Consider the following 72,089-nt stretch of genomic DNA (forward strand, 5'->3'; position numbering starts at 1 on the left):
AAAAGAGGCAGTAAATGTTATCTCTGTGATAGGAAAGGTAACAACATGCATACATGCAGTGAATCTTTAAAGTATCATTCTAAAATTAAACTACACCATGTTACTTCTCAAATCATAAAAATAATCATATGTTGATTTTAATATCAGAGTATTAAGTAGTGAATGTAATGGAAAAATTAAAAAATTTATTAGTGAAGTATAAATACATTAAAATGTACTTTATAACACTGCATTTCAAAGACCAATTTAAATTCAACTGAGTGATTGAAAAAAAAATTCCAAGAGAAACAATAGTATTGTAGAGGGAAAAAAAAGCTCTTGTCTTAGATATTTATATCTTAGGTTATTATAGAATTTAATATGACAGAATAAATATTCTATAATATCCAAAGATGAGAACATTTTAAGGTATAATTATAACAACTATATATTAATGCATTTAAAATTAAAGATTCAATGGTATAATCTTTCTACATTGTAAGTAATGTCAACCACATCCTATTATATTCTTGGATTTCCTTTAAAAAACCAATAATAAAATATGATAGCTTTAATCTGAAAAAAATAACTAGAGACTAACCCAGCTTATATTTTAAGTATGTTGCATATGTTATTGTCAAAATGTATAATAATTTGTTTCCCTAATAATGAACATTATTAACCTTTTGTTAGTACAGTTGAAATGGAGGATAAACTTTGTTTTAAATCATTCTCCTGACTGCACCTATAAGATGCTCTCTAAAAAGATATACCAGAAACTTAACAGAAACATAATAGCAATAGATGATATTATTTTACAAGAACAGAAAAATATTAATGTTGTACAATTTGAAACCTGACTACAGTATATTACATAGATGTATGTGTGTGTGTATATCTCGATTTATATCCTGAGCACTTCAAACTTTTCCTCATACTTTCAAAAAGCATTTATTTTAGTCTTCTTACTTCTATTTTATGCACAGTTCACAACATATTCAATCCTCTATCTATGATTTTGACCATTAAGTGAAATGTTCACAGCTGTTTCCTTAAGAAAGTTATTTTTTTAAGTAGATGTACAAGTCATGTACTTAAGATTTTTGAGTTACTGTATTTACTGAATTACGAATATGGAGATATTTTGAAGCCATTTTTATGAAACTGTATTGATGTTTTAAACTCAAATATTTTGCATACAGTTAGGTAGAATTAGAAGCTCCAAGAAGAGGTGAAATAAAATATGCATGTGCTTTTGAAGCTAGAGATGATGTCATAGAATAGTTACTTTTTACTTCGTGAGTAGTTTTACTATTACTTTGAAATATCACTTTAAATGAAGCATATTCTTTAAATATTAACTCTCAGAAACAAATGTTTTAGAAAAATTACTAGTGGTCACACAATTGTACCAGCAATCATAAACATGTTAATATTCCTAATAAAGCAGACATATTTGTCTCTATTCCTTTCTATGCTATCATTTGCTGCTAATTAGAAGAAAGTTTGTTTAATATTGGTAATTTTAATGATGAAGAAGTTGCTTCTGAGGGTATATTTTCTCTATGGTTTGTAGTATAAAACATATTTATAAAGTGACATACCAAAATGAAACCCTTCATCTGTCTGTATCCCAGCCTTTGTGTAAACTTAGCTTTACCTTGTGTTATAAAATGTGCCTTTTTAAATAACTAATGATTTACAGAAGTCTATGAAATTCAGAATTGTAATATCCAAGGCATTAGAGCCAATACCGTGAATTCTCAGTGCCTGGTATATTATGTCAGACATATCTTAAGTTGTAAATTTATGTTTCGTATCTGAGTAAATAAATATATGAATAGAACTTTTTCTGGTAATTTTTTTATGTACCGAAATTTTTTATAAATCTCTGAATTGCTGCACAAAAATTCTTTTGTATACTTTCTACTATGTATTAACAGTTGGGCTAGGCGCAGTGGCTCATGCCTGTATCCCCAGCACTTTGGGAGGCTGAGGCGGGCAAATCAAGAGATGGAGACCATCCTGGCCAACATGGTGAAAACCCGACTCTACTAAAAATACAAAACAATTAGCTAGGCATGATGACGCAAATCTATAGTCCCAGCTACTCAGGAGGCTGAGGCAGAAGAATCACTTGACCCCAGGAGGGGGAGGTTACAGTGAGCCAAGATGGTGCCACTGCACTCCAGCCTGGTGATAGAGCAAGATTTCACCTCAAAAATAAAAATAAAAATAAAATTTGGAAGATTGTCTCTCCAGATTGACACTCACTCTTTTTGTCTTCTCCTGATGAGATACTCCAGTATTTTGTCATCTGATTTAATTTAGTCCCAGGTAACACATAATTAGGTACAGTCCAAAAGTTCCCTGAAGTTCAGAAAGATTATTGCCTTGTCAAACTCACACCCCATATGTAGCAGAGCCAAGATTAAAACCCAGTTTTGGTGTACTTCAGACATTTGTTCTGTATTTTCAAATGTTTTCTCTGCAGGAAATAAGTTAGAATTTAGTGGCACCTTGTCACCTGACACTGTCATAGAGAACTTGATCCCTGATTTCCTCCACTAGGCTGGGCCAGGGTCCTCTTCAAGCACCTGGCCCAGAGCTGTAGTGACCCCCTTTTTTTTTTAGATGGAAACTCACCCTGTTACCCAGGCTGGAGTTCAATGGTGCGATCTGGGCTCACTGCAACCTCCACCTCCCAGGTTCAAGTGATTCTCCTGCTTGAGCCTCCCGATGGAGCTGGGATTACAGGCTTGTGCCACCATGCCTGGCTAGTTTCTTTTTTTTTGTATCTTTAGTAGAGACGAGGTTTCACTATGTTGGCCAGGCTGGTCTCAAACTCCTGATCTCGGCCTCCCAAAGTGTTGGGATTACAGGTGTGAGCCACAGTGCCAGACCAGTGACCCAGTTTTAAGGGATCCCAACATGACTAGTTCACTCCTGTCCCAAAACTCTCATGAAGACAATGGTTAATGGCAACCGATAGAACATGTTTGTATGTGAATGTGTGGGAGGGTTACCACAATGGCCTACACAGCTAATTAAGCATGGAGGTGTTGGCCACTTATGGTGACTCATACCTGTCATCCCAGCACTTTAAAAGGCTGAGGTGGGAGAATTGCTTGAGCCAGGAGTTTAAGATCAGTCTGGGAAAGATGGTATGACTCTGTCTCTACAAAAATGTTTAAGAATTAGCCGAATTTGTTAGCATGTGCCTGTAGTCCCAGCTACTGAGGAGGCTGACGGGGGAGGATTCCTTGAGCCCAAGAGTTCAAGTCTGCAGTGAGCTATAATCATGCCATTGCTCTTCAGCCTAGGCTACAGAGTGATACCCTGTTTCTATTTTTATTTAAGTGTCAACATAATTTTTCATTTTTTCTTTCTCTTTTTATTCCATACTTTCTTCCTTTCTCCCTGCTTCCTGTGTAGCCCTACCCCTACCCTCTAGCATCATCCCTTCTGTACTTGCATTATCATCTAAATGTATGAGAGGTAAAATGTGTAACCCACACTGGGAAATACCGATGTAGCAGATAAATTGCCTGGATTTTAATTTGGTCTTCCCCACTTTATTATGGTGATCTTAATTTCCCAACCCCCTTTTTCAAACATAAATAAAATGATACTTTGATTTAAGTTGTGAGATTCAATGAAGTTATGTATGCAGGGCATTCAGGGCTGCTCCTGATTCCGTAAGTGTTTATTATAATAATACAGCAGTCTCCCCTTATCCTCATGGGATACATTCCAAGACCTCCAGTGGATGCCTGAAACCTCAATAGTACTAAGCTCTATATATACTGGTTTTACTATACATACATATGTATGATAAAGTTTAATTAGGCAAGTTAGAGATTGACAACAATACCTAATAAAATAGAAGAATTATAACAATACACCAGCATAATTACTCTTGCACTTTAGGGTCATTATTAAGTAAAATAAGAGTTACTGGAAGAAAGCTATTGCAATACCAGGGCTATCAATCTGATAACGGAGACCACTTCTTAGGGACTAACAGATAGATAGCATGAATAGCATGAACACACTGGACAAAGGGATGATCCATGTCCTGGGTGGGACAGAGCAGGACCGAAACAGATTTTATCACACTACTTAAAATAGCATGTGATTTAAAACTTATTGTTTATATATGGAATTTTTCAATTAGTATCTTTGGATTGTGGTTGACTGCAACTGTGGATAAGAGGTAACTGCTATATTTTTGTGCATGGTGGTATGTCTAAAAATCTCTACACCTATCTACACCAATATATGGTCTTTCAATTGTTAGCATGCATTTTATGCTTCAGAAGACTTTCTAAATCTCTGGTCTGATTTATTGAAAGTTAAAGAATAATAGGTACCATCAAAAAGTGAGTCAGTGTCATATATTTGTTCAATACATTTGCTGCCTCAGCAACCATTGTCAGGTCTCACATGAGTTATATGGAAGCCAAGCATACTTTATCACCCTTGAAATGCTGTGCAGCCATAAAAAGAATAAGATCATGTCCTTTGGAGGAGCATGAATGGAGCTGGGGACCATTATCCTTAGCAAACTAACACAGGAACAGAAAATCAAATACCACATGTTCTCACTTATAAAGGGGAGCTGAATGATGAGAACACATGGATGCATATAGGGATATAGGTTAAAAACAGACACTGGTGCCTATCATGAAGGGAGGGTGAGAGGAGAAAGATGATCAGGAAAAAATAACTAATGGATACTAGGTTTAATAACTGAGTGAAAGAATGACCTGTACAAACAAACAAACAAAAAACCCATTATCCAAGTTTACCTATGCAACAAACCTGTATCCCGGAACTTAAAATAAAAGTTATTAAAAAAAAGAAAAACCTCAGGAGCTCGAGACCAGCCTGACCAACGTGGAGAAACTTGTCTCTACTAAAAATACAAAAAGTTAGCCGGGTGTGATGGTGCATGCCTATAACACCAGCTACTCGGGAGGCTGAGTTAGGAGTATCGCTTGAACCCGGGAGGTGAAGGTTGCGGTGAACTGAGATGGTGCCATTGTGTTCCAGCCTAGGCAACAAGAGTGAAACTGTCTAAATAAATAATTAAATTAAATTAAAACAAAAATCCTACCTATGTAGTTGTGTATGATATAGTCTTCTTGTTCCTCATCTCAGTGATCCGAAAGTCAACACGCACACAGCTACTATGATAAAATCTAATGGTTAATACCAGAATTATGTAAATAAGTTTTTCCCTTTGTGTGTGTGTATATTTTAAACTAGTGTCTCTACAACTCCCACAGAAAAAGGCATGGGATAACAACCATGTACCTCAATGAAGGGCTCTCTCCTCTCTCCCCACCCACTGGTATGTCTCCCTGCCATCTCAGACTTCCTGTCAGTCCTCATCAAAACCCAAAGTCTCTCTGAGATATATAAGTAAAAAATTTCTTCCATCTCATGCATTTTGGTTTCGCCTTCTCATTGTGTCTCGCCTGACAAATGTACTCCAAGTTAACTTTCGTCCCAGTCAGAGCTCTCCTAGGGAGTAGCTATTTTGGCTTACAGGTGCTCTTTCTTAACAGAGAGATCTCTAAGACCATATTAGGTCTCTAAGACAAAAAAAAAAAAAAAAAAAAAATTATAATAGTCAGTTATAGATGCATTTGTAGATATCTATTTTGCATTTGGTTCTGGAATTTCAGAGTCAGAAATCCCGCTAAGAAGATGAATGAGGAACAAGGGGGAGCCAGCTTTTCTGAACCCTTGGTTTCAAATCATAAAATCATCATTGTTTCAGTTTCAACCTTCTGTTTCCCTTCCTTTATTACCATCCTTTGGCATTTGCCCACAACTAATTTGGAAGTTGTATCCACTATTTTTACACTTTTAATTGTAACTCTAGGTAGTTTACATGCACATTAAAAGTAACAAAATCTGTTATTAAACACCATTTTTAAGGAGCTTAGAAGACTTTAACTCCTTTTAAATACTTTCCCCCAATTAATGCCATTGTTTTCTAGTTTAATTGTTCTATCCCCAAAATATCAAGTTAGATTTTATTATTTTTTCATTTTTTACAGTATTATATATTCATTGTTTTCTTTTCTCATCATGCTTTCTTTTTGTCAGAACAATTCCTTGAGATTATTTTCTGTTTTCCATACGATTTGGAAGTTCCTATGGTCAAGATTTATTGGCACATTTTCCCTAAAATATGTTTAATTTTTCTTTTATAAATAACATAAAATTTTAGTTAATACATAGTTATAGGTCAGCATTTATTTTTACTCAGAACTTTTTCTCACCCCTCGTATCTGTCTTCTCTTCTTGATGGTAGGACATTAACTATCAGTCTCATCTTTGTGTTCATATGTGGTCTTTTCTTTCTGATATTTTTTAATGAATTGTGAGTTCATATTTCTTAGAAATTTTATCTGGGGAAATTAGTAGAGTCTTAGGTCAAAGGTGTGTAGTAATAGGGAGAAAGAAAGTCCATTTGTTTCTGCAAGGCAACTGGTTTTTCTAAAATAATGAACATAATTTAAAATTTAAATTTTACAATCAGGGAAGATTTTTGCCTTTTTATAAAGAGTAAGTGCTGAGATTACAAATTTCCATATTTCTCTTTTTAAGAATAGCCTCTTTCAAGTTTACACATTGTAGACTTGGCCAAAATGTATGCAGGGTTTCTTAACTAATTCTTTATATTATTTAGTCCTATTTCTTTTTCTGTTTTGTTTTTGTTTTTTTCTTCTATTCCCTATTGGTTAATACTTTAGGTCTGGCATACTACAGATTTGCATGTTTTCCTGGGGAAATGATATTTTAGAAACAACTCCAATGACTTTTGTTAAAGCACAGTAAGGCAGACTTTTTTCAATACCACTACAATAGTTATAGGGACTGCTGTAATGGGATTTTGCAGTGAGACAATACATTGGGCTCAAATTCAAATACAGAAAGTATTAGAGCAAGTGGGAATTGATTGATAGTCACATAGCAAGATTGGGTGGAGGAGTCAGTATATAAAAAATTATTAAAAGGAGGAAACAGGTGTAAGAAGGATTCTGGCTAAAGTGACCTAACACGATTCTTGCTGAAGGCAGGTCTGGGTGATCAGGCATCATTCAGGTTATATTGGAGGCTGAGGAACCTGGTCAGTTATCCAAGGTGATCAGGCATAGAGAGTGGGAGTGCTCTTGCAAAGCTAACTTAGCAGAGTATTTACAAAAACTGAATTTTACAAGGAAGTACAAAGATGGGCCTAGGAGAAGATTCAAAAGCCTGACTAAAATTTAGTCAAGCAAAAATTATTGTCAGACACTATAATCTACATCTGTTTACTTTATGAATTTCGGCTTCACTATGATTTTTGATATCTAAAAACTTGTGCTAATATCTAAACAGTTAAGTTATACATTTGCCTACACCAGGAATTCTGTTTTATATATTTTATATTGCTACATAATTTACACTTATTTTATTATTTTAGGTTTTTAGCATAATAGAATTTCAAAGTATTTAGACCACTGTCCTGCTCTAATTTCTAGCAATTACTTCTTATTACTTTTGACTATACTTCTTCAGTATAACCTGTATTATGTCATAGTTTATAGTACTCCAAATAACACATAATTGTTTATATATTTAACCCTAAAAATAATTATACTTTCCTTTAAAAAAGATAATATGATTTATTCATATTTTCCACTAAAGTGAGAAAGGGAAATGTAACATTTAACATAACAAATTATGGTTGAATTAGTAAATTAATATACATAAAATATGATTTGTAATAATAATAATTCAACAAAGTCTTTGTAAGTCTGCCTTTATAAAATATGTTTTATAATCCATAGTTTTATTTGTAGATAGTGGTTTCTTAGTATATATTTCTTAAATTGAATCATGGCAAAAAAAATTCCAATGAGGAATACAGATGGCTCTTGTAAAGAATCATGTCAATTTTACTAACGCATACTACAGATTGGGTCTCTGAGTGGACGTCCAGTTTGTTGATGATGAAGTTATTTCTTTCTGTTTCTTAGTTTTTCTTCTAACAGTCTGGTCCCTCTGCTGTAGGGCTGATGAGGTCCACTCCAGGCCCTGCTTGCCTGGGGATCACCTGCAGCAGCTGCAGAACAGTAAGGGTTGCTGCCAGTTTCTTCTTCCACTATCTTTGTCCCAGAAGGATACCCGTCAAATGTCAGTCTGAGCTCTCCTTTATGAGGTGACTCTTTGGCTATACGGGGGTCAGGAAGCTATTGAGGAGACAGTCTGTCCTTTATAGGAGCTCAAATGCTGAGCTGTGAGCTCGATTGTTCATTCAGAGCTGCTGGGCAGGTATGTTTAAGTCTGCTGCAGCAGAACTCATAAACCCCCTTTCTTTTTTCATATGGAACCAAAAGAGACCCTGAATAGCCAAGTCAATTCTAAGCAAAAAGAACAAAGTGGGAGGCATCACACTACCAGACTTCAAACTATACTACAAGGCTACAGTAATCAAAACAGCATGGTACTGGTACCAAAACAGAGATATAAACCAATGGAACAGAACAGAGGCCTTGGAGGCAACACAACATATCTACAACCATCTGATCTTTGACAAACCTGACAAAAACAAGCAATGGGGAAAGGATTCCCTGTTTAATAAATGGTGTTGGGAAAACTGGCTAGCCATGTGCAAAAAGCAGAAACTGGACCCCTTCCTGACACCTTACACTAAAATTAACCCCAGATGGATTAAAGACTTATACATAAGACCTAACACCATAAAAACCCTAGAAGAAAATCTAGGCAAAACCATTCAGGACATAGGCATAGGCAAGGACTTCATGACCAAAACACCAAAAGCATTGGCAACAAAAGCCAAAATAGACAAATGGGACCTAATCAAACTCCACAGCTTCTGCATGGCAAAAGGAACAGTCATTAGAGTGAATCAGAAACCAACAGAATGGGAAAAAAATTTTTGCAGTATACCCATCTGACAAAGGGCTGATATCCAGAATTTACAAAGAACTAAAACAGATTTACAAGAAAACAGATTACAAGAAAACAGATTACAAGAAAAAAATCAAACAAGCCCATTCAAAAGTGGGTGAAGGATATGAACAGACAGTTTACAAAAGAAGACATACATGAGGCCAACAAACATATGAAAAAATGCTCATCATCACTGGTCATTAGAGAAATGAAAATCAAAACTACATTGAGATACCATCTCACACCAGTTAGAATGGTGATCATTAAAAAATCTGGAGACAACAGATGCTGGAGAAGATGTGGAGAAATAGGAACACTTTTACACTGTTAGTGGGAGTGTAAATTAGTTCAATCATTGTGGAAGACAGTGTGGCGATTCCTCAAGGACCTAGAAATAGAAATCCCATTTGACCCAGCAATCCCATTACTGGGTACACATTCAAAGGATTATAAATCATTCTACTATAAGGACACATGCACAGAAATGTTCATTCAGCACAGTTTACAATAGCAAAGACCTGGAACTAACCCAAATGCCCATTGATGATAGACTTATTCCCTACAAAGCCAAACTCTGAAAGTAACCTAGATCAAAATCAGCCTCTAGGGGTAAAATGTGGTATAACCAAAATCTGTGCATTTACACATTTTTTTCTTTGTGTGAGGGTAAAAACACCTCTTCAAAAGCAATAGAAGGTAACCACGTTTAGAGATTAAACCAACTATATTTATATATATTTATCTTAGAGTCACACTTCCAGCAAATGTTACTTTCTGGAACACAAGGTCGAACTTGATTTTTAAAAATAGTCCTTGGTCTATATTAACTATCACAAAGCTACACTTTCTAAAACTTAGAATTAATTCACACATGTATTACTTTTTAAAAATCTAATACTTCCATGGTCTGTTTATATCCATTAAATCAAATTCTTATTATACTGGTTTATCTTTAATTCTAGGTCATAACATGAGAAACAGCAAAAGAAATGAGGAACATAGTAGCAGAATCACTGACACTAGAAAAGACAGTTGAAATTAGAAAATAAAGCTATACAACACTTATGAAACAAATATATCTGAACATTGTAGACATCACATTGGATTTTTTTTTTGGATTATCACTTAAAAAGAAAGAAAATACTTGCTTACATTTTATGTAATATGTTACACATGTATATATTTAACATAAGTATATGTATATTTATATGACATATATTTGCATGTGTGTATATACTTTTCTATTTAAAAAAGAGATAATATCAAAATACAGAGCTACTTAATGCTGAATCATGTATCAATGCCAAATTTCTTATAAAACCTTTATTTAAATGGCACTATAGAATGATATGTTATTATAAAAATATTTTAAAAATTAAAGTCAAGTATAAATATGACATGTATGTAAAATATTTGATATTTGTTTTTCTTTAGCTTATACAATTTTTTGTGGTATTCTGATAGATTCAGATGCAATGTGGTATATAAATTTACTTTCGATTGAAACCCAAAGCTTTTCTCTATGGGCAGGTGAATGGTTTTGGTTTCTTGTTTTTAAATATCAAACATTAATATAATTATTGACATTTATATCTAAGTGACATCTAAATCTAAAAAAGAAAGTAATTGTATACATGGAATTATATAAAGAGAAAGTTGATAACCAGCTTTTCTGATCTTTTAAGGAGCATAATAAGACCAATGCTTTGCCATTTTACCAAGTATATATTCATACTATTGTCAAAAGGACAAACTATTTATATATTTTAAATAACTCTTTCACACTGAGGAAAGAGTAGTTTAAATTAAACTGCTGAATACATTTATGATATTTAAACATCATGACATGACTGAAATAATGGTTTTAGCTAAGATAATTTTACAGTAAGCTCTAACAAATTTTAGGAAAAGAAGCATGCATAACATTATTTATGAATATAAAATTTTCTGTTAATTATATATCCACAGAAAAGATAATTTACTTTCAATTATTTTAATATTTAATTTTAGATTTATTCATAATACAGTCTCCCAGCCCTGAAATTAGAGGATTTTGTTTTCACTTAATGCATTATTATTAACTTTGTTTCTTAAGAATTAACAGTCAGATGGTTCTAATCAAGCAAACTCTCCATTAAAAAATGCAAACACATACCAGATTTTACCATTTGATTTGTGTTTGGGTTAGATCTAGCCATTCAAAACAACCAATTTTCAACTCACATTTTGGTCCTAGTGCTAAATCTCCTTTAAAAAATAGTATTTTTATCCAAAACTATATTTATATTACTTGAGTTAAAAAAAGAAAGCTACTACTTATAAATATGCAAATATAAAGAAAAAACAAAGAAAATACATATGATTTGAAATCTTATTGGTGGTTAAAATTTTTTTCAAGCTTTACAAATGAGACAAAACGTTGGCAGCAAGTTCTTTCAGTAGTGATGGAACATCAGTGGCCCACAAAGAATCATCAGATTCTAAGGGGCATATTACTCTGACACACTATTTACAATTAAATAAATTCCACACATTTTGACATTTACAGCTCTGGTACTTTACATATATTAGTCTCATTAATCTTCATACAACCCCATACCGTATTTTTGCTACATATGTGAACTCTTCAAACTATTACAGAGGTATCAGTTAGGAGGACTGGTTCCATTTATATATGAGAAAATTGCAATTCAGAGTTTAAATAACTTAATTCAGCCAGCTAATAAATGATGAAGTTGGGAATCCTAACCTTTATCTACCTGTCTTCTGAGCTCATACTTTTTTCATGCTTAACATTCACAGATTATCTTAAAATAATTCTTTATTCTAATGATAAAAGTAAGATTTTATGGTCATAGAGTTCAATCATATATCCAGGCCTTAAATTGTCACAAATAGGTATTATACAAATTATACATTAGCAAGAAACTACATTTCAAAAATAACCTTTTCTGTTTTGGGACACCTGGCTTTTTGCCCTACCCTCACCCCAGCCAAAACTTTTAGAGATCTTATTCATATCCAGATGATATGTCTAATAAATTGAATTCCTTTTTAGGAATCTGGTCTACCACTGTTTTAACCTATGCCTCTCTTCACCACCCTGCCAAATCTTCTGTAATTATACTTCATGAAGTGTTTTAAGTCCTCTTTTAACTTTCCTCAAGCTCTCTCTTGAATATATTTTATCTAATCATATATTCTTACTGTAATGTTGAGGGCAAAAAGTATCATTCTCTATTTCATATTATCTCATAAGATGTTTTTCTCACATTTTATTATTCCATTATCCTTATTAGTATTTTCTCTACCTTTCCTTTCAGCACCATCTGTGAGTTTTCCGACTCTGCATTTACTCTCTTTTAATAATAATTAGGAAAGTAAACAAGACAAAGCTGCACTAATCCTTGTTTTGTCCCCAGTAGGTTATCTTCAATTTTTGTACTGTCTTATACTAATAACCCTGTTAACAGGTTCATAGAAAAATTGTAATAAGTGTTCTGAGCCAAATGAAACTGACCTTACTAGTTTACTACTGGGCATGTTACAAACACATTCTGTAACTGAAAAGTTTATAACATTGCTTTATAAAAACATAATTCTATTTTCATTAGTTTTACATATTTTTCATCGCTTAGTCATTATCAATTTCAGGTAAAACTATACATGCAGAATTATTCTAGTTATTCTTAAAAGACCTTTTTTAAATTAATATTGTCTGAAGAAATAAATTATATTGTTGGCTGGGCACGGTGGATCAAGCCTGTAATCCCAGCACTTTGGGAGGCTGAGGCGGGTGGATCACGAGGTCAAGAGATCGAGATCATCCTGGTCAACATGGTGAAACCCCATCTCTACTAAAAATACAAAAAATTAGCTGGCCATAGTGGCGCGTGCCTGTAATCCCAGCTACTCAGGAGGCTGAGGTAGGAGAATTGCCTGAACCCAGGAGGCGGAGGTTGCGGTGAGCCAAGATCGCGCCATTGCACTCCAGCCTGGGTAGCAAGAGCAAAACTCCGTCTCAAAAAAAAAAAAAATTATATTGTTAAATCATATATTAATATTTTAATCTATATCATATATGCATTAAGTAAATCATTATTTGTTGTTGATTAATGTAAAGGTGGGATAAAAATGACAGGGGCCACAAACATTCTCTTTAAGGTGTAAAAGAGTTTACATTTTAGTCTCAATGCAGAAGTTCTTCTATGTTTTCTATTTTCCCATATATAAACAATAAAGCAATTTCTTCACAGTTTCCCAAAGATTTGACATGACATTGGCAATATGGGTAGAATGAAAAAGCAGTTTGGAACTTCAAAATAATCAGTTTTAATTCAGCTACTTCCAAATTAATCCAGTCTTTCAGATGCATTTTTATTTTTATCACTGCTGTTTATATTGTTCCAATGTTGTTCAGGAGAAACTAGGTATACGTGGTATGAGACGACTAGTCTCCTTTTTACATTTTGGTTTTCACAGATTTCCACTGGGAATGGCTCATATTCTGAATTTTTTTTAGGTGTCAGACTCAATTTCCAATGTTTCAACTATTATTTCATGTTTTGTTTTTTTTACTTACATGATACATGATTGCTCAGAGCTAATTTCCTTTTAAGCTTTCATGTCTCCTCTACACACATTATTCTATTAAGAGACCTCCCCTGTTTAGATCAAGACAATTTTCTAATTGCAAAACCCCAAAGAGAATGGCTAATTCTTGTCTTGACCTTCACAATTTCAATAGAATGACATGTGCAATACAAATTTTAATTGTATTAAATAATAAATTTATAAAATAAGTTTAATCTTTAATTTATTACATAACTTGGTAAATATATTAATTTAGTCATACTACATGTTGTGAATAATGTGCTCTTCACATTTATTTGGGAAAACATTTTCATTATTCAAATAAAAAAGTAGTATACAATTTTCATCTAAAATAACACAATTGTTAAGCAAAGTAGCTTTCAATTTATTAACTTTATCTTTACAAAATATGCAGATGTAATTATAAGGGGAATCACTTTAAAACAATGTGATTGTGATGCTTAATTTTCAAAAGAAAAAGCATAACCTCGCCAATGCTAAACAAAAATTGACCTTTGGAATTTTGTAAGGATATTAACTTCTTTTTTTACTATTTATTATACTTTAAGTTCTGGGATACATGTGCAGAATGTGCAGATTTGTTACTTAGGTACACATGTGCCATGGTGGTTTGCTGCACCCATCAACCCATCATTTACATTATGTATTTCTCCTAATGCTATCCCTCTCTGGTCCCCAACTCCCTGACAGACCTCAGTGTGTGATGTTCCCCTTCCTGTGTCCATGTGTTCTCATTGTTCAGCTCCCACTTGTGAGTGAGAACATATGGTGTTTGGTTTTCTGTTCTTGTGTCAGTTTACTGAGTGTGATGGTTTCCAGATTCATCCATGTCCCTGAAAAGGACAGGAACTCATAGTTTTTTATGACTGCATAGTATTCCATGGTGTATATATGCCACATTTTCTTAATCCAGTCTGTCATTGATAGGCATTTGGGTTGGTTTCAAGTCTTTGTTATTGTGAACAGTGTTGCAATAAACATACATGTGTATGTGTCTTTATAGTAGAATGATTTATAATCCTTTGGATATATACCCAGTAATGAGATTGCTGGGACAAATGGTATTTCTAGTTCTAGATCTTTGAGGAATTGCCACACTGTCTTCCACAATGGTTGAACTAATTTACACTCCCACCAACAGTGTAAAAGGGTTATTTCCACACATCCTCCTCAGCATCTGTTGTTTCCTGATTTTTTAATGATTGCCATTCTAACTGGTGTGGGATGGTTTCTCATTGTGGTTTTGATTTGCAATTCTCTAATGACCAGTGATGAGGAGCTTTTCTTCATATGTTTGTTAGCTGCATAAATGTCTTCTTTTGAGAAGTGTCTGTTCATATCCTTGGCCCACTTTTTGATGAGGTTGTTTCTTTTTTTCTTGCAAATTTGTTTAATTTCTTTGTAGGTTCTGGATATTAACCCTTTGTCAGATAGATAGACTGCAAAATTTTTCCCTTATTCTGTAGGTTGCCTGTTCACTCTGATGATAGTTTCTTTTGCTGTGCAGAAGCTTTTTAGTTTAACTAACTCCCATTTGTCTATTTTAGCTTTAGTTGCCTTTGCTTTTGCTGTTTTAGACATGAAGCCTTTGCCCATGCCTATGTCCTGAATGATATTGCCTAGGTTTTCTTCTAGGGATTTGATAGTTTTAGCTATTACGTTTATGTCTCATCCATCTTGAGTTAATTTTTGTATAAGGTGTAAGGAAGGGATCCTTTTCAGCTTTCTGCGTATGGCTAGCCAGTTTTCCTAATACCATTTATTGAATAGGGAATCCTTTCCCCAGTGCTTATTTTGGCAGGTTTGTCAAAGCTCAGATTGTTGTAGATGTGTGGTTATTCCTGAGGCCTCTGTTCTATTTCATTGCTCTATATATCTCTTTTGATACCAGTACCATGCTGTTTTTGTTATTATAGCCTTATAGTATAGTTTGAAGTCATGTAACGTGATACCTCCAGCTTTATTCTTTTTGCTTAGGCCTTGATGAGATGTGGTGGGCTCTGCCCAGTTCAAACTTCCCAGCAGCTTTGTTTATGCTGTGACAGTAAAAGTCACCTATTCAAGCCTCGGCAATGGTGGACACCCCTCTCCCCACCAAGCTGGATCATCCCTGGTTGACCTCAGACACTGTGCTTGCCAGGAGAATTTCAAGCCAGTGGATCTTATCTTGCTGGGTTCCATGTGGCTGGGACCTGCCGAGCCAGACCACTTGGTTCCCTGACTTCAGCCCCCTTTCCAGGGGAGTGAAGGGTTCTGTCTAGCTGGTGTTCCAGATGCCACTGAGGTATATAAAAAAAAAAAACTGCCACTAGCTTGGTGTCTGCCGAAACAGCCACCTAGTTTTGTGCTTGAAACCCAGGGCCCTGGTGGCATAGGTACCTCAGGGAATCTCCTGGTCTGCTGGTGAACAAGACCATGGGAAAAGCATAGTATCTGGGCCAAAATGCACAGTTCTTCCCAGCACACTAAGCTTCCCAGTCTCACAGCTTCCTTTGGCTAGGGGAGAGAAATCTCCTGAACCCTTGAGCTTCCTGGGTGTGGCTACACCCCACCCTGCTGCAGCTCACCCTCTGTGGGCTGCCACCACTGTCCAATGAGTCCCAGTGAGATGAACTGGATACCTTGGTTGGAAATGCAGAAATCCCCCACCTTCTGCATCAGTCTCGCTGGGAGCTGCAAATCAGAGCTGTTCCTGTTTGGCCATCTTGCCAGTCAGCCCAAAGCCTGCTCACTTCTTAGTTTTCAAGTTACATGTGAAGCTGTGTGAGGGGTTAGTTTTATGTGTTCATTTGACTGCCATCAGGAGCCTAGATATTTGGTTAAATATTATTCTTAGTGTGTCTATGAGGGTGTTCCTAGATGAGATAACATTTGAATCATAGATTGAATAAAGCGATAGTCCTCCCAGTGTGAGTGAGCCTCATTTACATTGAAGGCCTGAATAAAATGAATGGCTGTGTAAGAAAAAAAAATGCCCTTCCTCTGCCTGACAACCTTTGAGATGGATTATTGGTGTTCTCCTGACTTCAGGATTCAGAACTTACGTCATTGGCTCTTTGGTTCTCAGGCCTTTGGACTAAAACTGGAATTATACTATCAGCTCCAATAGACCTCCAACTTACTGAATGTAGTTCTTGGAACCCTCAGCCTCCATAATTGTGTGAGCCAATACCTTGCACTCATCTTAACACATATATATATCTTATCAATTCTTTTTCTCTCAAGAATTAAGACTAGCACAAGCTGTAAGAGACATGTATATATATACAGAGATATGTGTGTGTGTGTGTGTGTGTATATATGTATATATATACATTTTTTTAAGACAGTGTCTCACTGTGTCACCCAGGCTGGAGTGCAGGTGCAATCTTGGCTTACTGCAACCTCTGCCTCCCAGGTTCAAGCGATTCTCCTGCCTCAGCCTCCTGAGTAGCTGGGATTATAGGTATGCGCCACTGCACAAGGCCAGTTTTTGTATTTTTAGTAAAGACGGGGTTTCACCATGGTATTCTATATTTTCATTGTAGGCTCACAAGTGAAATAAAAATAAGATTATTCCAGGAAGTAATATGTAAAGCAGTTAAATTGTAAATGTATGAAAATCAAAATGTCTAAACTATTAGCTACCTGCCTCCATTATAACATCACATTAACAATTACTTGTGTTGATTGCCTCCTCTATTGTGCAGTTTGTCATGAATCCAGTACTACTTTACAATGTAATATTCCCTTATAATAGCCATTTTTGAAAGAGTGAGCATCAGATGGGCAAATGATTGAGCATAGATGGATGCAAACGTAGAAAGCAAGAAAATCAGTGTTAAAAGTTAAGAAAATCTCTAGGATAAATTTGTGTTTCAATATGCCCATAGTACAGGTTGTAGATCATCCACAAACAGTACTTCAGACAGATTCAACTCTGTGTATTCATTCAGAAAGATTGATGTAGCTTTCTGTAAGCAAAGAACAATTATTATGAACACATATAATTTCCCAAAAAAAGTTAAAAATAATTTTGGCAACAACACTCGTAAATGATTTCATATATATTTTACATTTAACAATTTTTGTTTATCATGAATGCACTGTATTTAAATATTATGACCACATCCTTCCACAGTGATAAAAATTATATTAGATTAAATTGTTTAATAAATATACAATAATATATACAGAAACAAATTATCATCACATGTCTTTCAACAACTCATCTAGGGTTTATGATAAAGACGTGATATATACCTCAATTAAAGAGGGAAATTCAATTTGTCATAGTAAATTTTCTGTCTATGGATCTGTGAATAAGACAAGTAGTAAAAGCTACATTATTAAACTATATTTTTACTTTACTTTCCTTTCTAGAAATATCCCTTAGCCAATTATCTACAAGTGATAAATATGAATCATATATCCCTGCAAGTTTCTGCCAATGCTTATTCTTATTTATTGGCTTTGAAAAAACATATATATTTGTTTGACTATACCTATGTGATACTTCGCTAAATAACCAATTTTTAAACAACAACAACAACAAAATACTTGGAGGAAAAAGCAATGAGTAGAGTGAGTGCCTTTTAGAAAATATTTTTTAAATTGTTTATTTAGTATATTCTGCAACAAACATAGATAATAATGATAATCTGTATATCCACTCAAGATAGAAGAAATAAAATTTGAGTTTTCTGCAAAATATTTAAACCTGTATAAATTAATATACTAAAACTAATGCAATTAAATTGGTTCTCACATTTAAAAAAATTAGTATTTTAAAGTACTTTTACAATTTAAACATCTAGTTTCAAACAACACAGTTACAATTATGATACTATCAACACACATATAATCATTTCTTCGTTTTGTTTCTTAAACTTAGACGTTAGACATTATTATAATTTATTCTTTATTTTCTACCTGAAAGGATATATTTTTCCATATAGGAAAATCTTAATGTATAGCTATTATTTAAAAATTGTTTAATAATATATGTCAACTACATATGCTTTTCTTTGAACATTCTTATTGGTGAGATCCAGAATATACTTCATTTAGCATGTGGAAACAACACTATTTTCCAGTTGGCAAAATTCACCAAAGCATGAGTAAAAATGATTAAATATATATCCATTTCTCAATTATTCACACTAATGGAGGGGAAAAAAGGTATATGTAGCATTAAGACAAAGGAAAAGTCCTAACTCATTTTTTAGCATTAAAGTATAATTGATTACATCCATAACTTTCTGCAGCAGTTCACATTTAATATCTTTCCATGACAAAGTCCTATTCGTCTGAGCTTTAACATCAAGAGTTCAGATAACCTGACCAGACTCTTGAAATATCAGGAGTGCAAAAATAATTGATAAAATTCACATATTACTAAAGGTAAACTGGAATTATACTAACAAAATCCACACTATTTATAAACATTCTTATTTTCAATTTAATACATATGTAACACTCCTCAATAGTTATATTTATATTCATTCATTTATCAAGTATTTAATAGATGCCTATTACTTTCTGGGTAATTTTTCATGTGCTAAGAATGTATCATTGAAGTAAACATAGTTCCTGCTTTCATAGACATTACATTATTTTACTAGGAATCAGACAATAAACAACCAAAAGTATAGATATATGGCAGTGGAGGCAAACGTTAAGAAAAATAAGAATGATGAGAATGCCATTTTAGATCGGGTTTTCATAAAATATTTGTTTATTACATATAATTTTAGTGGAGACACAAATAAAATGGAAAGTGATCCAATAAAATAGCTGAAGAAATTACTGAATGCAGAGGGAGCCACAAATCCAAAGGCCCTGTGGTGGGCTCATAGATCCCATGGTCAAGGAACAGCAAAAGGCAATATGCTATCTGAAGATGAGTGTGAGAAGTAGATTATGTAGGGCACTGTGGGCTTTGGGTTCTAGTCTGAGTTAGATAGGAAGCAACTGGAGGATTTTGAACAAGAGTGGTGTGATCTGTCTTACATCTTAACAGCATCTGTAATGAGGACTTTAAACTGTAGGAAGAAAAGTATAGATGTGTGGTAATAACTTAGGGTGCTATGAAAACTGAGATGGTGGTGGTGAGAAATATTTTGATTATGAACTTACTGTCAGTTGTATTGTTCTTATTTTTTTGATTTATAAAGTTATTTTTAGACATTTTTAATCCACATTCTTGAGTAAAATCTTTCCATTGTTTCACTAAAAATTTACATAAGAAGGTCTATGATCACCTCATTCACTTTTCACTTTAACATCCCCTTTCAACTCTGTTAAAATTACTCTTCCTAAGAACTCATAACCAATTCTGTTAAACGCAATTTAAACTGAGCCTGTGTAAGTATTGTTTCCTTAACTTATTAGCCCTTTGATTTTATCTTGACTTCCACAGCGATTTATTTTAGAAAACATGCAAGTGTATTTAGATCTGTTATAAAACCCCAATTTTTTTTTCCCTGTAGTAGAAGTATTTCTCCCATTGTTCCATACATTTTCTCATTTCAATACTTTTGCCTCTATGACCACTCAACTTTTAATGCTTTCTCACTCTTCTTTACCTTCTGACCCCTGGTCAAATGTCACTTAATCAATCAAGAAAGTGCTCCTGGATCTGTAGGATCAGATACTGTGTTATATATTTTAATTCAGGGTGATTACCATACCTGTAATTTTACATATTAACTGTGTCAACCTGATTTATATCTATCTCCTCCAATTATATTGATTCTCATGACAGAATGAAACCCTAGGCTTAGACATGTCATAAATAGGAACTTCAAAGATATTTTTTTGATAAATGATTGGAAAATAACATGAAACTCATTTTCATTTGGGATTCTATTTTGTGTTCCGAATTCTTGTTGCCAGTAGTATATATATTTCTTTTATTTTTTTCACTAAAAATTTGAAGAAGTACATTACATTCTGATTTTATTTCTACTGATGCTTCTGTTTGTGTTTTAAAATAGTCTTTAGTCTATGTTTCTGTACCAACTGTCTTATCTTGTTATGCTCCTAATCTCTGCAACTCAACAGATTGAGATTTCTCTCATGCTCTACTCTTCACTTTTTTGTGCTTGTCAATGTTATAACCATCACTGTTTTAGTAGAATTAGAAATGTATTAATATGCCTCTTTAAAAACTACATTTTATTATTCACTTCTGTTGTAATAATAATTTAGGATATTTGCTTTGGTTTTGTAATCTTATTTATAATAATTATTTATTCATAGACACAAATTAACAAGGCTAACAGTGGACTCTTTTATATTATCTTGCAATTTCCTTATCTATTTTTTATGAGCTCTTTTTCTTTCTAAGAAATTTTATCTTAATTTCTGAAAGTAACATGTTTTTCAGGAGGAATTTGAGTACTTTTCAACAACTTGTAGTTTATAATAGAGTTGGCAGATAAAATTCAGGACACCAAGTTGTACAGAATGTTAGATACAGAACCAATACATGTTTAGTAAAAGAATTTGTATTTATTTGCATGCTCTATACACAGAGAGTAGGTAAGTAGATGTCGTTCTCTAATGCCATGCTAAATGTAGTAATCAACATTCTTTAACACAAACAAACAACAGCAACAAAATATTTTTTATAAAACTCTTGGCAATTGCTTTGTGGCATTTGTAAAGTAGGAAAGTATTTTTGGGCAGCCTTAATTTCTTTCTTATTTAGAAAACTTATTTTCAGACTTAAATTCTTGTTTAAGAACGAGAATCTTTATAAATTGTATATGTCAATTAATTTTAAAATTAAATTTAAAATTACGAATCCATTTTGGAATGTTAATTCATTTTCAAAATTATTTTTTTTCACAAAAGCCAATACAACGTAGACTTCTTTCAGCAACCTAGACTCTTGGTTCTGTTCAATTTGCTATGAACTCCATTTATAATTATTTCTATTATGGTCTTCATGATTGTCGTCTTTCTGATTATTATTCTCATGTACATTTTTCTCTAAATTAGGAAAAACCTTTCAATTATATTATATAATGGGGGTTAAATTTAGCATGGTACATCTTTTCCATGTGGCAATTGACTACATATAGGGGCATTTACGTATTCATTCTTACAAATGTCAGTGCAGTTGATATATAATATTCTACATCAATACTATTCTACCCTAAACTAGCTAAGATTATGCATGCTAGAAGAATAAGGACACTGGTATTTTGATAAACTTATTGGCTCTGTTCTCCCATCAAAATGTAAATCCTGGAGCAAAAATCAGAAGTAAAGAAAAAGAATGAAAGAAACAGTTTAACTGTCTTACAAAAGACTGAAGAAAACTCTTGGAAGAAATGATAGATTCCAAACCGCATTCTACTTAAGATCGTTTGTCTACATTTAGTGTGCCTGGCATTATTCAATAGTGTTGTATTGTGACAAATTTCTCCCCCAAAAGATTCAATTTTGATTATCCTTTTGTGTCTGCAAAGCTCTTCAAATTGTTCCCTGTTATTGACTCTTGTATATCCCAAACTTGCAGAATGTTCTCTTTTTCTGGGCCTCACTAACAAATCTATCGATAGATTTTTATACTTATTTCAAACATTTTAAACTTCATAACACACTGAGATTTGTCTTTATCATTCATCCCATATACTGACCTATTCAATCATGTTAGGTGAGACATGATGGAGGACTGAATAGCCACCCCAATAGTGATTCAGAAGAGGAATACAGTGACAAAAATTGATGACAGATTCAGTGCTAGATACAATAGGTAGATTTCTAAGGTCCAGAAAAAAAAGCTGATACTCAAATATCAGTAGGAAGATCTGAGAATCAAAACGGGAAAATGTCAAAAAAATAAATGCAGTATAGGAAGAATATACGCATGGAGGAAACTGAAGGTTAAGAATTAAGAAAAATCATCTAGGTACCAGAACAAAAGGAAAAAAAATGTCAAATAAATACAAAATTATCTAGGTACCAGAACAAAAGGAAAAAAAAAAGTCAAATTAATACATCAACAAGGTCTTTCTTCTGACTATTGGATATTATAAAAGGCTGCAAAACATCTGGCATCACTGCTTATATTATTGGAGCTGTTCATCTAGGTCATCTAAAAGAAATTGTGAGCATAGCATTAATGACAGCTCTAATCAGAAAGTTTTCACTTTATCATACACACAGTTTCTCATTACTTTATCCAGGTCTTTCTACTAGCAAATGAGAATTATCATTGTCTCTCTTTCTTTGTATCTGTTGAAGAATATTTTGCCCTTTGACTATGGATAGGTTTACAAGATTATTATTTTATTTTGTGTCTGTGTGTATGGAGGCAAGTATATTCTTAGGATTCTCTTTCTTCCCCACATCTTTTCTTTGTTCCTTCATTACTGGTTTTATTATTAGCTATTTCATATTAATTTTATGCTTGCATTCAAATCTAATGCTATTTTTTTCTTTTCAAACTCTTCCAGCTTTGTCCACTAAAAGTTATTTAGTTATCTCCTGTGTCTCCTTCTTTGTCATAGTTTCATAGTCTGGATCTTTTTTTTTAGCACTTCTTTATTAGATAACTACAAATCCCCTAGATGTATCCTCTGTATTTCTTGCTTATCCATAGAATAATCTATTTATTCAAGTCACCCTGATACCTTTTATTGGAGAATTGTATGAAAAGAAAATCCTGAAAACTGGCTAGCCATGTGCAGAAAGCAGAAACTGGACACCTTCCTGACACCTTACACTAAAATTAATTCTAGATGGATTAAAGACTTAAACATAAGACCTAACACCATAAAAACCCTAGAAGAAAACCTAGGCAAAACCATTCAGGACATAGGCATAGGCAAGGACTTCATGGCTAAAACACCAAAAGCATTGGCAACAAAAGTCAAAATAGACAAACGGGACCTAATTAAACTTCAGAGCTTCTGTACAGCAAAATAAACAATTGTTAGAGTGAACTGGCAACCAACAAAATGGGAAAAAATTTTTGCAATCTACCCATCTGTCAAAGGGCTAATATCCAGAATTTACAAAGAACTAAAACAGATTTACAAGAAAAAAACAAACAAACCCAATCAAAAGTGAACAAAGGATATGAACAGACACTTTTCAAAAGAAGGCATATGTAAACCCAACAAACATATGAAAAAATGTTCATCACTGGTTATTAGAGAAATGCAAATCCAAACCACTTTGAGATACCATCTCATGCAAGTTAGAATGCTGATCATTAAAAAATCTGGAGACAACAGATGCCAGAGAGGATATGGAGAAATAGGAACACTTTTACACTGTTGGTGGGAGTGTAAATTAGTTCACCCATTGTGCAATACAGTGTGGCAATTCCTCAAGGACCTAGAAACAGAAATTCCATTTGACCCAACAATCCCATTACTAGGTATATATCCAAAGGATTATAAATCATTCTATTATAAGGACACATGCACACTTATGTTCACTGCAGCACTGTTTACAATAGCAAAGACCTGGATCCAACCCAAATGCCCATTAATGATAGACTGGATTAAGAAAATGTGGCACATATACACCATGGAATACTATGCATCCATAAACAACAATGAGTTCGTGTCCTTTGTAGGGACATGGATGAATCTGGAAATCATCGTTCTCAACAAACTGACACAAGAACAGAAAAACCAAACACTGGATGTTCTCACTCATAGGCAGGTGTTGAACAATGAGAACATATGGGCACAGGGAGGAGAACATCACACACTGGGGTCTGTTGGGGCGGACTATGGGAGGGACAGCGTGGGGTTGGGAGGTTGGGGAGGAATAACATCGGGGAAAATGCCAGATATAGGTGACGAGGGGATGGAGGCAGCAAACTACATTGCAATGTATGTACCTATGCAACAATCCCACATGATCTGCACATATACCCAAGTACCCCAATAAAAAAATATGTATATTTTATTGCACTTTAGGTTATGACATTTTTAAAAGCCATTATAGAAATAGTAAACAGATTGGTGGGTTCCAGGGGAGAGTGGAGGTAGGGGTAGGGGGTGATGTGAAATTTCATAGGTAAAACCCAGAGAACTTTTTTTAAGTGGTAAAATTATTCTCTATGATGTGGTTGGTAATTGTTGATACATGACACTAATGTATTTAGCAACACAAAAGAGAACCTCACATCACAAAGAGTAAATGTTGATATATGTAAATTTAAGAAATCATTTAGGAGGTGAAGAGATACTAGGATTGAATGCCATTATGACAAAGCAATGTACCTGTGTAAGAAATGTATGAAACATTCTTTCTGAGTAAGAGGAGAAGTGCTTATTATATTTTTATATAATAAGTGCATATAAAATATATATTTATTTTATTTATATATAAAAATATATATATTTTGTATGCACTTAAGGTTCTGGGGTACATGTGCAGATTATATATATATATATGAAAAGAAAATCCTGTAACACAGGTCTGACTGTTACCACTTAGGCCTGTGCTTCCTCCAAATTCTCTTGGCTGACAGACAAGGCAATATATATTAGTATACTAATTGTGTGTATGCACATATCTGTAATTACTTATCCATTTAATGATCTATATCTATATTAAGCTAAATATGAGGCTATACAGATGTCACCAAAACTAATCCATTATCACATGTATCATTCTAGCCTCCTACTCTTTTGCTTATCTTCCATTCCAACAGTGAGAAATCTGGCTTTCAGTATCTACCATCCAATTATTCAGTGGTTCAATTACAGTTTACATACATAGAGGTATTCAAATTGCCTGCTTGAATTCTATCCCTGCAGAAAGTGACTCTATCAACTAGCTTATGGTATTTGTGTATAGTTCATTTTGCCTTAACTTTGCCATCTGCACTCATTCCCAGTGTTACTTAGGAAAGCAATTCTCCTCTTATTCAGAGAGAATGTTTCATACATTTCTTACACAGGTAGATTGCTTTGTCATAATGGCATTCAATCCTAGTATCTCTTCACCTCCTAAATGATTTCTTAAATTTACATACATCAACATTTACCCTTTATGATGTGAGGTTCTCTTTTGTGTTGCCAAATACATTAGTGTCATGTATCAACAATTACCACATCATAGAGAATAGTTTTACCACTTAAAAAAAGTTCTCTGGGCTTTACCTATGAAATTTCACATCACCCCCTACCTCTACCTCCACTCTCCCCCAGAAACCACCAATCTGTTTACTGTTTCTATAATGTCTTTTAAAAATGTCATATAATTGGAATCATACAGTATGTGGTCTCTTCAGACTGATTTCTTTCACTTAGCCAAACACATTTAACACATGTTCCCACTTTCCTGTGGCTTGGTAGCACTTTTGATTTGGTCATTGTTGGATGATACTGCACTGTTTGGAAATACGACAGCTTGTTTATCTATTTATCTATTGAAGGACATCTTGGTTGCTTCCAGTTTTGGGCAGTTACAAATAAAGTGGTAATAATTTCCGCATGCAGGTTTTTGTACAGAATAATAATTTCAAAATATTTGGGTAAAAATCTAGTACCATGAGTTCTGCATCATAACACTATAATAACATTTGTAAAGACAGTGAAAAACTATCCTCCAGAGTGGCCATACCGTTTTGCATTTCTTACACTGGTAAGGAATTATTGTTGAATAAATACAATCTTCTCTTTCTTCACATCTTCAACACCTCACCAGTATTTGGTATTGTCACGTTTGAGGGTTTTATTACTTAACTTATTTTTCTTTATCTAAGAGGATATCATGGTAATTCTTCATATCGATTCAAAATTACCTATAACGAATGATGTCTGTCATCTTTTTATATGCTTTTTTGCCATTTGTATATCTTCTTTAGTAACATGTTTGAATCTGTAGCCTGTTTTCACTTAACTATTTTATTGTTGCTGAATTTAAAAAGTTCTTTGTGTATTTTGAATACACAGTAACTCTGTATATATTTCTTAGAGATGCTGTAACAAAATACCATGAATTTAGTGGCTTCAAACAACAGATATTTGTTCTCTCCTATTTCTGGAGGCAAAAGTTCAAAATCAAGGTATTGGCACACTTGTCCTTCCCCACAATGCTCTACAGTAGACTCTCTTCTTGCCTCATCCTGGTTTCAAGGGGTTGATGGCAATCCTTGACATTTTTAGGGATAGGTCATATATCTCCATTTCTCCAGAATTTTTCCCTGGTGCTTTTCTTAGTTCATTTGGTGAGGACTTGTTTTCTTGGATCGTCTTGATACTTGTACTTGTTTGTCTGTGTCTGGCTTGAAGAGTTAGGTATTCACTGTAGCCTTTGCAGCCTGGGCTTCTTTGTACCTGTCCTTCTTGGGATGGCTTTTCAGATATGAGAGAGGATTTGACTGCTGTGATCTAAGCTGTATGTGCTTTTGGCAGGACCCCTAAAGAAACATAATTTCAGTCTCTGACTCTGCCATCACATGGCATTCACTGTGTGTCTGTGTCTGTTTTCTCTTCCTGTATATACTTGAGTCATGGGATTAGAGATTGCCCTAGGAAGTACCTAATCTAAAGTGATTTCATTTGAACTAATTATATTAGAAAATACCTTATTTACAAAAAAGGTATGAAATTGAACTTAAAGTTTCCAGAGACACCTGAATTTTGGAGAAACACTATTTAACATTGTATAAAGTCCTTTAGTAGATATGTGTATGAAAAATAATTTGTATAGTGTTTTTTGTCTTTTCATTTTGTTAGCTGTATTTTTTATAGAGCAGAGGTTTAACTTTCACAAAAACCACTTCAATCAATTTTTTTCTTTATTTGATCATCAGGCTTATTTTGTTGCTGTATCTAAAAATGCATTCCCAAATCTAAGATGACCTAAATTTTCTCCTATGTTTTCTTCTAAAAATAAAACATAAAAATAGTTTTGTGTGTTATTTAGATTTTATATTTGAATTTATGGTCCATTTTAAGTTATTTTTAATGAAATATTTAAGTCAGTATCTAAATGTCTTTCTGTTTTCTTTTTTTTTGTAGTATATGAATATCCAATTATTCTAGTACATCATTGAAAAAACTGTACTTTTTAATTGAGTTATTATTGCTCTATTGCCCAAGATCTGTTTATTATATCTGTGTGCATCTACTTTTAAATTCTTAATTCTGTTATTTGCCAACCCTTTCACCAGTACAACACTACTTGATTCCTGTAGCTTCAGAGTAAGTCTTGAAGTCAGGTATAGAGGTCCACCCTGCTTTTTTTTCACTGTTGTGTTTGCACTTCTCTATATTTTGCTTTTTTATGTATTATTTAGAAAAGATTTGCAATATCTATAAAATAACATCTGAGATTTTGATTGGAATTATACTGAATCTATAGATCCATCTGGAAATAATTAAGATGTTATTAATGTTGAACCTGCCAATTCAAGAACACAGAATATCTCTATATTTATTTAGATAGTGACTTCATCAGAATTTTAAAGTTTTATGCATATAGGTCCTATATGTATTCTGTTAGAAGTTTATATGAAGATATTCTTATTTTTGGTGCTACTTCAATTTGTATGGTTTTATAACTCTTACATTTCAAATGTTCATTAATGATATATATAAAGGAAGGCAATTGATTTTGTATATTCATCTTATATTCTGAGATCTCACTATATTTGCTTATTTGTCCCAGGTTTCTGTGATGTTTTTGGGATTTTTGAGATACATACTCATGTCATTTGAGAGCAAAGAAAATTTTACTTATTTTCTTATATACATATTTTAGTTTCTGTTTCTTGTTGATTGTTCTTCCTAGGTCTTCCAGTGTAATATTGAATAAGAATGATGAGTAGAAACTTTTGCCTTGTTCTGATCTTAGCAAGAGAAACTGTATAGTTTTTTACATTAAATATGATGCTAAGTGTGTTATTTGAGATTTTCTTTGCCAACTTGAAACAAATTTTCTCTATTTTAATTTTGCTTAGAGGTTTTATAATAAAAGAGTGTTAGATTATTTTCATATAATATTTCTCTACCGTACCATCATGTCGGTTAGAAAATTTTATTTTTTTTTTTAACTTCTCAAACAAATTCTTTTCTTTTTTAACTTTTATTTTGGTTCAGCATACATATGCAGATTTGTTATATAGGTAAACTACATGTCACAGGGGTTTGGTGCAAACATTATTTCATCATAGTATCTGATAGGTAGTTTTTTTGACAGTTATGTTCCTCACACCCTCCACCCTCAAGTAGGCCCCATGGCTTGTTTTCCTCGACTTTGTGTTCATGTCTATTCAATGTTTAGCTCCCACTTATAAGAACATGTGGTATTTGATTTTCTGTTCCTAAGTTAATATGCTTATGATAATGGTCTCCAACTTCATCCATGTTGCCGCAAAAGACATAATTTTTTTGGCTGTGTAGTGTTCTATGCTGTATTTGTAAAACATTTTCTTAGAATTTTCTTGGCTATATGGGCTCTTTCTTTGGTTACATATTAATTTTACTGTAGTTTTTTCTAATTCTGTGAAGAATGTCAATGGTAGTTTGATGGCAATAGCCTTGAATCTATGGATTACTTTGGACCGTATGGTCATTTTCATCATATTGATTCTTTCTATCCATAAGGATGGAATGTTTTTCCATTTGTTTGTGTTCTGTCTTATTTCCTTGAGCAGTGGTTTGTAGTTCTCCTGGAAGAGGTCCTTCATGTCTCTTGTTAGCTTTATTCCTAGATATTTTATTCTCTTTGTAGCAATTGTGAATGGGAGTTCACTCATGATTTGGTTCTCTGTTTGTCTATTGTTGGTGTATAGGAATGCTTGTGATTTTTGCACATTGATTTTGTATCCTGAGACTTTACTGAAGTGCTTATCAGCTTAAGGAGTGTTGGGGCTGAGACAATGGGGTTTTCTAAATATAGGATCATGTCATCTGCGAACAGACATAATTTGTCTTCCTCTCTTCCTATTTGAATACGCTTTGTTTATTTCTCTTGCCTAATTGCCCTAGCCAGAACTTCCAGTAATATGTTGAATAGGAGTGGTGAGATAGGGCATCCTTTTCTTGTGCTGGATTTCAACAGGCATTCTTCCAGCTTTTGCCCATTCAGTGTGATATTGGCTGTGGGTTTGTCATAAATAGCTCTTATTACCTTGAGATCCAAGACAATCCTAAGTAATAATAACAAAGCTGTAGGCATAATGCTACCTGACTTCAAACTATACTACAAGGCCACAGTAACCAAAACAGCATGGAACTGACACAAAAACAGACATATAGACCAATGAAACAGAATAGAGTTGTCAGAAATAAGATCACACATCTACTCTCATCTGATATTTGACAAACATGACAAAAACAAGCAATGGGAAAATGATTCCCTATTTAATAAACGGTTCTGGGAAAACTGGATAGCCATATGCAGAAAACTGAAACTGGACCACTTTCTAATACCTTATATAAAAATTAACTCAAGATGGATTAAAGACTTAAATAAAACCCAAAATAATACAAACCCTAGAAGAAAACCTAGGCAATGCCATTCAGGACATAGGCATGGCCAAAGACTTTATGATTAAATCTCCAAAAGGAGTTGCAGCAAAAGCTGAAATGGATAAATGGAATCTAATTAAACTAAGGAGTTTCTGCATAACAAAAGAAACTATCCTTGAAGTGAACTGGCACCCAACAGAATGGGAGAAAATTTTTGCAATCTACCCATCCGACAAAGGTCTAATATCCAGAATCTACAAGGAATGTAATCAAATTTACAAAGAAAAAACAAACATCCTATCAAAAATTAGGCAAAGGAAATGAACAGACACTTTTCATAAGAAGGCATTTATCTGGCCAACATACATACAAAAAAAGTTCAACACCACTGATCATTAGAGAAATGCAAATGAAACCATAATGAGATATCATATCATGCCAGTCAGGATGGCAATTAGTAAAAAGTCAAGAAACCACAGATGCTGGTAGGCTATGGAGAAATAGAAATGCTTTTACACAGTTGTGGGGAGTGTAATTTAGTCCAACCATTGTGGAAGATAGTGTGGTAATTCCTCAAAGATCTAGAACAAGAAATACCATTTGACCCCACAATCCCATTACTGGGATACCCAAAAGAATATATACCCAAAGGAATATAAATTCTTCTATTATGAAGATACATGCACACATATGTTTATTGCAGCATTATTCACAATAGCAAAGATATAGAAACAACCTAAATGCTCATCAATGATAGACTAGATAAAGAAAATGTGGTATATATACATCATGGGACTACTATGCAGCCATAAAAAATGAGATTATGTCCTTTTCTGGGACATGGATGAAGCTGGAAGCCATCATTCTCAACAAACTGACACAGGAACAGAAACCTAAACACTGCATGTTATCAGTCATGAGTTTGAGTTGAACAATGAAAACAGAGACACAGAGAGGAAAACAACACATTCTGGGGCCTGTTGTGGGTTGGGGGTAGGGGAGTGAGAGCATCATGACAAATAGTTAATGTATGTTGGGCTTAAAACATAGGTGACAGGTTGATAAGTGTAGCAAATCACCTTTTTCCAGCACTTCATAAATTTCTTTTTCATTAGAATTTTTTGCAGGACAATTATTGTGTTCCTTTGGAGGTGTTATATTTTCTTATAATTTCATGTTTCTTGTTTCCTTACATTGATATTTGGGCATCTAGAGTAACAGTTGCTTCCTCAGAATTTTTAGATTTGCTTTCATTGGGGCTTTTTCTTTAGAATTATTTATGGTATTGATTGGGTAGAGAAAGCACTTTGACTTTGATTCTGGGTACATATACTAGTGTATACTTTCCATATACTTTCTTTGGTCACAAACAACATCAACGGTTTTTGTGATTTCCTCTGTTGTTTATGGTGCCATTGTTAGTGGAGGCTATGGTGAAGGTTTTCTGGGGACAGGGATGTCAGGTAAACCATGCTCAAGTCTCAGTGGTGGCAGTGCCAAGTTGAACATGTCTGTCATTAGTCCCCCAGTTTCCACACATTGGCACCAGTGTTTTTGGGCTGAGTGAGCCAACCTTGGTCCTCCCTGTGACTTGCTCAGTATATGGCAGTGGCATCACTGGGCCCAGTGAATGAGTGGGTTCTTAGGCCCCTAGGAAGAGGGAATAAAAGGGATAATGGAGGTAGCAGTAGCCCAAGCAGTTTGTGCTAGTGTTGGCAGTGGCTGATAGGGATAGTGTATTAGTCCATTCTTATAATGCTAATAAAGACATACCTGAGACTGGGTAATTTATAAAGAAGAGAGGTTTAATTCACTCAGAGTTTTGCTTGGCTAGGGAGACCTCAGGAAATTTGCAATCATGGTGAAAGGGGAAGTAATCATGTTCTTCTTTACATAGTGGCAGGTGAGAGAAAGAGAGTCCAGTGAATGAGGAAGCCATCTATAAAACCATCAGATCTCACAAGAACTCACTCATTATCATGAGAAAAGGATGGGGTAAACCACCCCCATGATTTAGTTATCTCCAGTTGGTCCCTCCCATGACACTTGGGGATTATGGGAACTACATTCGGCAAGTGTAGCCCCTGTTCTGTGGGAGGGACAAGTTTGCTGGGGCTAGGGTTTAGAGCCACAGAGAGTTGGGGCCTGGATGTGGGTCTCGCCCAGCCAGACAAGGGTGGAAGCAACCCATTTGGTTGCTAATGGAGGCGGGGCACAGGGAACTCAGCGCTGCCATTGCTGTTTCCGGACTCACTCCTGCCTCTGCCACTACCGCCACCCAGCTGTGGACTGCCCACTGTTGCCATCCTTATGTCCCATTCTTATACGATTGCTGTAATATATTCCACTTGTTCATATGGCATAGTCACAGAATATATTGCTAATATTCATTTGATTATTCCACAGTTCTTATTCTGTGCTTTGTCAATTCCTTTTTTTTTACATTCGTGTTCTGGAAATTCCTATTGGTATATCTTCAAGTTTGTTAATTCTTTCCTCATCCATTTCCAGTCTACCAATGAGCCCATCAAAAGCAATCTTCAGTACTATAATGTACTTTATAGTGTTTTGATTTCCAGCATTTCTTTTCATTATTTCTTAGAGGTTTTATCTTCTGATTACATTACTCATTTTTTGGCATGTTTTCTACTTTACCTATTATAGCCATTAATGTATCAGTCATAGTTACTTTGAATTCCTGGTCTTATATTTTCAAAATCTGTCATATTGAAATCTGGTTCTGATACTTGCTATGTATCTTCTCATTGTATTTTTTACTTGTCTATTAGTACAGTTCATAATTTTTTTTTGAGAACTGGGCATGAAGTTTTGTTTTATAAGAACTGAGGTAAAAAAAACTTTTAATGAGATGTTTCATTAAACATAAAGATGATTGAAATTTCAACTGTTTAATTTTTTATTTATTTATTTTTTTGAGACACGGTCTCTCTCTCTGTTGCCCAGGCTGGAGTGCAGTGGTGTGTCTCAGCTCACTGCAACCTCCACTTCCTGGGTTCAAGCAATTCTCATGCCTCAGCCTCCCCAATAGCTGGGATTACAGAAGTTCACCACCATGCCTGGCTAATTTTCATATTTTTAATGAAGACAGGGTTTTGCCACTTTGGCCAGGCTGGTCTCGAGCTTCTGACCTCAAGTGATCCACCCACCTTGGCCTCCCAAAGTGCTAAGATTACAGGTGAAAGCCACTATACCAGGCCAAACTGTTTAATTTTTAGTATGGCTGTGTATGCCAAAAGATTCAAATTTTGTAATGTTGTAGTATTTTCTCTCCTGTTGTCTTAGGTTTCCCAAACAACTAAACCTTAAATAGAGTCTGTGTCTTATAGCTCTTAAAGCTGTAATCTATTATACTGAAGACATTTTGATATGTTAGATACGTATTGAAAAGGACAAATGTTTTATAATCTTATGAATAAATCTGTCTTCTTTTGGGTATACATACATGGGCTGTGAACTTCACAAATGTTTCTGACCTTTTAGTTCCCCTCAGGTCAAATAGAATGAAAATGCAGGATGGAGATTAGAAAACGTCATTTCCTCTATATCTTTTCCTGTGGAGAGTAGGTGTTTGCTATGAAGAATAATTTGGATGTATTTTAAAGTGGTTAATTTTCCTCTCCCCTGTCAAGAGACTTTTTATTGGCTTTTCACTATTAGTTCTTATTCTTTACTATAAGAATATTAGGAGTTTCTTGAGGTGAACCCATAAAAGCATGGTCTAGTTCTGTGGTTCCTAAGAGTCTCCCATAGTAGTCAAATCAGTCTCCCATTTTGTCTAAATTACTAATTATGTGTTTCTATTGTGCTTACTTCTCCTGCTAAAACAATTTCAACTGTGATTCTTTGTATTTCTTGTCCTTTTAGACAATTATCTGATATGTCCAAGAAAAGTTATTGATTTTCAATTTGCTCATCTTTTTCTTACTGTATGTATGGCAGTGATGAATTCTGAGTCTTTATGCATCAGTGGTGAAACTGTAAGTTTAAAAAGTTATGTTTTGGAAGATACAAGGTGAAATTTAAAGATACTTCCAATCTACATTGTCATTTTAATGCAGTGTACATTTGTCAAATGACCTAAGATATACTCATTTGGATCTAACAAAATAATTCTTATAGCTTTGCAACAGCAAAGGTCTACTTCTTGCTCATGTTAAAAGTTTGTCTTGGATCAACTGTATCTTCAATCCTGATTTATGTTATTATAGATTCAAGGATAAAAAATAGCCTGTCCTTATGGTATGTATTTACCTAAGAGAGAAAAGAGAGATGATTGGGTCATTATTTTTAAAATATTCTGCTTGGAATTAGCGCAAGTCATTTTTATATTTCATTAGCTTAAACAAGTCACACAGTCAAGGTTATTGTCACCCGTGTGAGAAATGCCACCCTCATTAATATTGGCAGTCCACGTGGAATGGGTTCCTAAGTATTCTGAACAAAAGTAAACTCTAACAGAGGTAAAGATATGGATGTTCATATGCTAAGAAGGGAAGCGAATATCATTCATTATAACTATATCATAACTGGACTTTTTTTTTTTTGTTTAGATAGAATCTCCCTCTGTTGCCCAGGCTGGAGTGCAGTAGTGCAATCTCAGCTAACTGCAACCTTTGCCTCTGTCTCCCAGTTTCAAATGAGTTTCCTGATTCAGCCTCCTGAGTAGCTAAGACTACAGGCTTGTGCCACCACGCTTGGCTAATTTTTTTGTAATTTTAGTAGAGACCAGGTTTTACCATGTTGGTCAGGCTGGCCTCAAACTCCTGACCTCAAATGATCCACCCTCCTTGGCCTCCCAAAATGCTGGGATTACAGGCATGAACCACTGTGCCTGGCCATAACTGGATTATATTAAACTACCTTAAATATTTTTGTAATTCACAGTTAACAAATTTCTCCAAGTCCCCTCAAACTTTTGGAACCAGCGCCTTCTTCCTTTGCTACTTTTTTTTTTTTCTGAGACAGAGTCTCGCACTGTCGCCCAGGCTGTAGTGCAGTGGCACGATCTTGGCCCACTGCAACCTTCACCTCCTGGGATCAAGCAATTCTCCTGCCTCAGACTCCAGAGTAGCTGGGACTACAGGTACCTGCCACCACTTCCAGCTAATTTTTTGTATTTTTAGTAGAGGAGGGGTTTCACTATGTTGGTGAGGCTGGTCTCCGTCTCCTGACCTTGTGATCCGCCCGCCTGCAGCCTCCCAAAGTGCTAGGATTTTAGGTGTGAGCCACCGCACCTGGCCCATTTGCTACTTCTTCATGCATTCTTCTTCTTCTTTTAAAAATCTGTTCAGGCCCGGTGGTGGCTCATGCGTGTATACCCAGCACTTTGCGAGGTCAAGGCAGGTGGATCACAAGGTCAGTAAATTCAGACCAGCCTGGCTAACACAGTGAGACCCCATCTCTACTAAAAATACAAAAAAAAATAGCCGGGTGTAGTGGCACGAGCCTGTAGTATCAGCTACTCGGGAGGCTGAGGCAGGAGAATCACTTGAAGCAGGGAGGTGAAGGTTGCAGTGAGCCAAGATTGCACCAGTGCACTCCAGCCTGGGGGACAGAGCAAGACACTATCTCAAAAAAAAAAAAAAAATCTGGAAAAAAAAAAAAATCTGTTCTATCAATGTCATTCAGCTATGAGACAATTTTACTGTTTTCAATAGCCAAATGAACTACATCACTAATTTTAGATTTATTTATTAATCTTGAATATTGAGTGAATGATTAGATAACTTTTGATATCTAATATGAGATATTAAAAAAACATTAGATATTTTCTCTTTGGGTTCCATTTCTCATATTTTCTGTGTCCCGACAACTCATTTCCTCCAATTTTATACTGTGATTTTCTGGACAATAGATATGGGAACAAACTTTTTCAGTGTCTTGCATACTTCACAACTGGGGCTATGAGATATGATTTTCATGGATAGTATAAACATACTGCTTATCAAAATAACAAGCAAAAATGCTGCAAACTGCTTGACAGGTCTATATGCCATGATTGTCTAAAACTGGAGCAAACCACTTGGATGCATTACAAGCATAGTTTGTTATACAAATGCCTTTATACATGGTACACAAGTTACATTAAGAAAACTACTCTAGGTCTTAATCAGCACTGTAGGAAACATTTTATTGCCTTTTACATGCTCTCGTTACAAAGTAGCTCTGCTTAATTAACTCCACCTTTATATAACAAAAGATTACTTTACAAAACAATATTAAAATAAATTCTAAAGGGAGTATTTGTTGAAATAAGTTGGTTAGCCATTACTTCAAGAACAGCTTTGTGCCTAGTAATGATTGGATTTATAACTGATGTCTACTACTTTTAATGTTACACTATATTTTCCTAAATGTTTTTCAGCACAGTAGCTAGATACAAATTAAAAACAAAAGTTCTCCTACTTTCCATTTTCTTTGTAATTTACAAACGCAATAAAAGACTAGTTCATTAATGCAAAGGACAAATTTGGGCAATACTTACAACCATATACAATCATACCCAAACAGATGCATGCAAATTATTAAGGCAATAAATATAAAATATGGGAAATTGTAGAAAGTACAAATTTCCCTTTTTTAATAGAAAATCTGTGTGCTGCATTTTAGTGCTATAACTTGTCAAAGACTCCCACCCAAATTCATGGAGAAACCAGCATAATACGAGATTAACAAATTATGGTAATTCAAGTTAATGTGTGCATCTTAATGAAACCCCATTCAAAGAAATGTATTAAATGAAGCAGTGTTTCACGTTTAGTGCAACCATAATCTGTTATCCTGGATCACACAGCAATGGATCAAATAAATGCAACGTATCATATTCATATGTATATTGTGGCAAAATATTTTTTACTTATCACTGATGATAAATGTAAGCTGTTAAAGATTTATATATAATACCTAAAGAGAGGAAAGTTTTTCTGACATAAAATTTTTAACAATCATTTCAGTGGCCTAGATAGCTATGGAAAGAAAGAAATGCTTAACACAGTACAAGTCCACTGTAAAAGGGGTATGAGATGAATTTCATCAATTGTCAGAGTGGTGTATTTACTTAATTGATAACTGCTTTAGTTTAATCAAACTACAAGCAGATTTGGTGCTGCCTGAGAGCCCACTTCCTAGTTTATAGATGTCAGTCTTCTCTCTATGTCCTCATATGGTATAATAACCATCAGAGCTAATGCATGCCATGTGAATAAATAATACAGTTAACTTAATACTTTTAATATATTAATAAAAATATAGTATTCCAAAGAGCTAATACTGTTCACTGTGAAATATGATTAACCAACAATTATATGAAAAGATTCTTTGATATGATATTTTGTATTAACTTTTCTTATTCTATTAAAATATTATGAAATTTTGATAAGATTTATTCTCTGCCACATACGACTCCACCTAGAAAAAGAAAAAAATAAAGATTAAATATACAACTACGCATTGAACAAAATAGCCACTGATCCTATTGATTGCTTTAAAATAACCCGTTGAATACTACCTCTTGCTTGCTCCCACCACAAAGTATAATTCACGTATGATTAATTGTGTCATTGATCTCTTTTCTTCATCTTTTTCTTCCTGTGTCCCCTACCATTTTATTCATCTTTCCTCTCTCATTTTCTTTCTTCCTAGTCTGCAAAAGAATGGAATGTATATGTTGGGGGATGGATAATGTCTAACACAATTTTCTAAAACAAAGAATAAGTTTATAATTGTCATTCAGCTAAACTGTTTTTGAAAAGAAAATAAATCTGTAATCTATTCTTTTTCACAAAAAGCTAGACTTGAGTAATTTATCCTCACACATATGGTAACTGGGCAGCTTTTCATTACATGGCATGGTGGTGAAATACCCTAGAAAAAATAAAGGGATGATAGAAGCAGAAAAAGTAGATGCCTCTATGGATGAGACAAAAAATATTAAAAGAGCAACATAAAACTATGTATGTTACTGCAGTAGCAGCAGCTGTGTGAGCATAAGTAGCACTAAATTATACATACATTGGCTCAAAGCATAATTATGTTGTTCATCAATAATAAGTAATTATATGAAAAATTATCATGTGACATGTAAGCACATTTATAAAAAAGTAAAAGCGCATATGTCACTATAAAGATGTTTAAATGCTATTCACCACTATATTGTTTTTAACAGATCAGATGCCCTTTTCAAACTCTGTACTATGTAAGGAGCAGACAGTTTATATTGTCAGGATTTGTCACAAGAAAAATTAATTTACTTTTACAATTTAGGGAGTCTAAAAATAGATGCCTAATTGTTTTTTCAGATACTGTTCAAAAGTCCAGGTAAAAAAACACTGTCTAAATCACAAAACAAAACATCCTATTTTAAGCCAACAGACACATTCTCCAATTATTCAACCAGTCAGCCATAAGCTGACAGCTAAAAGACCAGAATAGATGGAACCAATCATCATCAGCATCTCTTATTCCTCCATGCCTGTGACTGTACTCTACAATTACTCCTATAGGACACAGTTTGCATTCAATATGCAATTCTCCTTAGGTCACATGATAGACTTTCTATTATTATTTTTCATGTCTCTCACCAGGTTATTTTCTCCTCCAATACTTTTCTAAGGGTTTGGTTGATGATGGAAAGAAATACTCTGCCACAGATATTGAGTCTTATCACTAAGCAGTTCTTTAACACCTAAATCACAATACTCCCCTCCTTCTACCCCACAAAGTGTCAAAGAATCATTGCACCTTCAGTAATTACATGGAGTAAATATTATTCAATCTTCCAAAATTGTATTATTTAAATATTCACTGATACATTGTTAATAAGTAAAATTGTTTTCTATTTATTCTGCATGTATGAGAGTAAACAGCTTATATTTTTACTTTTACTTTTACCCCACAGTTCTCATATGAGAATGTTCAATTTTGAAGAACATTTTCAAGATTATTAGTTGATTAGTTGCAGAGATACCACAATTTACTCCAAAATAGTTTATTAACTATTAAAATAATATTCATATTGTTACTGAATTAATTTATAAAGTCCAACATCAATTCTGAAAGACTTAAAACAATTTAATATTTGAATTTCTTGGTATTAGATCCTATTAATCACCAAAATAGAAAAACAAAGCTCCTAAATTAATCCCCAGACTTGAGTCACTTTAAATATTCTAAGCCCCTGTATGAAAGGGAATCAGGACTCCTTGAGGAAGAATACTGCTAGACTATAAAAATCTATACTGCAGAAACTTCATCCCAGCTTTCTCCAAGACAATCATCCACTTACCAGGGTAACTGTATTAGGATTTGTCAAAACCAAGTATTTTACAATTTTTCAATTATTGCCTTCAATGTGATACTTATCCCTTAACCAATCTACACATCTCTTCTTTTGTAGATAATTTCCTCATTTTAATTACCTGCAGTTTACTTATAAAAGGATATTGGTTTGTATAGCTTCTTATTTGTTTGAGTATTTATTAAGTCTATCCTAATAAAAAGGAACTTTCAAAGGATTAGATGTTTTTTCTCCTTTAGTGCTATATTGCCAGTACTTAGAACATCATCTTGATAGACAATAAGCACCATACTTGTTCACTAACTGAATAAAAGAATGAAATTCTTCAAATCATGTCATATAACAATTTGGTTACTCATTATAAAACATAAATGAAACTAACTATACATAAATGAAGCTAACTCTAAATGTAGAGGAAATAGGTAATTTAATTTTCTGTTAAATTATTTTAAATGGCAATTAGAATACACAAACATACACACATGTAGCATATAGGAAAAGCTATTTTGAAAAGTAGGTGCTCCTTTCTTTAGTTTGTTGTTGTTGTTGTTGTTGTTATTGAACACATACCTATTGGGCACCTACTATGCTCCTGAACTTCTCTGGACATTAAAAATGCAGCAATGAATCTAGTTTTTCATAGAGCTTACATTCAATTTGGTGAAGACAACTCATAAATAAATTGAAAAATCAATGTATTTTTAGTTGTGATATATGTCAGGAAAAGTCTCTATTAAAAAAGCACATGTATCAAAATATGACATGGACCCCATATTTATATGCGCTTATCAAAAACCCATAATAAGGAAAAACTTAAAAAAATGTGAAAAGGCACAGTGGGTATATTCTTAAAGAAAGTAAGACATTTAGCTATGTTGCTATCAGAAAGAGAAAAACCTCACAATTGAGACAAAGTAAAAGTGTAAAACTGAGTCAGAAGTATGCTTTTCACACTTGAGGACAGGCAAGAGGACCAGTGCCGCTTGAGAGGTTCAAGCAAGAAAGGAGTGACTGGCATTGAGATGCAAGCAGCAGCTAATGTCCAGATATTTGACAGCACTTCAAGTCATGTATAGGCTTTGGATTTTATCTCAATTGTTATCAGAAGTTATTGGAAAGTATGGAGAAGGTATTAGGAACTATAGAGAAACCATACACACACAATCAAAAAGCATATTGAACTTTATGAAGATCATAATGGCTGCTCTATGAAGAATAGCCCATGTTGGGAAAGTAGGGAAGACAATGTGTTGTGTAAGCAAAGTACATGTGCATGTTGGATGTAGCATTGTTTAAATTTTACTCTTTCAATACTAAGGGAAGAAATAAAGAAAGAATTAGGGAATAGGAAATGAAAACATAATAATAGAGAAAATACAAATGATGGGTTAGAAAAAATAAATAAACAAATGGAGGAAAATACAAAGAAAAGACAGAAAGGATGTTCAATTAATTGAATGTTAAGATGGATGTTAACTGGAAATAGAGTGTTATTTTCACTCATTAGACTGCTGTATAATACTATTTCTATTATTCTTTGAAATTCTAAAGTGTATTTAAAATCACAAAATGCTGAACCTAAAAGAAAACATAGTTTACTCCACAGTTTTCATATGAGAATGTTCAATTTGGAAGAACCATTTTCAAGATTATTAGTTAATTAGTTGAAGAGATACCATAATTTACTCCAAAATAGTTTATTAACTATTAAAATAATTAATAATATTGAAGGGTGAGAGCCAAGATTCTCATTACTGAGGAGGCAGGCTTCAGATATGCAAGAAAATGAACTGTGTTGTAGCATACTTAGATTCAGAGACATCAGTATAAACTCATGTTTAGCTTAATAAACTACAGACAGACACAAAAATAATTATAGATATGTACATGTACATGGATTAGTACACATACAAGTATGTCTTTTTTCTGTCTACAAAGCATCAGAACTATAGGTTTTGTGTGTGTGTGTGTGTGTGCATGTGTGTGTAAAAGATTTATAATAAAGAAGTCCCTCATGCGATATTATGGTGGCTGACAAATCTGAAATCACAGGAAAACTGATGGCGTGGTTACAGGCTAAATGTTTGTTCAAATATCTAGGGACCCTATGGCCACATCAAGTTATTGCATGAAATTAACCTTCACAAATAGCAGATAAAAAGGATGGGGGAAAGTTACTCTATACTACAGGTATCTGGACAACACTAAGTCATATGATGTATACCCACATCATCAGTATAAATCATAATAATAATACATAATCTTGATATGATGTGTTGAAAATATCACTTCACCCCTGTGGTCACCCTTCACAAAACCCATAACTCAAGTCTAGCCACAAGTAAAACTTTAGCTAAAACAAAACTAGTGGGCATTATACAAAATACTTGATTAGCACTCATCAAAACTAGCAATGCAGGAACAAGAAAAGTTTGACAAACTGTCACAGAGCAGAGGAAGCTAAGAAGAAATAAAGATTAGACCAGGCATGGTGGTTCATGCTTGTAATTCTAGCACTTTTGGAGACCAAGACAGGCAGATCATGAAGTCAGGTGTTTGAGACCAGCCTGGCCAACACAGTGAAACCCTGTCTGTACTAAAAATACAAAAATTATTTTCTATTGTATTTTGATTACATGCACCCACCCATGGTGGGTGCATGTAATCCCAGCTACTACTCAGGAGGTTGAGGCAGGAGAATAGCTTGGACCTGGAATTGGAGATTGCAGTGAGTCAAGATCACGCCACTGCACCGCAGCCTGGACGATAGAGCTAGACTCCACCTCAAAAAAAAAAAAAGAAAAAAAGAAAAGAAAAAGAGATGAAGATTAAAGATTAAATGTATTTCGAATGAAATTATGGAACTGAAAACAGATATTTGAGGACAACTAATGAAATCCGAGCGAAGTATAGAATTTGATTAAAAGCAATATATCAGTATTGGTTCCCTAGTGGCGGTAAATGTATAGTAACGCAAGATGTTAAAGATGGAGAAACAATGAGGGCTTAAGGGAACTTCTGTATTATCTTCACTGCTTTTAAAAATCCAAAACTCTTATAAAATATAGATTAAAAATACAGAATGGTAATTATTACAGTATATTCCAGTAAGTTCTTTTATTTTTAAGAAAGATAATTATCCTATTGATGCCAAGGTACAATTTGGCTGGCCTCAGACTTTCTCAGAAATACTCACTGCTTAAGAATTTCTATTCTTAAGGTAATATGTTCAAAATTTGAAAAAAATAAATTTTAAACCAAAAGATGTTTATAGCAAAGTTAATCATCAAATGTAAAAGATAAACTATAATTTATACAATATACAAACAAGAAGAATATATTTTAAACATAGAGAAACCCATTAAAAATCCCTAAAGCACAAACTTTCTTAGAAAAAATATTGTTTTGTTTTGTTTTATTTTATTTTATTTTTGAGACAGTCTCGCTCTGTCACCAGGCTGGAGTCCAGTGGGATGATCTCGACTCACTGCACTCTCTATCTCCCAGGTTCAAGGGATTCTCCTGCCTCAGCCTCCCAAGTAACTGGGATACAGGTGTGCCTCCATGCCCAGCTTATTTTTGTAATTTTTGTAGAGACAGGATTTCACCATGTTGGCTACAATGGTCTCGATGTCGACCTCGTGATCTGCCTGCCTCAGCCTCCCAAACTGCTGGGCTTACAGGCATGAGCCACCGTGCACCTGACCTGTTTTCTTATGTGACCAATTGGATAAATGGTGGTTCAAACTAATTCTTGAATGGAGAGTTCATGATAAATGCAATAGTTTGAGCACCAAATTTATTTCAGATACATATATTATAAACAACTATAGAAATCAAGGAATCAACAGAATTTAGTGTTACATTTTCTGAATATTTAAATTTTTAACGTAAGAATAGAATGAAAAAGGAAGATAATATATTGGAGAATTAAATATGTACATAAGTTTTTCATCATTGTCCATGAATTTTAAATAAAATATATGACTTAAACTAGGCTCAAACTGCTGACTGTATACTATTTAAGAGGCCCATTCAGGGCCATGCTTTAGTCAACCATAAATTAATATTAGGAAATGCAGGGCTTTTTAAATGTTTAATCTTTAATTTTTGTGAGTACAAAATAGGTGTATGTATCTATGGGGTAAATGAGTTATTTTGATACAGACATACAATGTGTAATAACCAGACATTCATCATCTCAAGCATTTATCTTTTGTATTAAAAGCGTCCAATTATACTCTTGGATTTACTTATTTTAAAACTTACAATTAAATTACTATTGAATATGACCATCCTGTTGTGTTATCAAATACTAGATCTTATTCATTCTGGATAAAGAAAATGTGATGCAAATGTACAATGCAGAGCTTTTCTTTTTGGTACAAACTTTTTCATTTATTTCTAAGATACTTATGTACATTAAATTACAGAGAAAGTAAGAGATTACCTGTTGCCCTCCTTTAGACAAGTCCTTGAAGTATGAACATCTGGCTAATCATTCCTGCAATCTGCCACTTTACTTCCCTCTTCATAAAATGATCTTTTGATCTCTTTTATCCCTTTAGAGGCCTGTTCTTATGAGTCTATCCATCAAATTACAAACTCTAGGACTTATTAATATTTTTTGACAGGTGGGCATTATCTGACCCTGCTAGCCTACCTAGAATTCTGATTGTTATACTCCTCTATATTTCTTCTTGTCTCTTGAAGATTCATTGTTTCAAACAACAAAATGTTTCACATGATCATCCGAATCTCAAACACCTGATTAATACCAAGTCATGTACACACACACACAAACATACAGGCATTCATTCTTGTAATGAGATCTCTGGATATTAAAATATGCTGTGGTGGATAGATACATACTTTTAAAATCTAAGTTTCAAAGTAATAACTGAAGTTTATGGTAACAATGTCAAAGAAAAAAAATGCACCAGAAGGAGCTGACAAGCAAGGAAGACATTACATTAGACTATTATAATCCAGGGAGACATTGAATTCAGCTCCTCTGAAACAAAAGGTGGAGGGATTTTTAACTGCTGAGATGAGCTAGTGCAAAAGACTTTAGCAGGGAATTTGGTCAGAGTGATTAGGTCATCAATGTTTGCTAATCATTGCTTATAGAAGTTAGGCTCCTACCCTCCCATAGAGACTGGGAGATAGGGACTCTATCTGCTTCCATAATCTTATTTCAAAAGACTGTCTTCCAGGTTCTGCATACAGAAATTTCTGGGTTGTAAATTAACAAGAGGACAGAAAAAGATTTATATTTCAAAGGGGCACAGAAAGAGTTTGCAGTTGCAAATTTTCTAAGGTAAATTATCCAAGAGAGGCCAAGGACCTAGTGTCAGGAAGAAGACCGTCACTCTAAAGTTTATTCAAGTTGTTTATGACATTAAATTAGCAAAAAACTTTATCTGCATTGGTTTCCCTCTACATAGATAGTGTTTGTTGTTTAGTATTTATTAATCTAAATGCTGATGCATAATGAGTTCGATGATGGAAATTTTATATTCTGACTTATAAAATGTTCAAAAAGATATGAAGATTTACACTTTTAATGGACAATGGTATTGTCCATTAAATATTTTGTTAAAACAAATGAAAATTTCTCTTTATTTGTTTGAACATTTGTTTGTTTAAACTCACTGTTTTTGTTTTAAAACCTGAGTTGAGAAATCAATAGTTTTAACTTATTTGGGAGAAAAATGCAGAATGATATGCAGTAACACACACACATATACAAAGAAAATTCTTGTGTGGATGATTTAAAAGAGCAAACATTACTAAGCTATGTGATGCAATTATTATGTTTTATCACTAATCAGAAGTTTGAAAAGTAAAGGGAAAATGACAATGTTTCTTTCTCTGCACCTGTCAATGAAACTTAAATGTCAGTCAATCTGATTACTGCTGACATGAACTTTTCAGTGACATAGATTTCCCTTGAGGACATGTGTTGTTCCCATGATACGATGGGCAGTATGACCAAAATATAAGCTGGACGTAGCCACATGGATATTTTGGAGCAAAATCCAGGTCAAAACATATTTTGACCTTCATTAAGCATTTCAAAAGTTTAGCAAATATAGAGAAGAAAGAGACATTTATATTCTAGGACTGCCTATAGCCTAGAGCCGTCATAAGTGTCTCGAGTTGCTAGATCACTTAGGTGATCATGAAAATATAAAACAAATCGCTAAGTTTTAACATATGAAAATAATCTTTGAACAAGATCCACGTAAACACTGAGTAAAAATAATAGAATTGTAATATTTCAGAACAAATAACTAGGGTAGATCTGGTATTTGAAGTGATAACAAAAACTACTTGGATGCAGTATAAGAAGTAAAAAAAGTAATAAATGTCTATTTGATATTAATATGAAAATGTAGGAATATATGGACAAAAACCAAATTCACATAGCAGAAGAAAGATGTTTAAGAACAAAATGTTAAACTTCTAAGTTAATCCACTAAAAATAGAAATCAGATAGTGACTACAGATATGTTGGAGAAAACTATATATAGAAAAGTGTTAGTATAGAAAACTTGAACAAACCAATATAATGTATAAAAAGTATGAAGAATGCAAAAAGGAAGCATGTTAATAAAACATACTAAAATAAATGAGAAAACTAAAATCAAGTATGAAGAATTAAAACAAGTGTAAATGGCTTATGTATTAAAAAACAGAGACTATATGTGGGAATAAACATGACTCAGCTATATGCTGCTTTCAACTGTTTTCAGCACTTATTTTTTAAAGAAGGTAGTAGAATCAGAGCTGAACAATAGTCAAGGATTAAAACAGTCAAATACGTTTCCCACTCATCCCTTTCCATAGAATTCTGTGTCCTAAAGGCAAACATGTTATCAGTTAACTATATTTTTCCAGAGGTAATTTTTCACATGTAAAAATGTATATGTGAAAACCAGCATAGTGATTGATAGAGACACACAAATATGACATATATATTAAAAATGAATAATTACAAAATATATAGTTAATCTCTGAACAATTCAGGGATTAAGGGCACCAACTTCCCATGCAACAGAAAATGGATGTGTAACATTTAACTTCTTCAAAACTTAAGTACTAATTGTCTACTATTGACAGAAACCTTATCAATAATGTAGTCAATTAATACACAACTTTACACACACACACACACACACACACATATAACATATTGTATTCTTACAATAATGTGTAAGCCAGAAGAAAATGTTATTAAGAAAATCGTAAAGAGGAAAATATATATTTATTATGCATTAAGTGGAAGTGGGTCATCATAAAAATCTCATCATCTTCATTTAGAGTAGGTTGAGGAGGAGGAAGTACAAGAGTTGATTCTGATGTCTTAGGGCTGACAAAAGCAGAAGAAAATCCATGCATAAATGGATCTGCACAGTTAAAATCTGTTATTCTCAAGGGTCAACTGTAATTTCTTCCCTACTATTCAAATATTTATGAAAAGTAAGCAACTGCACATTGATTATTATTGAAAAAATAACACTAGTTATAAAATCTGTATGTAAGATATGTCTGTATTAAACTATAGAAAACAATTTAGCTTGCAAGTTAACCTTTTGTGAGGAGCTATGCTGTTGTGTTTCAAACTCTCATGCAATGAAGTACTTCCGGTATAATATTCTTTAAAAGCACTAATGGTTTTGTTTCATATGTAGTATATTAAGATTTTTGCATATGTGTACAAACTGTAGTTTAAGTTTTTGTATTCTTTGTCAACTTTTTTGAATGAGAATTTTAACCTAAAAAAGATAATTAAAAATCCTTTAATCTCATAGATTTATCTTGAATAAGTTATGGGCTTGGAATCTATTTATTATTAGAGGCGTATCAGAGATCCTGCTATAAGTAAGCAGAAAAATATACTCTAAGACAAGAAAGTATGGAAGCCCAAACCTATTTAATATTCAATTTGTTAATAGACCGAAGTATTCAAAAGATAGAATTCAATGGGTGTGTAAGTTTGAGGCAGGAATAGATTTCCCACTCAATCTTGTTTAACCATGTGAAAATAGATTTGTAGGGGCTCACAACAAAAAGAGTTTAAGTTTTAATACAGCTCCTCTATATCTAAGTCATGTTATTCTAAAAATGCAGTTTCCCCCCCTCCTCCCGCAATCTACTATACTTGGGGAAAGGACTTGGTAACTATCTGTCCAAAGAAACCAGAAAACTGAAGCCAGGGAAACTAGCCACTGAAGAGTGAGGGAATTCAGGAAAGCAATGAGACAAAAAGGGATTTCCATCTTCTGTCTACCTGTAATCTTTTTTTTAAGTATGTATTTTATTGTGTTTTAGGTTTTGGTGTACATGTGAAGAACATGCAAGATTGTTGCATAGGTACATACATGGCAATGTGGTTTGCTGCCTTCCTCCCCATCATCTATATCTGGCATTTCTCCCCATGTTATCCCTCCCCAACTCCCCACCCCCCGCTGTCCCTCCCCTAGATCCCCCAAACAGACCCCAGTGTGTGATGCTCCCCTCCCTGTGCCCATGTGTTCTCATTGTTCAACACCTGCCTATGAGTGAGAACATGTGGTGTTTGATTTTCTGTTCTTGTGTCAGTTTGCTGAGAATGATGATTTCCAGGTTCATCCATGTCCCTACAAATGACATGAACTCATCAGTTTTTATGGCTGCATAGTATTCCATGGGGTATATGTGCCACATTTTCCCTGTCCAGTCTATCGTCAATTGGCATTTGGGTTGGTTCCAAGTCTTTGCTATTGTAAACAGTGCTGCAATGAACATTCTTGTGCATGTGTCCTTATAATAGAATGATTTATAATCCTTTGGATATATACTGAGTAATGGGATTGCTGGGTCAAATGGAATTTCTATTTCTAGGTCCTTGAGGAATCGCCACACTGTCTTCCACAATAGTTGAACTAATTTACACTCTCACCAACAGTGTAAAAGTGTTCCTATTTCTCCACATCCTCTCCAGCATCTGTTGTCTCCAGATTTTTTAATGATCGCGGTTCTAACTGATGTGAGATGGTATCTCAATGTAGTTTTGATATGCATTTCTCTAATGACCAGTGATGATGAGCATTTTTTCATATGTTTGTTGGCCTCATATATATCTTCTTTTGAAAAGTGTCTGTTCATATCCTTTGCCGACTTTTGAATGGGCTTGTTTGTTTTTTCTCGTAAATCTGTTTTAGTTCTTTGTAGATTCTGGATATTAGCCCTTTGTCAGATGGGTAGATTGCAAAAATTTTTTCCCATTCTGTTGGTTGCCAATTCACTCTCATGATTGTTTCTTTTGCTGTGCAGAAGCTCTGGAATTTAATTAGGTCCCATTTGTCTATTTTGGCTTTTGTTGCCAATGCTTTTGTGTTTTATTCATGAAATCCTTGCCTATGCCTGTGTCCTGGATGTGTCTACCTGTAATCTTTACTGACTTCTGAACTCTGCCTGCCCAGAACAGCTTAACTAAACACAGAGGAGGAACTAAGAGTTCCTTCCCACAAAATAGAGTCACAAGTTCAAGTTCATAAAGATAACTGTTTGTAAATTCAAAGGAAACAGCTTCCTTTAGACAAAAAAGTAAGGTAACAGAATCTAAACTCTCTAAAAAGTTATAATGTCTAACATATAATTTAAAGTTGCCTAACATAGGAAGAGCAAAGTAAACAAAACACATCCTCAACAACAACAACAAAAAAGGAAAATCAAGTGATATAGATACTGATATAACCCAAATATTAAAAATGATAGTCAACAATTTACTATATGTACTTAAATCAGAATGATAAAACCAATGAAAAAAGCAAGAGAATTTGAAGACAGAAAAATATAAATTTTCCAATGTACAGAACAGAAAAAATATTTCAAAAACTAAGCAGTCAAATATCTTTGAGATAATATAAATTAATTAAACATGTACTTAGTTGGTGTTATAGAAAAAGAGGAAGTATATAATTTAAATAGAAAATTTTGAAGAAATAACAGCTAAATATTTCCCAAATTTAATGAATGCCAGAAATTTACAACACCAGTTTTCTTGAAAATGTTAATATTTCCACTTCACCTTCAAAAATGCCCTGGACTGGGCAATAAATTATATATGGTCAGCATGATATAAAACAGACATTTACATATACTCAAGCTTACATAATTATTTTAAATATAATTAATTATTCAAAACATAATTCAAATTAATAAGCAGTTAATAAGGATGTTAACACATATTTTATTTGAAAGTCAAAGCTGCTATTAAATGGTTGGTACAATATTACTTAAAATACAGAATACATTTTTCACAAATTATGATGATTTATAACAATGTAATCCGCAGTGGTTGAATTCTACAGTGAGGGAAATTGTTGGCAAGTGTTAAAGTGCTAATTTTGTTTATTAATAAGAAATCGATATACACTGTTTTACTTATATATTTTATATTTATATGTACAAATATAAATAAAATAATGGAACAACAGCCTCTTAATATTTTATATAATCTGTATTTTTCTTAACCACATAGGGATGTCTTAAAAAATAACACCTCCCTAGGTAATAATTTTGAACTTTTCTGCATCAGTTAAAATCCATGTAGTAAGTATGTATGAATGCTTTGAAGTGAAAACAAAGACACAAATAATATATTCCTGAATGAAAAGGAAAAATATATCATATTTACAACTTATTTTTTATATATAATATATATTTAGATACATATATATAATTTAAAAGCTGTTTATGAAGTATTAGAGAAAAAAGTGTTAATAGTACTTATTCTTATATTTTACCAATATTTTACCCATGCATTCCATAATAGTGGTACTTAATTAATTCTATCAATAATTTATTTGAAATCCAAATTGTTTTTACAGAAAATACCATGTTCACATCCATATATTAGCAGATTATGTAATTTTGATTAGATAATTAAGGTAACAATACAACTGTCACAAATTAGAAAAATATATAACGTATACTTGGGAAACATTCAATTCAATGTACAAAATGAGAAGCGCACAAGGGATATAGAAAGTTGTTTCCAGTTCTTGGTATGCAAAAATGTTAATAATGTTTCCATATTGCACAGAATGAGAAAGAAAGGAGACATCAGTGTATTATGCTTTGGCACAAAGGACCTGAAACAAAATTAACATTTGCTCAAAATATAAAAATTGTGTTATTTTAATTCATTTAGTTATGAAAATGAAAGCACACCTATCTAGAAACCCAACTCTTCTATGTTTTTAAAATATTGTCTTTAAAGGTTCACGATTAGGAAAAACTGTTGTGCAGTCAATAATATACTTAAAATTAATGTTTTATTATAATTTAAGTCATTGAAACAATGAGATGCCTATTTAAAAGTTTAAAGTCTGAAACAGGTGTTACTGCTGGAGGGTTTGGAGTGCAAGTTATCCATGTTCTTGGTATTTTGAACAAAGAATTTGCAAAACAAGCACCAAAGCAAGGAAAGAATGATGCAATGAAAGCAATGATTTATTGAAAATGAAAGTACACTGCACAGGGTGGGAGTAGCCTGAGAAGAGGCTCAAGGGCCCTGGTTACAGAATCTTCCGGATTCCAAATACCCCTTAGAGGTTTCCAATTGGTCATTTAGTGTGCACCCCATGTGAATGAAGTAGTGGCCTGCAATCAGTCTGATTGGTTGTGGAAAGCAACCAGTCAGAGGCTGAAGTGAAGTTACAAAGTACGCTCCTATGTAAACATCTGATTGGTTGCAGAAAGCAACCCATCACAGGTAGTTTCAGTATTTTCCATCTGCCAGGCAGAAAGGTGAGTGTAGTGAGGTTGCAAAGGGAGTAGCCTCAGGTTCTTTTGTTACTTAGGTGTGGAAAGTTGGAGTTTTCCTTTTGATTTAGATCTAAGGAAGTTACCATGAATCGGCCTTTGGTTCCCTGCCTCCAAACCCTATTCTCGTGCCTCATAGGTGCTGAACTTTTTCATTTGAGTTACTGTCAGGTTTTCTGTCTGGTTGATGGCTTGTGTGTCAGTGTCTGATGAGAATAATTACAATGTTGTCATTTATGTGCCAGATGCTGGGGCACACCCTAGATCTTATTTACCATTTTGTAAAACCATTTTTGATTACCTATAGGTCAAAAACAAAACAGACTGTTCTCAAAAGACATGTTCAATGGAACATACATATTTTTATGAAGTATGTGGCTAATTCTTATGTAAGAAAATTGCAATTTTCTTTAAAAATCGACTGCTGTTTCAATGTGGAAAATCAGTATTCTTGAAATTTAGATAAAAATCAGAGACAATGAAATAGACTCCTGGGAAAAAAAGTGTTTTTCCCTCCACATTTAATTTTTTGCACCTGCCAACAGCAAGCCTATCACTATAAAATCTACTATGATAAAAAGCATTTTGTTGTTTTACATTGCCATGGATCAAAAGATAAACATGAGGAATTCCCTTTAAAAATAAGCCTTTGATAAAGAGTGGGAAATCATTAATCTTGGAAACAGTGATGTGTCTTTACTTTTCACAAGGGCTCAGTGGGAAAATTCCTATTTTACCACAAAGGCTGCTGTAGACACGAGAACCAGATTAACATCTTTCTAACCCATAACAAGATGGTAGAGACCAACAAAGCAAGGATTGTTTTATAGACAATAGAGTGGTTTTCATGTAAAACTCATGGACTAACTTCTAGTTTACTTGAAATTTAACTTAGAATTTTACTTTTTTTATGCTATGTTTCAGATTCATTATATATAAACTACATTTCTGAGATAACTTAGTACCTAAGTAATATACATATTTGAAACAATTGGTTTATAGATATTGTGTTATCTTACTTTACACATTCATTAAAAGACCAACTGGCTTCTTGAACACTTACTATGAGCCTTTATGGTGCTTGCAATTAACTGGGGGAGATAAATTTTATATTTAAAAATGTAAATATTTGACCCATTACTGGATATATACTCAAAGGATTATAAATCATTCTATATAAAGACACATGCATATGTATGTATATTGCAGTACTGTTCACAATAGCAAAGACCCACGTCTTTACAATAGCAAAGACCCACAATAGCACCAACCCAAATGCCATCAGTGTTAGACTGGATCAAGAAAATGTGGCACATATACACCATGGAATACTATGCAGCCATAAAAAATGATGAGTTCATGTTCTTTGCAAGGACATGGATGAAATTGGAAACCATCATTTACAGCAAACTGACACAAGAACAGAAAATCAAACATTGCATGTTCTCACTCATAAGTGAGTGCTGAACAATGAGAACACATGGACACAGGGAGGGGAACATCACACACCATGGCCTCAGGGGTGTGAGGCTTGGGGAGGAATAGCAGGGGGTGGGCAAGATGACAAAAAAATTGTAAATATACGTAATGTAAAATGGTAAAGAGAAATTTGAAAGAAAAAGTGTTATAATAAGAAATACTTATGTGTATTCCAGAGAGTAAATTATTAAAACAACAAATGATATATTTTATAGAAGGAAATAGTATTTTTTTCCTTAGTGTTTTTTCCCCATTTATCAAATCCCCACATTACACAAAGCTCTGTATTGCACCAGTAATAAATTACCAATGCAATTTATCTTCCTTAAAGAATAATAAAAATTATAGACTTGTATTCCTAAAAGAAATCTAACTACCTCACATTGCTATTACATGTCTTTCACAAATTTGGCAATGAATGGGGTATTTATCATATATTAATCATTTAAAAGTAACTTTTACATATATGCACACATATATATGCACAGATGAATATACATATGTAATTTAGAAATTTTCAAAATATTTTTGTTATTAAACATATATTATAATTTATTTATAAATTCAGAAACATTAATGAAGCTAATATAAGGAAGCTTATATTATTCATTGATTACACAATTCTGGACAAAATACTTACAAATTTTTATAGTGCTCTTTTTACTCATAAAGTAACTGCAATTAATTAAGTCAAAGTGCATCATTATTAATAGCCTCATGGATTAAACACAGAACTGAGGGAAGAGTGGCTGTATCTTCATCCTGATTTTGACATCTCATGAAATGCTAATACTTTCTTGATTAAAATATATATAACTGGAAATTATTTGATTAAATAGTTAATGTCTTGATATTTTCACAATGGAACGTTTTAATTTAGTCTAGATGACATTCTGTATGCCATTTCTGATTTTAAGGTTATGAGGCAGGTTTAAATACAAAGAACTGTGTGAAATATATTGATATAATCCTACTTCTTAAGATAACATTGGCTACTGTATTTGAGATTTTAATTAGTATGCTTTTCTAAGAAATGTCAAGAATGGTAGTGATTGTAATATAGCAGAAAAATCATGGGACCAGAAGTCATTAATATCAGGTTTGATACACACTTTAGTTAATAAGTACCAAGATGACTTTGGACAATTGAAGGGCCAGAGGTTCTCTACATCTTGAGAAAATATTTCACCTAAGTAGCATAATTATTGTAAAGATAAAATGAGATAATATAGGAAATTTTGTCATGTAAAAACCTTTAGGAAGAAAACTACACAACAATATTAATATGATTCATCCAACTGTATAAAATTGTCTAAAATAAAATTAATGCATAGATTTAAAAACATACAATGTATTAACAATTCAAATTTTTAGATAGATAAATAATGAGCTTAGGTTCATTTTATTTACTATTTTTTTTTTTTTTTTTGAAATGGAAGTTTGTGCTGGTTGCCCAGGATGGAATACAATCTCACTGCAACCTCAGCCTCCTGGGTTCAAGCGATTGTCCTGCCTCACCCTCTGAGTATCTGGGATTACAGGCATGCACCACCATGCCTGGCCAGTTTTGTATTTTTAGTAGAGATGTGGTTTCACCATGTTGGTCAGGCTAGTCTCAAACTCCTGATCTCAGGTGATCCGCCTGCCTCGACTTCCCAAAATGCTGGGATTACAGGTGTGAGCCACCACACCCAGACTTCCTTACTATTTCTAAGATAATTTTTGCTCATATTTACTGTACTAATTCACTCATTTTAGTTATTTTCTAAATTATTTGAGAATGTATACTGTAAGATTATTATAAAACAACATAAAATATATTTTTCTGATTATTAAAAAATGTAAACCAACTCATGTATAATTATGAGTAATTTTATGGTTCAGTGTGTTTTACTGTAAAAATATAGTTAGGCTTTTACAAATTGTCTGACATCCTAAATATAATAATATGATTTGGAATCTTTCATGAATACATAACAACATGCTTTTGATATCATGGAAATATGTAGCAAACATAAGTGAATATAGGTTCTGTGTTTAAGAAACTTAAATCATAAATATTTCAAGTAGACATTTTAAAACTAAGTTAATAAGTGTGAAAATGTAAAAAAATAAAGATTACTCTATTTGGAGTTTAGAAAGTCATGCATATTTGGAGAAGGATCCAAGATGGCCAAATAGGAACAGCTCTGGAGTGCAGTTTCCAGAGGGAACAATGCAGAGGGTGAGTGATCACTTAATTTCCAAACAACTTTGTGCTACCCACAGACCAGGAGATTCCTGGGCTGAAAAGTGCCACAAGTTTCCAGCACAGCTGTTTCAGCCAGTGCTGTGGGTCTCCGCACAATAACTCACACAAATCTTGGTGGTCATTTCAACTGGTGCCTGGAATGCCTGGAAGACAGAGGTGCCCATTCAACTGAAAAAAAGGGGACTGAAACAGGGAGCCAGGTTATCTGGCTCGGTGGATTCCATGCCAACAAAGACCAGCAATCTGAAATGCTTTCACAGCAAGAGCAGCTGGACCTGCGATGGTCCAGCTTGGTGGGGGGAAGGGTGTCAACTATTACCAAGGCAGTGAATCACTACTGAGGCAGTCTGCCATTACCGAGGCAGTCCACCACTACGGAGGCAGTTCTCCATTACCGATGCAGTCCGCCATTACTGAAGCAGTCTGCCATTGCTGAGGTGGTCTGCCTTTACTGAGGCAGTCCGCCATTACTGAGGCAGTCTGCCACTACTGAGGCAGACTGCCATTACCTAGGCAGTTCTAACTGTACCTCTGTAAACAAAACTGCAGGGAAGTTCACACTGTAGCTGGGCAGAGCTAATGGCAGGGCAGCAACGCTTCTGCTGGCAAACTGTGACTGGACTACCTCCTTGCTGGGCAGGTCATCTCTGAAAAAAGGCAGCAGCATGTCAGGAACTTATAAATAAAGCCCCACCTTCCCAGGACAGAGCACCTGGGAAAAAAGGTGGTTATGAGTTCCATCGCAGAAGACTTAAACATATCTGCCCAGCAGCTCTGAACATAACAGCGGAGCTCCCAGCCCAGCACTTGAGCTCCTATAAGGGACAGACTGTCTCCTCAAACAGCTTCCCAACCCTGTATATCCAAAGAGACACCTCAAAAAGGAGAGCTCAGGCTGACCTCAGGTGGATACCCTTCTGGAATGAAGATAACAAAAGAAGAAACAATCCTATTTACAATAGCCACACACACATAAAAAATGAAATACCTAAGAATACAGCTAACCAAGGTGGTCTACCAAAGTTCTCTATAAGAACTACAAAATGCTGCTAAAAGAAATCAGAGATGACACACAAAAGGAAAAGCATTCCATGCTTCTGTATTGGAAGACTCAGCATCATTAAAATGGCCATATTTCGAAAAAGCAGTTTACAGATTCAACCCTATTCTTCTCAAATAACCAATGTCACTTTTCATAGAATTAGAAAAAAAAAACTATTTTAAAATTCATGTGGAACCAAAAAAGAGCCCAAATAGCCAAAGCAATCCTAAACAAAAAAGAAGAAAGCCAAAATCATCAAACTACTGGACTTCAAACTATATTACAAGGCCACACCAAAACTGCCTGGTACTGGTATAAAAACAGACATTTAGACTGATGGAACAGAATAGAAAACTCAGAACTAAAGCCACTCACCTAACAAGGCCAACCAAGACAAAAGATGAGGAAAGGACCCCCTGTTCAATAAACAGTTCTGGGAAAACTGGGTAGCCATATGCAGAATAATGAAATGAGATCCTTACCTCTCACCATTTACAAAAATTAACTCAAGATGAAGTAAAGGTTTAAATGTAAGAATTAAAGATTTAAATGTTAATTACAAAAATTTACTCAAGATGAATTAAAGATTTAAATGTAAGAACACAAACTATAAAAATCATAAAAAGAAACCTAGGAAATAGCTTTCTTGACATTGGCCCTGGCAAATATTTTTTGGCTAAGTTTTCATCATAGTTGTACAATTGGAGTAAAGTGGCTAGACCATGTTGCTGTCTGTGTGGACTAACTAGACTATGTTCCTCTGAGTATGGGACTTAATCTCAAACAATTCTACCAGAGGGTTGACAGCAAAGTGCTCTCTGCCTATGCAGCATTTCTTACTATTTTTATATATATACTTTAAGTTCTGGGGTACATATGTAGATCAGGCAGGATTGTTACATAGGCATACACATGCCACTGTGGTTTGCTGCATCCATCCCCCTGTCACCTACATTAAGTATTTCTCCTAATGTTATCCCTCCCCAATCTCCCCACCCCCTGCTATCCCTCCCCTAGCCCCCCACACCCCAACAGACTCCAGTGTGTGATGTTCCCCTCCCTGTGCCCATGTGTTCTTATTGTTCAACACCTACTTATGAGTGAGAACATGTGGTATTTGGTTTTCTGTTCTTGTGCCTGTTTGCTGAGAATGATGGTTTCCAGCTTCATCATGTCCGTGCAAAGGACATGAACTCATCCTTTTTTATGTCTGCATAGTATTCCATGGTGTGTATGTGCCACATTTTCTTGATCCATTCTATCATTGATGGCATTTGGGTTGGATCCAAGTCTTTGCTATTGTAAACGGTGCCTCAGTGAGCATACATATGCATGTGTCTTTATAATAGAATGATTTATAATCCTTTGGGTATACACCCAGTAATGGGATTGCAAGGTCAAATGGTATATCTATTTCTAGATCCTTGAGGAATCACCACACTGGCTTCCACGATGGTTGAACTAATTTACACTCCCACCAACAGTGTACAGGCATTCCTATTTCTCCACATCCTCTCCAGCATCTGTTGTCTCTAGATTTTTTAATGATTACCATTCTAACTGAAGTGAGATGGTATCTCAGTGTGGTTTTGATTTGCATTTCTCTAATGACCAGTGATGATGAGCACTTTTTCAGATGTTTGTTGGCCTCATGTATGTCTTCTTTTTTAAAGTGTCTGTTCATATCCTTTGCCCACTTTTTGATGGGGTTTTTTTTTCTTGTAAATTTGTTTTAGTTCTTTGTAGATTCTGGATATTATCCCTTTGTCAGATGGGTAGATTGCAAAAAATTTTCCCATTCTGTTGGTTGCCAGTTCACTGTAATAATTGTTTCTTTTGCTGTGCAGAAGCTCTGGAGTTTAATTAGATCCCATTTGTCTATTTTAGCTTTTGTTGCCATTGCTTTTTGTGTTTTAGTCATGAAGTCCTTGCATATGCCTATGCCTATGCAGCATTTCAAGCATGTGGAGAGAATAATTCCTTCATTCCTGAGAGGGGAGTTGCATGACACATATTATCTTTTACAACTGTTTTAAACCACACTAATTAATCTTTGGCCTGCTGAATAGGTAGTTGCTTCTTTTCACCAAGAACCTCACTAATATAATGAGCAGCAGTGAAGAAATAAAAATTCATTCCAACTGTGTTTTTGTACTCATTTGTGAATGTATAAAATTGTATTTTCTATCTTGGATTTCCTTAGTAATAACAAATTTGTTGAGTAACATACTTTTTCCATACTTGTCATCAAGGGGACTCAAATTTTTATGTAGTTTATTCAGGGAAGGTCTTATTTACCTAAATAGCTTATAATATTCTTGAAAACAAAAGCTATCTTTGTTTGTTTCTATAATCCCTAAAGTATTCAGAAATATGTATAATTATGCATAGGGGCATAAATAGACAATAGGGACATAAATATAACAATTCTACTCATGTTCAAGTAAAATATACTGCCATATTATTAAATCTATTAGCTTAGTTTTTTGTAAAGACTTCAGACCCAACAATCTATTAATGCCTAAAAAAACCTGAATAATTAGTTTGAGAGGTACAGTTGTGTTCTGATTTCTGATTCTCATTCTCCTATCTATGAGTCTCATTATTAAAATTCCTTCTCCTGGATACAGAAATATTAGATAATAATTAAGGCCATGTGAGGAATATCATGAAGTACTAAAGTCTCATTAAAAGATCAGCACAATTCAGTCCCGAACAACCACAGAGATACAAACTGGGTTGCCTCCTTCATCAGGACTGGGCACAGTTATCTTAATAACCTTAATTACACTGTAGATGATCCAAATGCTAAGCATTATAATTTTTTTCAATAATCTGGATTTATTAACTTTAACTGTTTACATTTACTTCTTTTTAAAATTCTGTCTTTTCAAGGACTTTGTTACATCAATATTGTCAAAATTTATCTTCCCCAGCATTCATTTTTACACACATTAAAAAATTGAATTTAGAATCTCAGTCATCTTGGAGACATAATAAATTTTCTACTACTTCTTAATTATACTGGGTTTTTATTATTATTAATTTTCTTAAAAATAATAAAAATCATTTCACCATTTGTTAAAAATGATAAAAAGTGAAATAAACCAACTAATTATAATATGTTTATTATTTTATGTGGTAATCAAATGTGTAAGTAATATGCTTGTTACATAAAATTTATTAATATACTATGTGTACATCTATAATGAAAATTTTTCATTCTTGATCAAATACAGTGTTACTATTTTAAAATAACTTAATAGAGTGTTCTTTATTTTGAAACATATAAACAAATGTCCCTAACAAATATCACTTTAATGCATACACATTATATAAAATATAAATTGGGAGTTTAAATCAAAATGTCATTAATTACATCTATTATATAAACTTATTTGCAATTTATGAAATGTTGAAAGTAGGCACTGTGCAGTTAATCACTCTTACCACATTGTCATTTAGGAGAAAAAAATATAAGGGAAAGCATGAGCAGATCAAAGGATCAGTATAATTTCTATGAACTACTAATGTTCTCAACTTAATTTTAGATAATACATGTTCTATAGGTTTCTACTGCATTGCCTATATTATATTAAATGTAACAGAGTATAACAAAAGCAGGTACAATAGCCAGAAACTCCCATATTGAAGTACCTGTTGAGTTCAATGTGGTTTGCTTTGACCAGATTTATATTCCATCCTACCGCATGGGCCACACTGAATGAGCGATGTATATGGGGCTCATCTAAGGGACACATAAATATACAGTAAACTATAAAATATAAGTTCTCAGTTCTACTACATTGGATTTTGGATCAATCTTTTATCTTGGGATAAGTCTGCCTCTGAGAAAGTTATCATGAGCAACAGAAACATGATTAAATAAATAATAAAAATGAATTTGATAAAATTCCCTGTACTATACAACAAGTTAAATCATGGCAAAAATCCTCAGAATGACCTGAGATGTTCTCATATCCCTAGAAGGGGAATATTTATTTCTGTTATTCTGCTCTCAAAGTAACTCTCTATGATTTTCTCATAACACAAATTGCAAAGAAAGGTAATGTCTTTGGCCTTTTGCCTGTCAATGGATTATCTTTTTTGGGGTTTAAACGTTTCCATTGTCTAAGTTACTCCTGCTAAAGATTAGAAAAGGAGGTAAGTGAGAAACCTCTTCTGTTTCATGGAATGTCTATAAAATCCAAAGTAGCCTCATATGATGTTTTTCCCTCTTACCAATTTATCATTGCCAATTCGATCTGCATCTCAATAACTCTTAATGAATTTAACTTTGCTAAAATATTTTAAGGAAAGAAGAAAGACTAAAGGCATGGAAACATAAATAAAAATGAGAAAAATAAAAGCATAGTTAAGTGGATGAAAATTTTATGAATAGATAAATATGGCAAGTGATTAAGCCAGACTGAAGTATGTGAATAGCTGATGGTAAAGGAAAAAGTTCCATGATGCTATTTGAAGTCTAAGGGAAGAAAGAGGGAGAGTTATCATCAAACCCAATTCTTTCATTCCAAATTTTATACTTTTTTCAGTGCTTCATAGAAAAAGTTTAGACATAAGAATATAATAAAAATATAGTGAATTGACAGATGCAGAAGTGACATTTAGAAGCAGCTAGCAATGAGTCAAAATTCAAAACGCTGAGAAACATTCTAAGTGAAGTAACTCAGGAAAGGAAAACCAAACATCGAATATTCTCACTCATATGCGGGAGCCAAACTATGAAGACACAAAGATACAAGAATGATATAATGGACTTTAGGCACTCAGTGAGAACGGTGGGTGGGGTGTGAGAGAGAAAAATCTATACACTGGACACAGTGTACACTGCTTTGGTGATGGGTGCACCAAAATCTCTGAAAACACCACTAAAGATAACCAAACACCATATGTTCCCCAAAAGCCCATGAAAATAAAAACATGACACAACATGACATGACAACAACAACAGCAAAAGAATAAAAGTATCAGTAACAAATTACATAAAACAATAAGGTCAATATTGTATTCAACTGAATTCCCCTATGAATTTATAAGTTCCTTCTAAAAACTAGATAATATATATATATATATATATATTTTTTTTTGAGATGGAGTTTCGCTCTTGTTACTCAGGCTGGAGTGCAATGGCGCAATCTCGGCTCACCGCAACCTCCGCCTCCTGGGTTCAGGCAGTTCTCCTGCCTCAGCCTCCTGAGTAGCTGGGATTACAGGCATGCGCCACCATGCCCAGCTAATTTTTTGTATTTTAGTAGAGATGGGGTTTCACCATGTTGACCAGGATGGTCTCGATCTCTTGACCTTGTGAGCTAATATTTTACCCTTAAAAATAATCTTTAATTTTTGGCTAGGATTCATTATCAAGATATCCCATTAGAAAACTGTTAATGACACTTTACTTACTGTACATATCTTCTTGTAGACAATTGGCTGCATGTTTGACATTATATTTATCTATATTACACATAGTACATTCATAATGAGTATTTTTAAATTTCTCATTTTAATATTCATAAGTCACAGAATTGACACTATACATGTTCACTCAATTCAGCCGATGTTTGCAATTAAAAAGATCTTTTATTTGATGATGTGTTACATTATTTACACACTGAACAGGTAAACTATTATAGCTTCTGTTGTTACCATATTTATAGCTCCCTGATAACTTACCTTTACAAATTAGGTCCATAGTCCACAGCAGTACAATAAACACCATGCATACTGTTTTTCTCATACTGTTGCCTACTATACACTTAGTTTGAGGAAAAGATGGACTGATGCTTTGCGCTAAACGCATTTCTAACCAACGGGGATTATTTTATATTATAGGGTCCTGTTCTGGACTTGAATGACAGCCACAGTTATTTTGACCCCCTAGCGGTAATAGCATAAATGGCAAAAAAATAAAAATAAGTTAGAAATAAAGAATTTTATAAAAGATAAAAACATGAGAGAAGTAATGCACTGTCTCAAGGAAGTTGAAAAGACAACTTTGATGACAATTTCTTCTTTCTTCTTCTTCCACTGCATGCTACCACATTACGTTTATTCTTAGTATAGCCTCTCACATAGTTAAATGATTTCCATATTATTGCTCAACATAGTGCCACCACAATCCTTCTTTATTAAGTGTTAGTTTAGAGCTTAACAAGTATCTAGTATTTTAGGAGAGCTAGTGGATAGTTGTAAGTAATACATAAATGTACTTATAATTATTAGATAATAAGAATGTTTAGCATAACTTTGTATTAAGTACTGTTGTAGAACTGAACATAGGGCTGTAGAAAAGAATAACAGGTTTGTAATTAGAACTTTTCAGAAGTGAGATTTAAATTTTTCCATAAGTATTAGAAGAAGAAAGAGGAGTGGAAACAGCAAAGGTAAATACCCTGAGGTCAGAATATACTTGAAACTGTGCCAGTATGATTTAAGCATAGTCAGTCAAGCTTAGCATGACAAGGGCTGAGGTTTGAATAAAGTCACTGTAATGCAGAGCCTTGAGAGCCAAGGAAAGAAACACAGATTTAATTCTAAAGGCAATGAAGTGCAGCATGTGACAGATTTTAGTGGGATGAGCTACTTAATCCAATTTATATTTAAACTGATTGAATTTATTGCTCAGTAGCAAACTTTGCTACTTACAGTATGGCCCACAGAGAAACAGCATCAACACCAACTAGGAGCTTGTTAGAAAAGCAGAATCTTTGGCTTCACTGCAGTCCTACTGAATCAAGTCAACATTTACAAATTTCCAAGAGAATCCTTTATACAGTGAAATGTGGGAAGTACTGACTTAAGACACTCTTCTTTGATCCCACTGATTTTGTTCTGCTATAGACAAATTGTTTTCTTAGAACCCTCCATAAGTCTCATCCTGCAGGTTTTTGTTTTTGTTTTTCAGTGTAGCATGGCATATCACATCATATTATGTATTTCAAGTCTTTTTTTCTTGATTTCATCCTCATCTTGCTGGAGTATATTTTCAAGTAATTGCCTCAGAAAGGGTTCCAGAACATGCACATAGCTGAAGTTTGTCTCCTTTTAGAATTCAAGAGTAAAGACTTTTCTGCAGAATTTTAATGACATTTGTCATTGCTTATGAGTAGTAAGATGTTAACATAAAACTTGTTCCACTATAAAGAATCTTTTTTAATCTGGAAGCTTTCATAAATTTTGTTTAAGTACATGATAATATGCTTAGAGTTTGGGGGTATTTTCCTCCATATTAATTTGATGATACCTTATGTTTATTTTGTTTGTTTATCTCTCTCTCTAGAACTCTTATTTGTGGTATGTTGGACATTTAGACTTTCCTTTCTTATGTATTTTCTCATTGTTTTATTTTCTAATATCTTTTTTATGAGAAAAAACATTTTACATCTAGAAAATACAAAATTAGTTAATGCAATTTATTCTTATTCATATTTATTGCACAGAATAATATCCAACTTTTAAGGGAGCAACAAAAATCTCCAGCTTAGTGATATATTATTTACTGCCCACTTTCTAACAACGTTTCAGTGGATGATTCTTTCTGTTTAGTGGGATTTAATTTCATCTCTTCAATGACTAATTAGCCTGACTGTTGATATAAATCTCTAAGGAAGTAATATTTCTGTAAATCAGATTGTTCATATGATGTACATTGTAGTGAAATAGTATGCTCACTATATTTGGGAAATTGTGAAAATGAAAGAGATTTAGAAGTCAATCAAATTCAATTTTATTTTATACCTTCCTTAACTAATGAGAGACATTTTTAACATCTATTAAATATACTTTTTCTCTTTTGTAATCAGTGCTCTAAAACTTTGCAACATGATAGACTGCTGATTTTTAATTAGTAAATTGCTAAATTAGGTTCCCAGTCTAAGAATGATAACTGAAGCTCTCTTGTACAAGTCATGCTTGTGCAGGATTAATCAGTTCTACATCTTTGCAGACAATAGTCATCTATAGGCAATATAGGTATATTATATGACTAATTAAGCATCGTGATTTACTGATCATTGCAATATGTGATATGTGAGTGCCCATTCTTTATCTGACATTCATCTAGATGCTAAAAATTCATCAGGAAAGGAAACAGACACAGTTTATGCCCTCATGGATTTTATGGTTTGCTGAAGAAATTCAGTATTTAAGAGCAAAGCTAACATGGAAATACGGGAAATTAATCTGAAAACTAATTGTTAAGCTGAGATCAAAAGGATGACCAGAAGTTGCCTGGTGAATTTAATATATAAGGATGGATAAAAGAAAATCTCCTTCAAAGGAAATCATGTGAAGGCTCATATTTTAGAGCACATTCTATAAAGTCAGAGGCATTGTTTTGATGAAGTAAATTCAGTTACATAGATATAGGTGAGAAAGAAGTCTAGAGATGAGAACATGCACCAGATTGTGAGGATGATGTATGGCAAGAACAATGAAAAGCCATTAAAGCATTTTCTATATAGGTGTGAGACATTCTGCTTTGTGATTTTTAAAGATGACTGTCATTATAGAATAGATTAAATGTTGTAGAGTAGAAATATAAGGTGTAGAGAGATATACTCTAGTTAAGCTGTAATTGAGGAAAGAATGAAGTGTTAGCTTGAGTATAGAAAGCAGTGGATGTTTTCAAAATATACAGGAAATACACTGAGCAGGGTCAAATGGCAGATTATAAATGGATTGATGAATTGTGAAGCATAAACAGATATTTAAAAGTCAATCTATTACAATTGAATTGATGACAGTGTGAAGTTAGAAAGTCATGAATAATTGGAAATCAATGATATATCCCAGGTTTTAGGATTGAACAGTTGAGAAAATAGTGCTAACATAGAAATAGTAGTGTAGCATGCACAGAGAAGAATAATTTAAAGGGCATGTGTAAACATCTACAGAAAAAAAACTATGAATGAATATACTGAAAAGTAAAAAGAGACCAAGATCATGAGATATTTGTTAAGAGCAACCAAGATAGGGAAATCTTCAGTAAAGGGGATGAAATTGAGTTTGTCAAACACTGATGAGAAGACAAGAAAGTTAAAGGTCTTGAACTGGAAATGTACTTAGCCACATAGAAGTCACAGGTGGCATTAGCAAAAATACAGCGTCTGTGAAGAAGTAGGAGCAATAGTTGATTGGATGGTATGATGAGATATTTAAATATAAAGATATGTCTGTTGAAAAAAATGTTTAGCTTTCAAGAGTGTGTGGTAAATATTTGGGGGTAGATATTGTGCTAATTGTACTAGTTTTTAATTTAAGAGATTTGAGCTTTGCTAAATACTGATAAAGAGACTAATATTATCTGTATAAAAATAAGACTGTGAAATCAATAGCATGAACTTTTTATTAAGGAAGCTGATTATGGACAATATGCACACAATGCAGGTCATGGTGGTAAACTAGGTGGTAAAATTAGGAAGAGTATCATCTTTCCATTGTGATGGGAGAATAAAAGGGAATGTGTGCAAGTGTAGGTAGGTTTGCGTATTTATAGAGGAAACTCTCTTTGAATGATTAATATTGCTCCATTGTCCTCCTTAAATCTTTGAACCTCCTTTCTCACATATACCCTTAGGAGTTAAATCTTTTGCTGGGCATGTGTGAGGAGGGGGTTCAAAGATTTTGGAAGGGCTATGGAGCAATGTAAGATAGTAACTATTTCACACCTACCAGAATGGTTGAAGTTTTTGAAAACTAACAAATTAAATGTAAGTATTGTTGTGGAGCAACCCAGATCATTGGTGCCCTGCTGGTCAGAATGCAAAATGGTACTATCACTTAAGAAAACTGTTTGGTGGTTCATTTAAACTTACATATTTATATTGTGACCTAGCAATTCCATAGCTGGGAATTTACACAAGAAAAGGAAATACATATTCACAGAAAGACTTCTAAGAGAATGGTTATAGCAGCCATAATCAAAATTGCCAAAACCAAAAGATAAGTCAAAAAGCACCCACAGGATCACAGATAAAACGTACAATATATTGATACAATAATTTACCACTCAGCAAGGAAGAGTAATATACTACTGTTGCATGCAAAACCATGGTTCATCTCAAAAGCATTATGCTAAGTTAAAGTAGTTGGAAACAAAAGAATACATTCAATATAATTTCATTTACCTAAATTTCTATAACAGAGTAGGCAAAATCAATCTATATAACATGAATAAAAAAGTGATCATGTCAATAAAAATGGATAAACCTCTTGCCAGTATATACTAAGAAAAAAAGAAAGAAGACACATAGAACAATAACTCCTTATTTCTCCTTCCTTTCAGCCCCAGAAAATCACCATTCTGTTCTCTATTTCTGAGAGTCGACTATTTCAGATACCTTCTATAAGTGGAATCATAAAGCATTTGTCTGAGACTGGCGAATTTCATATAGCATAGTATCCTCCAGGTTTATTTATGTTGTCGCAAAGGGTGGGATTTTCTTCTTTTTTAAGAAGGAAATTATGTATACATGCATATACATTGTGTGTGTATGTGAGATATACACATATACATATATATGTATATGTGTATATATATATGTGTATATATATATATAAACAGAAATTCTTTACCCTTTGATCTATCAGTGGACATTGCAGTTTGTTCATATTTTGGCTATTGTGAACAATGTTGCAATACACATAGGAGTTCAGATGTCTCTTAGTTAACATGCATTTGTGCACTGCAACTTTTGATAAAAGGGTACCTGTCATGTTAAGCATTGTCACTAGAAAAGTATTTTTAAAAAGCACACAAGGAAAATTTTGGAAAAGATGGATAAGTTTGTTACCTTGATTGTAGTGGCAGATCGCTGGTGTATCCATAGGTGTAACCTCAGCAAACTGTGAATATCAAATGTGCAGTTCTTTTGCGTGTCAATTATACCTCAATAAAGCTGTTATAAATAAAAATAGTTCAAGAGGAAGAGAGAACAGAAGAAAGAAAAAAGGGAGAGAGAAAAGAAAAATTACTAATATCAGAAATCAAAGATGGAACATTACTAACATAAAATGATGCTAAAAGAATGTAAAGAAATCTTATTTAACAAACTCTATGTCCACAAATTTGGTAGCCAAGATAAAGTAGAAAAATTCCTTGAAAAAATATAATTTTTTTCAAAACTTTCACAAGAATAAAAAAATTTGCAATAGATCTATCTCTATTAAAGATATTTAATCAATAGCTTTTACCTTTTTGTAAGAGAAAACACCATCTACATGAGTTCAGTAGTGAATTGTAAGTATTTAAGGAATAAATTATATCAGTTACCTACAATTTATTCCAGAAGACAGAAGCAAAGGGAATACTTTCTAAGGCTAGTATTATCTTAATATATATATTAAAAAAAAGAAAATGACATTACAAGGAAAGTAAACTATGAATCAATATCACTGCTAAAGAGCATAGATTCAAACTCCTCAACAAAAAAAAATTATCAAAAGCAATTTAACAATGTATAAAAATAAGTATACACTGTTGAGTGTATGATGGACTATATCGTTTGCTGAGAGTGATGGCAAGGAAAACTGAGCCAGCCCCACCAAGCAGAAAACTGCTTAGGGTGTTCTAAAGTAGCAAGCAATATGTGTATCTCATATATCAGTTAAAACTAGTTCTTTAAGCATGGGATATGTGATCCTGCCCCCATGGCTCCCTCATGGAGCATACTTTCTCGTTTGTCTTTGATCAGTGGCAAGGAGGCACCAGCTGCCTGCCTAGTTTACCTTTGTTCTATGAGAAAACACAGAACACTTGTTTGTTAATAATAATAAACTGTTAAGAGAGAATAAATATGTGGGTCAGTATCTGCTCAAGGCTCTCAGCCCGTACGGCTGTCAGCCCCCTGAGGCTCTCAGCACTGATAGTCCCACTTTGCTGTTCTATCTGTGTGTCTGTTTCTTAATCCCTTCAGCGCCACCTGGGTGGGGGTCTCTACGACCAAGACGGTCTCAGTAAGTGGCACCCAATGTGGGGCTCAAACCCAGGATGAAGGGTGACCTGAGAGACAGAGAAAGGAGAAGTTAAGCTGAAGGTAACCCCAGTACTCTCGAAAAAATCTCCCAGGGTAAGTTGGGGGATCTCAGAAATATCCCCAGACTCTTGAAAGAATCTCCCAGGTGAGTTAGGGGGAGCCTAGAATTATCACAGGAACTCTTGAAAGAATTTCCCAGGTGAGTTAGGGGGATCCTGGAAGTATCCCAAGAACTCTTGAAAAAAATCTCCCAGGGTAAGCTGGGGGAGCTCGGAAGTATCAGGCTAACAATGGGACAAAGATCAAGCAAACGTGAGGCTTATTTACGGTGGTCTGTTTGGGCTTTAATGTGTTCTGCCTTAGAGCTATTTCAGACAGATGATGAGTAATAAGATTCAGGAGAGGAAGGGGAGTATGATGAAATATACCAAGAAATTATAGAGAAAAAGGATGAAAAGTCAAATTAGGACAAGGTGTGCCCATCAGTATCTTGCTGTGGAATGGCCAGATGCTCCCAATATTTCTACCTCTGCTTCTGCTACTGTATGTACTCCTAGTACTACGGTAACAGGTTCCATTCAGGTAGGAATTCAACAAGCAAGAAAAGAGGCAGATGTAGAAGCATGGCAATTTCTTGTTGTCATCTGGTTAATTCCTATAGATTGGGGTACTTTAACCCAAACTTTTTTATCTCCCTCTCAATTTTTACAATGTAAGACCTGGTGGACTGACGAGGCTAATATTCAAGCTAATGTAAATGCTAACGTTCAACCTCTGATTAACATTGCCATATAACAGCTCACAGGAACTGGTGTGTGGGCTCCTTTACATGCACTGGCCACTATGGCTGACCTAGTCATAGAGCAGATTAGGAAGATATGTTTAAAAGCTTGGGAGAAAATTACATCAGGAAGTGAAAAAAAATCCTTCTTCCAGAGCTATTAAGCAAAGGCTGAAAGAACCATATGCCTACTGTATAGCTCAATTGCAGGAAGTCATAAGAAAGGACATATCAGACACAGAGGCTCAGCATATTGTATTACACTTACTAGTGTTTGACAATGTTAATTCTGAATGCCAGGTTGCTTTATGGCTACTTAAAGGGAAAGCTTACTTGGTGGATTACATTAAGGTGTATGATGGAATAGGGGGAAGTTTGCATAAAGCTACTTTGTTGGCACAAGCTATGGCTTGACTCAAAATAAATAAAGGATATGCATTTTTTTCCTGGGGTGTGTTTCAATTGTGGGAAAAGAGGTCATACAAAAAAGTAATGTAGAAAAGGGCAAAAAACAAGGCATTTACCTTTTTTGAAACAAGAGTACTGAGCCCGAGTTATGTTTCAGATGCAAAAAAGGAAGGCATTGGGCAAATAAATGTCATTGAATATTTGACAATGAAGGAAATCTGATTTCAGGAAATGGGTTGAGGGGCCTGCCTCCAGCCCTGATGCAAACTGGGGCCTATCCAGTATGAGCTATTCTCTCATCCCTATACAATGCTTGTTCCCTGCCACAGTTGGGAGTGCAGTAGTAGATTCGTTCAACTTTCAAAAAGTATTTTGCTGGGAAAACCACTGCAAAAAATATCAACAGGAATTTGTGGCCCTTTAACCCCCAGAACAGTGGGTTTACTTCTAGGGAGATCTAGTCTTAGTGTACAAGGAGTTAGAGTTCAAACAGGAGTTATTGAGGCAGATTTCATAGGGGAAATTCAAATTGTGATGTCTTCCTCCATTCTGGGGGGTGCTGAGCCTAGGGAACGCAGCTCAGCTTTTAGTTATACCATATGGGAAAATAGGAAAAAGTGAAACTAAAAAACTGGAGGATTTGGAAGTACAAACAAACAAGGCAAAGCAGCATATTGGGTAAATCAAATTACTGATACACATCCTACATGTGAAATTACAATTCAGGTAAATAAATTTAAAGGATTGGTAGATACTGGAGCAGTTGTTTCTATTATTTCTCTCCAACATTGGCCACTTTCTTGGCCTGTGGAAAATGCACAGTTCAAAGTACTTGGAGTGGGGCAGGCCTCTGAAGTATATCAAAGCAGTCACATTTTAACCAGGAGGGAGCCACGGTGGCAGGGTCACATATCCCATGCTTAAAGAACTAGTTTTAACTGGTGTATAATATAGACATACTGTTTACTACTTTAGAATGCCCTGAGCAATTTTCTGCTTGTGGGGCTGGCTTGGTTTTCCTTGCCATCACTCTTAGCAAACAATATAGTTCATCATACCCTCAACAATACACTACAGCCAAGTAGATTTTATACCAGGTGTGCAGGACTGGGTCAACATTCAAAAACCAAATGATGTTATCCATCCCATTAAAAGCTTAAAGAAGAAAAAAATCACATTATCATATCAATAGAATCAGAAACATCATTTGGTAGATGATAACATTCATAATAAAAACTCTCAGCAGCTAAGAATATAGGAGAAATTTCTCTGTCTGATAGAAGACATGTACAAAACAACACACAACTAAACTCATCTTTGATGATTAGAAACTGGGTGGTTTCCCATTAAGATAAAATGTAAGGACAGAAAGTGATCTCTCACTACTTCTTTTCAACATCTTTATGATAAGTCCTAGCTAATAAAAATAAATCAAGAAAAGTAAGTGGTTATATTTATTGGGCAAAACACATAAAACTTTTTTTTTTTTTTTGCTGATGACATGACTATGTAAAAAATGTGAAATAACTGACAAAAATTCCTAGAATTAATAAGTAATTATAGCAAGGTGATAGAATAAGGTGAATATAAAGTTGGTCACTTTCCTATATATGAGCAATGAACAAGCAAAATTTGAAATTAAAAGTAGCATACCATGTACATTAATACTTCCCACAATGAAATACTTAGAAACAAATTTTATGAAATATGACAAGATCTACATGGGGAAAACTACAAAATCTGATGAAAGAAATCAAAGAAGAAAGAAAGGGAGAGATTTCATGTTCATGGAGATAAAGACTCAATATTTTCAAGATGCCATTTCTTCCCAAATTGATCTATAAATACAACATAATCACAATCAAAATCCTAGCAAGTTAATTTGGGTATATCAATAAACTGATTCTAAAGCTTATATATAGAGAGAGGCATAAGATCCAGAATAGAAAAAACAATATTGAAAGAGAGAAACAAACTTTGATGGAGAAGATTATCCAACTTCAAGGTTTACAACAAAGCTGTAGTAATCAAGACAGTATTGTACTGGTAAAAGGATAGACAAACAGAACAAAATATAGAGGCCAGAAAGAGATCTACATAGTCAGGTGTTAATTGAAAAAGGAGCAAAGGTAATACAACAGAACAAACTAGTATTTAAAACAAACAATACCAGAAGACTTGAATATTCATATGTAAAAAAAAAATGACTCTACAAATTTTACACCCTTTACAAAAATTAACTTATAAAGGAACGTAGATGTGAATGTAAAATGTAAAACTATAAAACTCCTAAAAGATAAGAGAAAACCTAGGTGACTTGGGAATTGGTGGTACATTTTAGATATTACCCTAAGGCATGCTTTATGAAAGAAATAATTGATAAATATATTTTATTAAATTTAAACTTTTAAAAAGACAATATCAAGAAATGAAGAGACACAGACTGCAAGAAAATATTTGTAGATGATAGATCTAATAAAGGACTATCATGTAAAATATGAAAAAAAACTCTTAAAACTCAACGAAAAGAACATGAAAAACATAATTTAAAATGAACAAAATATTTGAATAGGCACCCATAAAAAATATATACATATTACAAGTAATCATGTGAAAATATGTTCAATATTATATCATTAGGAATTTGCAAATTTAAATGAGATACCACTGCACACCTTTTAGAATGGCACACTCTTATAATACAATCCAGCAATCACTCTCTTTTCTATTTAACCAAAGGAGTTGAGAACTTATGTCTACACAAAAATTTTCACACATATATTTATATCAGCTTTATTCATCACTGCAGATACTTTGAAGCAACTAAAAGGTTCTTTAGTAGGCACACAGATAAATAAATGGTAGTACATTTAGACGGTAGAATATTATTGATTGCTAAAAGAAAATGAGCCACAAAACCCTGAAAAGACATGAAGGTGTTTTCAGTGGAATATAGCTAAATAAAGAAGCTAATCTGAAAATTCTGTA

This window comes from Aotus nancymaae, unplaced genomic scaffold (genome assembly GCF_030222135.1).
Source record: "Aotus nancymaae isolate 86718 unplaced genomic scaffold, 86718_ANA_hifiasm-v0.15.2.pri h1tg000088l, whole genome shotgun sequence".
Taxonomy (NCBI): Eukaryota; Metazoa; Chordata; class Mammalia; order Primates; family Aotidae; genus Aotus; species Aotus nancymaae.